We start from the raw sequence: 72,089 nt of genomic DNA on the forward strand, positions 1-72,089 counted from the left end.
ACGCAAAGGGGAAACCCCGATCTTTGGCTCCTCGCTGCTGCGGCGCTGCCGAGCAGATCAGCTGCTGGGCGGCCGAAGAAACCTTCCCTGGGTCTTCCCCGCCGCCCACGCAAACTCCACCATCTGCACATGCGCGGCCATGGAAAAAGGGCACGCATGCGCAGATGGTGTTTTTACTTCCGCAACACTATATCGCGAAAAATCGAGTATCGCGAGGGGTCTTGGAACGTAACCCTCGCGATACTCGAGGGATCACTGTAATTTAAATCATAACCATTCAGTTCATACATACTGTAATCCCACCCACCAAACCCATTCCATTCACTATCCCCCTCCCACCCACCCCCATTAATTTCATTCCCATAAAAATCCATTGCTAAAAACCCTAATAATTAATTAAAAAAAAATAAAAAATAGATTACTTAAAAACACTAATAGCATCAATAATTCATCCCTTAAAATCAATTAATTAAAAAAACCAGTAAATATAAAAACATATAACACATAGGAATAGTATAGAAGTATTCCTTCAGTCCTATTTTTCCTCTGTGCTTAATGATTTTTGTTAAATATGCTTTGAAGCAATGTAAATAAGTACTGAACGTTGATTGGTTGAGACGTTAACAGTTGAGTTTCGGCGGGAGGTTGAAAAGTATATAAGGAGCGTCTGGCTCTGTCTTAAAGCCAGCCGCGTTCCTTGCTGAAATCACTTTCTGAAAAGAGCTGAACCGAATAAAGAGTTTTCTTTGAACCGGCTGCCTCAGTTTTCTTCACTGGCAACGACGGACGGTCGAACCTACGATCTCCACGATGGACAACCTGCCTGTCAGACGGGCTCCTGATTTCTTCGACCCAGAAAAGTCCACCTGGGACAACTACATAGCAAAATTTGTGATTTTCCTGGAAGCCGTGGGAATGAAAGAAGCTGACAGCGACAGAAAAAGAGCCATCTTCCTCAACTACTGCGGCTCCGAGATCTACGACCTAGCCCTGACACTGACAGACCCTCTGCCGGCGAATCAGAGCTTGGAGATCATTTGCATTGTTGGCTCTGCAAGTTGTGTCATCAGCAAAATATTGAATATTGATTGTCCCAAAGGTGATTTTTCAAGAGGCAAAAGGACTTTCTGATTTTCTTTGAAGACATTTTGCTTCTCATCCAAGAAGCTTTTTCAGCTCTGAAGCTTGGAATTTGGTGTTTCTTCCTTCAGTTTTAAAAACAAAATGCATCTTCTTCAAAGCCAGTTTTTTTAATATACGTTCAGCACATAGGGAATTGTAACGACTTGTGAGAATGTGCTTGTGAGACAAGAGGAAGATCAACAGATTGGACAAATCAAAAGGCTTATCAAACTACATGTGCCACTCACCTCTTCCAGAGATAAACAAAAAAATAACATACCTATCTCGATAAAGAAACTACAAAAAAAAAAAAAATCCCTCTGGCGTAGAAACAAAAAAAGCCCAGTAACCAACTTTAAAGTCCGCTACAAAAGCATATACCAAAGAATAAGAGCAGAATGCCTCAACTACCACATCAAACAAGAGGAAAGCCTCCTTCGCACCAAGTCTAACCGTGCTTTCTATAACTTCGTCAACAACAAACTCAATGACTCCAGACCTATTCCACCACTCGTAGGACCCAATAACAAAGAATACCATGATGACCCAACCAACGCCAACCTCTTCAACTCTTTTTTTGGCTCTGTTTTTGTCAACAGCAATGGTTCTTCCCCCATCTTCGCAAATCACACATCTAACCCACTAAAAAACCTAACTCAAATCATTTTCACTGTAGACAATGTAGAAAAAGCAATCCGTGACCTCAAACCCTCCTTATCTACCGGACCAGATGGTCTCTGTGCATACTTCCTAAGGAAACTTTCTTCTGCTCTTGCTGAATCCCTAAGCATCATCTTCCAAAAATCTTTCAGGACCAGCACGCTCCCCAAGCTATGGTCAAAAGCAATAGTCATCCCCATTTTCAAAAAAGGAGACCCTTCACTAGTGGACAACTACAGACCAATATATCTTTGTTGCGTCCCTTGTAAAATCATGGAATCAATCTTAAATCGATCAATCACCCTCTACTTAGAATCTAATAACCTACTCTCAAACAAACAATTTAGATTCAGAAAGAAACTATCCTGCAACCTACAACTACTTCACTGCAAAAACATTTGGACTACCCTCCTCGACCAAGGTAAATCCATCGATGCAATTTATATAGACTTTTGCAAAGCCTTCGACTCAGTGGTCAACGACAAACTACTCCTAAAACTCAAATCCTATGGCATCTCAGGACTCCTCCACAACTGGATTACTGCATTCCTGTCAAATAGGCAACAAATTGTCAAAATTGGTATCGCCATCTCCACCTCCACCCCTGTCATAAGCGGCGTTCCCCAGGGAAGCGTACTAGGTCCTACTCTCTTCATTCTCTACATCAATGATCTCTGTGACCATATTGAAAGCAACTGTGTTCTTTTTGCTGACGATGTGAAACTTTTCAACACCACTGATAACACACTCACCCTCCAGAAAGACCTGGACTTTGTCTCAGACTGGTCTAACACCTGGCAACTTCAAATATCAACCAACAAATGCTCTACCCTCCACACTGGCAAAAAGAATCCTAACCGCACATACGAACTGAATAAACAACCTCTCACTGCTAACCCACATTCTGTAAAAGACCTTGGAATACTAATATCGAATGACCTAAGTGCTAAAGCCCACTGCAACAATATTGCCAAAAAAGCCTCTAGAGTTGTTAACCTGATCTTACACAGCTTCTGCTCAGGCAATCCCACTCTACTCACAAGAGCCTACAAAACTTTTACCAGACCCATCTTAGACTACTGCTCATCTGTCTGGAACCCATACCACATCTCAGACATCAACACCCTTGAAAATGTTCACCAGAAGAGCCCTTCACTCCTCCACTCGAAACAGAATATCCTACGAAAATAGACTTACAATCCTAGGCCTAGAAAGCCTAGAACTACGGCGTCTAAAACATGATTTGAGTATTGCCCACAAGATCATATGCTGCAATGTCCTACCAGTCAATGACTACTTCAGCTTCAACCGCAACAACACAAGAGCATGCAACAAATTCAAACTCAATACAAACCGCGCCAAACTTGACTGTAAAAAATATGATTTCAACAATCGAGTTATCGAAGCGTGGAACTCATTACCGGACTCAATTGTGTCAACCCTAACCCCCAACATTTCTCCCTTAGACTCTCCACGATTGACCTCTCCAGATTCCTAAGAGGCCAGTAAGGGGCGTACATAAGTGCACTGGTGTGCCCTTCGTCCCCTGTCCAATTGTCTTTCCTTTCTCTCACTTTTCATATATATTCTCTTTCTTTCATATATCCTCTCCTCTAAGCCCACTTTCACCCTTTTTATATTATCACATGTCTATTTTCTTCCTATATACTTGTGTATTTGACAAATAAATAAAAAAATAAAACAAATAAGTGGCATATAAAAGATCTACAGTCCATGAGATGTAGAGGGAACATGGGAAATGTTTAGGAAGAGACATTCAACAATTTTCTTGAGGATACCGATGGGCTGTTTGCTAAAATAAAGTCATGTCAAACGAGTAAATAAAATAAAGTAAATAAAGAATTGATTGTAATTGTGGATTCTTTCTGGCAAGTACAAAGAATGCTTATCCACATGAAATATGCATATGTAAATCTTTTAACAATTCTAGGTATTTAATTAATTTCCTAACATGTCCTGGTAGAAAGGGCATGGCCCATTGCAGAACAATGTTCCCGGTGATGTAACTGTGAGTTTTCACCAACTTTTCTTTGCACATGGAGCTCTGAAAGAAGTTCAAAATCCCCAGAGGAGTTGCTTTTCATTGTAATTATCACAACAATCAAGTATTACCCTGCAATGCTCATGGAGATCTTGCTGCTATTTCTTGAGTGATTGCCTTTGATGTAAACATCAGACTGATGCAACATGGAAGGGATCATGCATCAGAAAAGGATAAATGCTTCCACTGGTGCTGAATGATTTAGGAGAGGCAGGGACTGTGCTATTGAATGTATCTTTCTCTCCTTTCCATCTTGTGAGTGTGAATTCTTTGAATTATAATTATTTTTGCTGTTTAGGAACAGAGAAGTTGCCGATTCAATCCAAGCAGGAATGGACCTTGCGCATCTGCTTCTGACATTGCTGCTTTTGGTGATCCCAAGAAACTCTGGAAGTCTCAAAACCAAATGCCCCACAATTTTGAAGCAGCTGGAGAAAAGAAAACCACTGAACTATTACAGGCCAGGAGATCATCTCATTAATGTGATTCTCACGGCATCAATAACTTTGTTTAAGCCATTACAGTTCAATGAAGCTCCTTATATTTCTTCTCCTGGGTAAGCAATTCAGTGGGATGGAATTGCATTCCCTCCATCATATTTCTCCCTTCCTCGTCCTTCTTCTTCCACTTATTTCTTTGATGTAAAACATCTGTCATCTCTTGGATCACTATGATCTACAAGCTTCTTTTTTGTTCATGAAAGACTGAAATGGGTCAGAAGAAACCCTAAAAGAACCTAAGAAAAAGAAACATAGTCTAGAGTTCATCACTTGAATATCATCTATCTATCTATCTATCTATCTATCTATCTATCTATCTATCTATCTATCTATCTATCTATCTATCTATTATTACAGTTGAAAGGGACCTTGCAAGTCATCAAGTCCCTTTATCATTTTAGTTGCTCTTTTCTGTACTTTCTCTAGAGTTTCAATGTCCTTTTATAGTGGGGTTAGCAAAATTGAATGCAGTACTCTATGTGTGGTCTGACTAGGGCATTATAGAGTGGTATTCTTTTTTCAAGGTAAAAATTTGTTTATTTATTTTTTCCACCATACAAACTTTTTTCATACATTTAAAATAATCGAACTGCAATAAAAGAAGTATTTAGTTAGTAAATCAAATATAATTGCCCCCAAAAGTCTAATAGTTCCAAATTAAATTATTTTCAATATCAATCATAAACCCCAACCTTGACCCCTAATTTTGTCATCCAGATGTCTAAATTTCCATTTACTGGTAATTGAATTCCACATTGATTGCAATAATTTCATCTTATTCTTACAAATGCAATTAAGCCATTGTGTTTACTCCCCCTTCTCATGTATTCTGAAAATCCTTACTATCTAAGTAAAACTAAAGAAATTATGAGCTAATAATAAAGAATAAAAGAAAATATAATAGTAAGAAAAAATAAAAAGAACCACACACAATTACTATTTAAAAAGTTGAAACTAATCAAACTAGAAAAGAAAGGGGAGAAAAAAGAAAGAAGGGGAAAAAAACCTCAAGATCTAATCAATCCATTATTTTAGTTAAAGATTTATCATAATATTAAAATCATATAGCCTATGACCTATTATTTCAATACATACATTATGCCTTACAAAACATAGCATTTCTGTATGTATTTCAATATTTCCAAACTTAATAGTAAAAAAAGGAAAAATAAAAACATTGAAAATTTCAAAATTAACTCACATCAGTCTTTTACTATTATAAATGTAAATTTAACTATAAATTATTCATATATTTTATCCTTCTGATACAATTTTATAAATTCATTTGTCATTCATTTATTTTAAAAAGAACAATGCTAATTCTAATTGTTTTATTACACCATTTCATTTAAGTATTAAATCATCCATCCTCAAATTTCCATTCTTCTTGCCAAACCCCAGTTGTTTTATATCTAATCTTTCTTATCTTTTTAAAATCAGATACTTTCTTCCTCTTTCTCTGTCAAAATATACAATTTTTGCAGGTTTTCTAAATTCCATCCCAAATTCTTTCTTATTTTGCCCATTCCGAGGTGTCGGGTCACACATATTCTCAATACAAGTGCTTATTTTCATATAATCATTATCAAACCTATGAACCTCTACCCCCTCTTTAATCAAACCACCTTCTAAATCTCTTTTGAGATCTTTTTGGATCCCTTCCTTCCTTGTTCAATCTCATGAATAAATTCAATTGGCAGTACTTTTCCATCCATTCATAACTCCTCTCTTCTTTCTCCTCTCCATCATTTTCTATATAATCTTGGTTCAGCCTTCCAAATTGAAAGTACAATATTAGGATTTCTGTATTCATTTCTCCAATCAGAAATATCTTGCATAAAGTCATTAAAAAGATTTTTTTTAATTCTTGTATCTCGTCCAAATTTTAAAAGACCAATGTATCTTCAATGAAACCAACTGCCTATCCTTTTACTCCTTCCAAGTTGGGATAAAGTTCAAATCAGAAATATTTTCTTCTGGTTCCCAAGAAAATCCCAGTTGCTCTTGTTGTTTTTTTATTTTTTATTTTTTAATTTATTTTCCAAAAACAAGACAAAATGTACATATATACATACATAAATTCACACAACAGATTTAAACTTAATATTAACTGCTCCAAACTTGACTGTAAAAAATAGGACTTCAGTAACCGAGTTGTCGAAGCGTGGAACTCATTACTGGACTCCATAGTGTCATCCCCAAACCCCCAACATTTTCCCCTTAGATTATCTAGGGTTGACCTATCCAGATTCCTAAGAGGTCAGTAAGTGGCGAGTGCAAGTGCACTAGAGTGCCTTCCGTCCCCTGTCCTATATCTCCTATACCTCCTATACCTTTCGTCTATTCCTATATCTATTCTTCTATTCTTTCATTGATATGTTCTATTCCTATACTTTCTTTTCTATTCTTTCTTAGATATATTTTACTATGAGTATCTCCTCTATAACCTTCATCATGTATTTTACTATGTGTATATAGATATATTTATTATTTATTTATTTATTATTGAGATTTGTATGCCGCCCCTCTCCGCAGACCCACTATATCCCCACTAAAACCCTCATTGTGTATTGGACAAAATAAATAAATAAAATAAAATAAATAAAATAAATAAAAAAGCAACAACAAAACATACAACAAGAAACAAACCAAAAAAGGAGCCCTAATCACTCTGCTTTTAGTAGAAGCCTCTAAAGCAAACCTTTTATTGATCAGATCATACTAAAAGGAAGAGGAAAATGTACTTACATTTTTCTACTATTTACAGGTCTTCATATTTACAGTTTTATAGTAATAAACTTTATAGTCTTGATTTTTTAGTTATTTCTTCTGATTAACCAAATATAGACCCTTTCCCAGATTTTATTGTATTCAGTCTCTTCTTAACCTTTCAACCGCCTCGTCATCATATCCAGCTCTGCATATTCAATAATTTTCCTAATTATTTCTTCTTCTTTTGGAACTTCTGCATCCTTCCATTTTTGAGCAAAAACTATTCTAGTTGCAGTTAGAATGTGTGTTATCAGATATTGTGTGTGCTTTTTTGTATTTTTGAGGTAATATACCAAGTAAGAAAAATTCCGGAGTCTTTCTAACCTCCAGTTTTATAATTTCTTTTAACCATTTTCAACAATATTCCAATATAATTTGGCCTTTGGGCAAGTCCACCATTGATGATAATATGTGCCAATTTCCTTTTTACATTTCCAACAGAGTGGAAATGAGAATGTATTGGAAGGCAAATGTCAGGTTTTTATCAGGTTCTCTGTAAATGATACCTACTTAGTTTTTGCCAATTTATACCCAGAGTTTTTCCCATTTATCTAAGTCTATGTTGTGTCCAAAATTTCTGCACCAACTAATCATACTATCTTTTAAGATCAATTCTTCTGTTTTGAACCTTATCAGATATTTATAGATTTTTCCAATCAGTTTTCCTTGACTCTTTGTTATTATCTTGTCAATCGCACTATTTTTTTTTGAAAAAGGTAAGTCTTTACATCTTTATGGAATCTTCCCTGAATCTGAGCTCTTGATCACTTGCTATGGAAACAGTCAACTAAGCTCCATCATGTGAAGGTCATATTCAGTGAAGAAACATAGAAACATAGAAACATAGAAGACTGACGGCAGAAAAAGACCTCATGGTCTATCTAGTCTGCCCTTATACTATTTTCTGTATTTTATCTTAGGATGGATATATGTTTATCTCAGGCATGTTTAAATTCAGTTACTGTGGATTTACCAACCACGTCTGCTGGAAGTTTGTTCCAAGGATCTACTACTCTTTCAGTGAAATAATATTTTCTCACGTTGCTTTTGATCTTTCCCCCAGCTAACTTCAGATTGTGTCCCCTTGTTCTTGTGTTCACTTTCCTATTAAAAACATTTCCCTCCTGGACCTTATTTAACCTTTAACATATTTAAATATTTTGATCATGTCCCCCCTTTTCCTTCTGTCCTCCAGACTATACAGATTGAGTTCATTAAGTCTTTCCTGATACATTTTATGCTTAAGACCTTCCACTATTCTTGTAGCCTGTCTTTGGACCCGTTCAATTTTGTCAATATCTTTTTGTAGGTGAGGTCTTCAGAACTGAACACAGTATTCCAGATGTGGTCTCACCAGCGCTCTATATAAGGGGATCACAATCTCCCTCTTCCTGCTTGTTATACCTCTAGCTATGCAGCCAAGCATCCTACTTGCTTTTCCTACTGCCCGACCACACTGCTCACCCATTTTGAGACTCTCTGAAATCACTACCCCTAAATCCTTCTCTTCTGAAGTTTTTGCTAACACAGAACTGCCAATGCAATACTCAGATTGAGGATTCCAACCAAAAATAAATCCAACCAACTACTACTTTGACTTCACCAGCAGATGTCTCCAATACAAAATCTCACAGTAACTTTTGATTCTTTTAATTTCTTTCCAGATTTTTCCAATTTAAATTTTGATTGTCTCTAAAAACAAATTATTATTACAAAATGTCAAAAAACAAAGCAGATGCATAATTCATGGTTTTAGTTGATTTTTAAAAAGCCATTTAGTGTTGAATAAAAAGCCTTTTGTTAGTCTAGCTGCTTCCACACACTAACTTAATAACACAACAATAATACAGTCGGTATCAAAGTTTTATTCCGGTATAAAACAGCTCACCTTTCCACACAATCCTCTTTCTACTCCACCTCCTTCCAGATGACTCCCAATGCTTTCTTTATCTCTTTCTAGCACATAACCGCTGCAACTATGGCAGACGAGACCATTTCACCCACTGCCGGTCGAGGTCGGTTGCCAGCCCATCGCGGGGAATGCCATCCCCAAAAACAGCAGATGGAAAAGACCCCTTGTTCAACCCCCCCCTCCAGGGGAGTTCCGGGCCGATCCAAACAGGAATCAGCACGCCCCCAAAAATGTTCCCTCTAATTTTTTTTCGGTGTGGGCGGAAAAGTATATTGTCTGAGCAACAGTCCCTTTGGGACTGGGCAGCATAGAATAAATAAATAAATAAATAAATAAATAGATAGATAGATAGATAGATAGATAGATAGATAGATAGATAGATAAATAGATAAATAGATAAATAGATAAATAGATAAATAGATAAATAGATAAATAAATATTCCAACTAAATCATGTTCACCCTTGTGCATTAGTATTTGCAGATCATCCTGTTTGTTTCTCAGGTTTTGTGCATTTGTGTAAAGGAATTTGAGGTGCTTGTGCCTGATATTGGGAGGGCATTTTGTATGTTCTGGCTGGTGTTTGAGCTTGACTTGTTCCCCATCCTTATTTTGTTCACTGTTTGATCTCCTAGTTTGATCACCCTCCGCTCTTGCTCTTTGTTTAAAGCTCCCCTGACAAGTTGGGCTATTCGGTTTCCTAAGAGATGCTTCCCAGCTCTGGTGAGGTGTAGCCCATCCATTGCTAGAAGCCCATCTTGGAGATATTGTAGCTCACAATCAAAGAAACCAAAGTTCTTTTGGTGACACCAACCCTTTAGCCAATGATTTATTTTGTGTTTTTTTGCCGTGTGTCGTCCTCTTGTGGGTAGGATGGAAAAAAAATGTGTGCAGATAAATCCACAGTAACCGAATTTAAACATGCCTGGGATAAACATATATCCATTGTAAGATAAAATACAGGAAATAGTAAAAGGGCAGACTAGATGGACCATGGGGTCTTTTTCTGCCGTCAGTCTTCTATGTTTCTATGTTTCTATGCACCTATGTTTTTGACTGTGTTGCCCAATTGGTCACAATCTCTCATTATTGCATTCAAGTCCTTCCCTGTGTCATTTGTTCCTGCATGAATCACCAATACGGGGCAGTAATCCATGAGTTTTATTATTTGTTTTTTCCAGCCTGTTATTCATATGTATAAGGATGATTTTATTTTTTTACAATTGGTTTGCTGGCTCATTATTAAACCATATTCTTATTTATTTATTTTATTTATTTATTTTATTTATTTTATTTATTTTATTTATTTTATTTATTTATTTATTTATTTATTTATTTATTTATTTATTTATTTATTTATTTATTTATTTATTTATTTATTTATTTATTTATTTATTTATTTATTTATTTATTTATTTATTTATTTATTTATTTATTTATTTATTTATTTATTTATTTATTTATTTATTTATTTATTTATTTATTTATTTATTTATTTATTTATTTATTTATTTATTTATTTATTGGATATGTATGCCGTCCCTCTCCGAAGACTTGGGGCGGCTAACAACAATAATAAGACAGCATATAATAATAATCCAATACTAAAAATTCTTGCTTTCATGATGGTTCTACTTGACAGACTGAATTATTGAATCCAGTGTATTGAATATCAGCACTTATGAATTATGTATTGAATATCAGTACTACTGTCAGGCCAAAGCCATCATGTGGAGTTAGAGATTTTGGCCTGTCACAGCATAAGGGGAGATGGGAAGGCTAGGGAGAAGTTAGTGGGAAAATTACTAGTCACAACCAAAGATTTCTTTCTCCGAGCCAAGATCACCATTTGTTCTGCTTCAACTGAAGAGAAAAGGAAGTTGATAACCCCCTGCATACGGACTGGCTCTTGTGATGAACTTGTGGGTGTGGGGATGTAAGATGAATCTTAACCTAGGTGGGATTCTGGGAAGTATTCAGAATCAGAATGACTATGACTAAAGCTCGTCCCTCCCATTTTTGTGCAATTTTGTTCATTTTAATCTCGATTAGCCTTCAAAATCAGAACCTTTTGACCATCTTTGGGATTGGCATACTAATTTGAACATTCTGAACATAATGAACTGAAAATTGAAATGAGAAAAAATGATGTTCACAGAAGATTATACACTTGTACTCCTCCGGGTCCTTTTAGACCCGAAGTATAAAAAGGCTTGTTCTAGCTACTGGAATGGGTTTTTTGAATACCTTTTTTACTAGTACACTAATTTGAACATCCCTGATCATAAACAAATGAAAATTGAAATGAAAAAAAGGATTTTGCAGGTGAATCTATCTGTAAATTGAAATAATGGCACACAGCTGGGGGGCAGGCTTTTCTCAGCAAGATAAACAAATAAGCATTATTTTTTTCATTTCAATTTTCTTTTCATGGTGTTCAGAAATGTTCAAATTAGTATACTAGCAAAAACAGTATTCAAAAACACCATTCCAGTAGCTAGAACCAACCTTTTTTTACTCTGGGTCACATATGACCCGGAGGACTACAAGTGTTCAAAACATTTTTTTTTCATTTCATTATGTTCAGAAATGTTCAAATTAGAATTCCAATGCCAAAGATGGTCAAAAAATTCTGATTTGGCAGGTTATTCTATTTATAAATTGAAAAAAGTGCATACAGCCGTGGGGGGAGAGGCCCTTTTCTGAGCAAAAGAAACAAATAAGCATCAACTTTTTCATTTCAATTTTCATATCATTGTGTTCAGAAATGTTCTAATTAGTATTTCAATGCAAAGATGATCAAAAAAGTAAGATTTTGCAGCCTAATCTAGATGAAAATGAACAAAATTTCACAAAAACAGGGGGTGCGGGGTTTGATGAGCAAAATAAACAAATAAGCATTATTTTTTTCACTTCAATTTTCATTTCATTGTGTTCAGAAATGTTCAAATTAGTATATTAGTGAAAACAGTATTCAAAAAGACCATTCCAGTAGCTAGAACCAACCTTTTTATACCCCGGGTCTAAAAGGACCCGGAGGGTAACATTGGTAACTTTTTTGCCCAGCAAAAACTATACACCACCACCACCACCTAAAAAAAACCCACCACCCTTAGAAAGAACCCCTCAAGTGAGAAAAAGTCATGGAATTTCAAGTTTCAGATATGCAGGGAAATTTTTTTACAGGATCTCAAACTTCATTTTGGGTCCTTTTAGACCCAAGGAGAATACCAGGGTTAAATGGTAATGGGTGATTCTCATTTGCTTCTGGTTTTGAATCAATTTTTGCTTGAAACATAGAAGTCTGACAGCAGAAAAAGTCCTCATGGTCCATCTAGTCTGCCCTTATACTATTTTCTGTATTTTATCTTAGGATGGATATGTGTTTATCCCAGGCATGTCTAAATTCAGTTACTGTGGATTTATCTACCATGTCTGCTGGAAGTTCGTTCCAAGGATCTACTACTCTTTCAGTAAAATAATATTTTCTCATGTTGCTTTTGATCTTTCCCCCAACTAACTTCAGATTGTGTCCCCTTGTTCTTGTGTTCACTTTCCTATTTAAAACACTTCCCTCCTGGACCTTATTTAACCCTTTGACATATTTAAATGTTTCGATCATGTCCCCCCTTTTCCTTCTGTCCTCCAGACTAGACAGATTGAGTTCATGAAGTCTTTCCTGATAGGTTTTATGCTTAAGACCTTCCACCATTCTTGTAGCCTGTCTTTGGACCCGTTCAATTTTGTCAACATCTTTTTCTAGGTGAGGTCTCCAGAACTGAACACAGTTTTCCAAATGTGGTCTCACCAACACAAAACAAAACAGTTTGATGAAACAAAGGAATAAATGATGATGATGATGATGATGATGATGATGATGATGATATAAACATTTTTTTACAGTTGGTTATTTATTCATCTTTTAAGAACCCATCAATTCATGCATGCCATTCAAGTGGTCCACAAGAATCACAAGCTCCTGCACAATATCACACTGGGCTACAACATCTATGACAACACTTTGAGCACACTGTACACTTCAGATGCCTTGCTGGATATTCTCTCTACTGGAAAAGCCAACGTTCCCAACTACAGCTGTGGAAAAAAAGAAAACCTTTTGGTTCTTATAGATGCAGCCCACAGTGAGATCTCAATCCAGATGTCCACATTAGTAGGCATCTACAAAGTCCCACAGGTTTGTTTGTGTGTGTTTCTCTTTCTAGTAAAGTGAGGTGGGTGGTGGTAGGAGAACAACAGATGTAGCCACATCTTCTCATTTGATTCAAAAGCTGTTTTTTGCTATGGCCATTTTATGTATCATGATTATGGACTGGAATCCACAGTGGGAATAGAAACATAGAAACATAGAAGACTGACAGCAGAAAAAGACCTCATAGTCCATCTAGTCTGCCCTTATACTATTTCCTGTATTTTATCTTACAATGGATATATGTTTATCCCAGGCATGTTTAAATTCAGTTACTGTGGATTTACCAACCACGTCTGCTGGAAGTTTGTTCGAGGGATCTACTACTCTTTCAGTAAAATAATATTTTCTCATGTTGCTTTTGATCTTTCCCCCAACTAACTTCAGATTGTGTCCCCTTGTTCTTGTGTTCACTTTCCTATTAAAAACACTTCCCTCCTGAACCTTATTTAACCCTTTAACATATTTAAATGTTTCGATCATGTCCCCCCTCCCCTTTTCCTTCTGTCCTCCAGACTATACAGATTGAGTTCATTAAGTCTTTCCTGATATGTTTTATGCTTAAGACCTTCCACCACTCTTGTAGGGACAAGAATGAAAGAAGTGACATCCTTGCATGACACCATTCCTATTGCACACTGAAGTGGATGAATGTGTCATCCAAATTAGAAAGTATTGAAACATGGAATGCTTAAACATCTTAGGATAGTATCTATCTGAGCAAGATACGAGATGGATACAATGGTTAAATATGGAAAAATTAACCAAATCCCTTTTAATGAACAAGTTTGTATTTGTAGAGCTCCAGAGAGAGAGGATATCAATTGTTGAGGAAAGACAATATCAAATGGGTTGCCACAAAGAAGAAGGAGTCAATCTATTCTCCAAAGCACCTGAGGATAGGACAAAGAGCAATGGGTGGAAACTAATCAAGGAGAGAAGCACTTTAGAACTAAGGAGACATTTCCTGATAATTAGAACAATTAATCAGTGGAACAGCTTTCCTCCAGAAGTTGTCAATGCTCCAACACTGGATGTTTTTAAAGAAGATGTTAGATAACCATTTATTTATCTATCTATCCATCCATCCGTCCGTCCCTCCATCCATCCATCCATCCATCCATCCATCCATCCATCCATCCATCCATCTATTCATTCATTCATTTATTTATTTATTTATTTATTTATTTATTTATTTATTTATTTATTTATTTATTTATTTATTTATTTATTTATTGTTAGAGTTGAAAGGGACCACAAAGGCCATCGAGTTCAACCAGTCAAGTGGCAGTTCAATCTTCTCTTAAAAATGTCCAGAGTGTTGGAGTTCACAACGTCCGCTGGTAGGTTGTTCCATTGGTTGATCGCTATGACCATCAGGAAGTTCCTCCTTATCTCCATGTTGAATCTCTCCTTGGTCAGCTTCCAGCCGTTGTTCCTCGTCCGGCCCTCTGGTGCCCTGGAGAATAAAGTGATCCCCTCCTCTCTGTGACATCCCCTCGTATACTTGTAGACTGCTATCATGTCCGCTCTGGCCCTCCGTTTCTCTAGGCTATCCATGCCCAGTTCCCTCAGTCTCTCTTTGTAAGTCTTGGTTTCCAGTCCCTTAATAATCTCGATTGCTCTTTTTTGCACCTTCTCCAGAGTTTCAATGTCTCTTTTGAAGTGTGGTGACTAGAACTGAATACAGTAGTCCAGGTGTGGTCGGACCAGGGCATAGTAGAGTGGTATTAAGACTTCCCTGGTCTTCTTCTGTGAAGAGGTGTAGGGTTTCCTGCCTAGACAGGATTTTGGACTGGATTTTGGACTGGAAGATCTCCAAGGTCCCTTCCAACTCTATTCGGACAGAGATCAACATCTTAGGCTGCACATTAGACAATTTCATATGTAATAATAGTTCAGAATTACACATTATATGGACCTTTATTAGAAGAAAAAAGTTCAGATGACAACTGCATAATAAGACAAAATAAGACATCCTCTGATAATAAGCCCAATCAGGCTTTTGAGTGGATGGCAATAAGGCAAAGCAGTAATTTCAGGGTTTAAAAAGGATAAGACAGGGTCTTATTTTGGGGAAAACATGGTATTAGATTGTAGGGATAATAAATAAATATGATTTTCATTCTTTATTCTTTTTTATTTAACTTGTTTCTTTTATTCTGTTTTATGTAAGAACTTATTAAAACTTTGTGGTTTGCATTCTGTATCATGATGTTTGCCTATTAGCTATTCAATAATAAACTATTCTGATGGGTTGGTGAGAACCAAGTTGTTAAAGCCCTACATGGCATCGGACCAGAATACCTCTGGAACCATCTTCTGCCGCACGAATCCCAGCGGCCGATAAGGTCCCACAGAGTTGGCCTTCTCCGGGTACCATTGACTAAACAATGTCGTCTGGCGGGCCCCAGGGGAAGAGCCTTCTCTGTGGTGGCCCCGGCCCTCTGGAATCAACTCCCCCCAGAGATCAGAACTGCCGCCACCCTCCTTGTCTTTTGCAAACTACTTAAGACCCACCTATATTGCCAGGCATGGGGGAATTGAGACATCTCCCCCAGGCTTTTATAGTTTTATTTATGGTAAGCATGTATTGCATGGTTTTTAAATGGTGGGTTTTTAGATGCCTTTTCAATATTAGATTTGTTTACATTGCCACACTGTTTTATTATTGTTGTGAGCCGCCCCTAGTCTTCAGAGAGGGGCGGCATACAAATCTAATATATTATTATTATTATTATTATTATTATTATTATTATTATTATTATTATTATTATGTCAGTATAACACAACAAACGAGATCACTATGCTGGATTTCATATTTCATCACCAGTCGGGCACTTTCCAAGCACCTAGGACTGCATGATGTAGTGGCAAATTATGTTTGCCGATCCCAGTAAAGCGGCCTTTTGCAATTGACAGATGGAGATTTTGTCAATTCCAATGGTTTTCAAATGTCCACTGAGATCCTTTGGTACTGCACCCAGCGTGCCAAGTACCACTGGGACCACTTTCATGGGATTATGCCAGAGTCGTTGCAGCTCGATTTTTAGATCTTCGTATTTCACTAATTTCTCTAGCTGCTTCTCCTCAATTCTGCTGTCTCCTGGGATTGCGATGTCGATGATCCATACTCTCTTTTTCTCCACGATCACAATGTCTGGTGTGTTATGCTTCAGAATTCAGTCAGTCTGAAGTCGGAAGTCCCACAGTAGTTTTGCTTGCTCATTTTCGACCACTTTTTCGGGCTTATGATCCCATCAGTTCTTTGCCACTGGTAAATGGTAGTTCCGGCACAAGTTACAGTGGATCATCTGTGCCACAGCCTCATGTCTATGCTTGTATTCAGTCTGTGCGATCTTTTTGCAGCAGCTAAGTATGTGATCGATTGTTTCATCTGTTTCTTTACAGAGTCTGCACTTTGGATCGTCTGTTGATTTTTCAATTCTGGCTTTGCAAAGTGCAGACTCTGTAAAGAAACAGATGAAATATTATTATTATTATTATTATTATTATTATTATTATTATTATTATTATTATTATTATTATTATTATTATTATTATTATTTTATTATTACTATTTTTATCATTATTATTATCATTGTTGTTGTTTTGTTGTTGTTGTTGTTATTATTATTATTATTATTATTACTATTATCATCATTATTATTGTTGTTGTTGTTGTTGTTTTGTTGTTGTTGTTGTTGTTGTTGTTGTTATTATTATTATTATTATTATTATTATTATTATTATTATTATTATTATTATATACTGGTATTAAGAACTAATATTTTGTACTTGACCTGATCCTACATATAACAATCACTCCCCATTGCTTTTCCAGATCACTTATGCAACTGTTTCAGAGGCTCTGAGCGACAAAAGTCAATTCCCCTTTTTCTACCGGATGGCACCCAAAGAAGAAGTTCACTATCCAGCAATTGTCCAAATTCTTCTCCATTTCAGATGGATCTTGATCGGCCTCTTTGCTACAGACACAGAAGAGGGAGAGAATTTCATGAGGGCTTTGACTCCTGTGCTTGCCAGGAATGGAATTTGTGTTATTGTATCGCAACGATTGGCACAATATATACCTACAGGCCCCCTCGGGGTTGCCCTATCTAAGTGGAGACAAGCTAATGTCTTCATTTACTTTATAAAAATTGCTGGCTACATGCATGGTTTTATTCCTGTTCATTTAACATTTGAAAGTTTGTCAGGACACATAGAAGGAAAAGTCTGGATTCTCTCAACCTTTTTGGAATTCGATATGGAAAGGAAAAGAGAATTCAAATATGTCTGTAGCATTTCAACCTTTGTTTATCAGAGAAAGAAAAGGCAAGATCGTGATGCGCTTGAATCCAAGCTCCTTGCAGAACCCTTAAGTGGATATCATGACTGTTCTTTTTCAAAGCACGCATTTTCTGTCAAAGGCCGGAGAAGATGCCTCTGGAAAGCATTACCTCATCCAGGGAACAGAATCCAAAATGACCACTCTTTTTACAGTATTATTAAGACTCTAGCCCACACCTTGAAGACTGCATATTCCTCCAGATCCTGGAGGAAAAGGAAGGGAGGCAAAGAGAAACGTCGGGCTTCGAATCTGCAGCCGTGGCAGGTATGGGTCCTGACATGGATCCTCTAATCTTAGTTCCTTTTGGGAAGGAGTTCAAAGGAGAAGCAGGGGAACTATCTGAACCCAACAGGTTTGGCCAATCTAACTGCTCAGAGGGGAATATTCCAAAGAGAGAGTAGAATGACAGATTTATTTTTTGAAGATGAAAAACCCAAAAGTCTTGTTGACTCTTGAAAAAGGGGCCTTCGGGATAATCATGACACGGATGACTGAGAATCTCCATAGACATTCCTGAGATTCTCATGGATGCATTTTCCTTCTTTCCATGAGCATCACATAACCCATTCACATTTGGTTTGCTATCAACTACTATTTTGAGATCATTTTTACACATATCCATATCAGGTATGGTAACTCTAATTCTTTTCCCCATGTGTCCAATGACGCCATCATCAACTCCATAACTCCCCATTTTTATGAGAAACTAAGCAATAACCCAGCATTACCATATTTTAATTTTATATTTATTTTTATATTTATTTTATATTTATTTTTATATTTATTTTTATATTTATATTTATTTTTTTTATTTTTATTTTATTTTTTATTTTTATTTTTTATTTTATTTTATTTTAATTTTAATTTTAATTTATTTTAATTTTAATTTTAATTTTTATTTTTACTTTTATTTTTATTTATTTTATTTTTTTATTTTATTTTTTAATTTATTTTTCTTTATTATTTATATTAATATTTATATTTTTGCCGCCCTAAGTCCTTCAAGATTGGGTGGCGTAGAAGTCAAATAAAATAAAATAAAATAAAATAAATAAATAAATAAATCTTTATATTTTTATACACAGAGACAGACACACACACACACTGAATTGTATTAGAGGTCTCTTACCCTCACAGTCTATTTTTTCCGGACAGTAAGTAATCTGTGTAGCAAGATTGATTGAAAATTGCTTAAGGAATTCCACGGTTATGCTGGAACACACACAACTACCTATGGCAACCATCTTCTATGAGATCTGGACTTCAACTCCCAGAATTCCTGAGCTAGCATGATTGGCTCAGGAATTCTAGGAGTTGAAGTCCACAAGTCATAGAAGAGCCAACTTTGGCTACCCCTGACCTAGGGGTATTTGTTTCCAGATAGTAAGTCATCTGTGTAGCAAGTTTGGTTGAAATTGCTCAAGAGTTCCAGTGTTATGTTGGAACACACACACATACACGCACACATAACTCCCCATTTTTATGAGAAACTAACCAATAACTCAGCATTGCCTGGGTATGTATGCATGCATGCATGCATGCATGTATGTATTCATTTATTCATTCACACACACACACACACATTGAGGGGTACTAGGTACAGTATATATGTGTGTGCGTGCATGTGTGTGCATGTGAGAGAGTCTGTAACATATTTTGCTGATAATGAAAAGGAAGCGAGACTACTATAGATCTATTTCGGGCTTATTTGCCTTCATCAGGTAGCCACACCCTTACTGGGATTTGAACCTGGAGCCTCTGCCTTCTAAGGCAGAGACCTTAGCCATTAAACTACAGGCTCATCCCTTGTATCAGCTTGTACCGGTGAAGGGTTGTGTGTGATATATATGGTGTAAATTAATTTAGTACAATTTGAAGACAATTTTAGCCACTTGACTTACCATACAGTGTAACCCTAATTTAACTGGTTTGCTAATCCTCACACTAGGAAGTACTTTGTAATACTTTGCACAATACTCAGGTTATATCCCCAGCTTTACATCTCCACCCCATGTCCAGTCAACAAAGCAGTGGAAGTGATGTGTCAGTGTCTGGAGGCTGTTGGGGCCTGGATGGATGTCAACAGACTCAAACTCAACCCTGATAAGACGGAGTGGCTGTGGGTTTTGCCTCCCAAGGACAATTCCATCTGTCCATCCATCACTCAGGGGGGGGAATTATTGACCCCCTCGGAGAGGGTCCGCAACTTCGGCGTCCTCCTCGATCCACAGCTCACATTAGAGAACCATGTTTCAGCTGTGGCAAGGGGGGCATTTGTCCAGGTTCGCCTGGTGCACCAGTTGCGGCCCTATTTGGACTGGGAGTCACTGCTCACAGTCACTCATGCTCTCATCACCTCGAGGCTTGACTACTCTAATGCTATCTACATGGAGCTACCTTTGAAAAGTGTTCGGAAACTTCAGATCGTGCAGAATGCAGCTGCGAGAACTATCATGGGCTTTCCCAAAAATGCCCATGTAACACCAACACTCCGCATCTTGCATTGGTTGCCGGTCAGTTTCTGGTCACAATTCAAAGTGTTGGTCATCACCAATAAAACCCTTCATGGTACTGGACCAGGGAATCTATGACACTGCCTTCTGTTGCATGAATCCCAGCGACCGGTTAGGTCCCACAGAGTGGGCTTTCTCCGGGTCCCGTCAACTAAACAATGTCGTTTGGCGGGGCCCAGGGGAAGAGCCTTCTCTGTGGCAGCCCCAGCCCTCTGGAATCAACTCCTCCCAGAGATTAGAATTGCCCCCACCCTCCTTGCCTTTCGTAAGCTCCTTAAAACCCAGCTTTCCTCCTAGGCCTTTACAATTTATGCATGGTATGTTTGTTTGTTTGTTTGTATGGATGTTTAGTTTTATAATAAGGGTTTTTTAGTTGTTTTTAGTATTGGATTTACATGATGTTTTTTATTACTGTTGATAGCCGCCCCGAGTCTATGGAGTGGGGCGGCATACAAATCCAATAAATAAATAAACATTTTCACAATCTATTTAGGAAGCATGATGAATGTCAGAATGACATTGGGAGATGGGACAGGGAAAGAGATGCCATGCAGAAATGATTAAATGAGAAGAAAGGAGTCCACTGCCACATAATCAAAAGGGAAAATGATCTCTGACAGTATCATCCATATTTTTTTTTGGGTTTGTACTTCCAGACTCTCAGATTTGTTAATGTAGTCTTACAATAAAGAAATATTAGATCATAGAGGTATAACAAGCAGGAAGAGGGAGATTGTGATCCCCTTATATAGAGCGCTGGTGAGACCACATTTGGAGTACTGTGTTAATTCTGGAGACCTCACCTACAAAAAGATATTGACAAAATTGAACGGGTCCAAAGACGGGCTACAAGAATGGTGGAAGGTCTTAAGCCTAAAACGTATCAGGAAAGACTTCATGAACTCAATCTGTATAGTCTGGAGGACAGAAGGAAAAGGGGGGACATGATCGAAACATTTAAATATGTTAAAGGGTTAAATAAGGTTCAGGAGGGAAGTGTTTTTAATAGGAAAGTGAACACAAGAACAAGGGTGTTGTATCCTGAAATGGCTACCTTGTAACGCTGTAAATAGTTTGTTCCTCTTTTCCAGCGCTGTCTGAGCCCAAGCAGGAAGTCGCTCCTGATTGGCTCAGACGCGGCCGGCTCTCGCTTTGGCGGGAACCGCAAAAGTATAAAAGAAGCGGCTTCTCCCTGCAGAGCCAGTCGGTACTCGCTGAATCGTCACTTTACCTTGCTGAGCTGTCACTTATTCTCTGAGCTGAATAAAAGTACCGATTGCTCAAACCCTGTCTCTGGGTCTACTTCACTGGCGACGAACGAACGGAAGAACTTCGCGTGCAACATGGACAAAATCCAGATCGGCCAGGCTCCAGAACTTTTCGATGCCGAGAAAATGACTTGGGACGAGTACATGGCCACCTTCGAGATATTCCTCGAGGCGGCGGGAATGCAGGACGCCGGAGCCGATCGCAGACGGGCTATTTTTCTAAACTACTGCGGCGCAGAGATCCGTAGACTTGCCCAAACTCTCACCGAACCAGAACAAGCAAGAGCCACAGCGTGGGACGTCCTTCAACAGAAACTAGCGAGCCATTTTAAACCAACCAGACCAGCCGTGGTTTACCGGCATCAATTTCACATGATGGCTCAGAGAGAAACCGAGTCGATAAGCCAATTCACAACGCGGCTTCGAACGGTACTCGCTCAATGCAAGTTTCAAGATCCGGAAGCTCGCCTCACCGACGCCTTGATTTTCGGCATGAAGAACCACACAGTGAGAAGTAAACTCCTCACCGAAGACGAGCCGACTCTACAAACCGTAATCAAATTAGCGCAAACCGCGGAAGCAGCCGACGCAGCGGCAAGAGAATTAAAAGAGCACGGAAGGCGAGAAACCATTGCCAAAATCGACGCCGAGTCTCCCAGCGCCATGGGAACAGACGTCCGCGGCCAGCTAACTAGCAACGGGGACGACTGCCTCCTCCGGCAAGACCAACCGAGACACCCTAGAGCTACTCATCCAGCCCCCTGCGCGGGCTGCCGGGGAAATCACCAGCGCCATCGATGCCCGTTCCGCGACACCACTTGCCGCCGTTGCAACCGGAGAGGCCACATCGCCATCGCATGCAGGGCAACGGCACCAGAAGAAACTTTTGCCACACAACAATACCAGCGACCCCAAAACCACCCCCCCCAATCGCGAGAAAGGAGACCGTTCCGCAACTCGGGTCAAAGGAATTACCCCACCGCTAACCGAGACTACAATAGAGGTAACTCTCAATATTCCGTGAATAACACGGCAACCAAAAAGGGGGCTAAAATTGTTATCTCGTTGTTACTAAATAACCAGCCTTGCTCAATGGAGCTAGATACGGGTTCGAGATATACCATCATGCCCTGGGAAAAATTTAAGCTATATATGCCTAATGTGTCTGAGGCTGACCTAATTCAAACCTCTTTGGTGATCAGAGACTTCCAAGGGGGGGTAATCTCGGTCCTGGGAACTGCAAATGTACCTATTGTATTTAAGAATGTCAAATGTACCCTTCCCATGCTTATTGTGACGGGGGCCAAACACTCCCTGCTAGGGCTAGCATGGATGGAACCGTTGGGGATTGAAATTTCGGGTGTGTGTAATGTAAACTGTGATATTATGCCTAACTTTGTGAAAGAGTTCCCTGAAGTGTTCAGCCCCACCTTAGGATTGTATAAGGGAACCCCCATATCTTTCTCTATTGACCCCAAGGTCCCACCAGTTAGACTGAAACCTCGCAGGGTTCCCCTCCCGCTTCTCCCCAAGCTAGACTTACAGCTGGACAAACTCATTAGTCAAGGTATCTTGGTCCCTGTGGAACAGGGGCCATGGGAAACTCCCATAGTGACACCCCTGAAGCCAGATGGCTCCTTAAGAGTTTGCGCTGATTACAAATCAACCCTGAATAAGGCACTCCAACACCACCCCTACCCCATTCCGGTTGTGCAACAACTCTTACACTCCCTGGGGGAGGGGAAAAGGTTCGCAAAGATCGACCTGGCGCAGGCTTACCAGCAACTTCCGGTCGATGAACAAACAGCAAACGCTCAAACAATTGTAACGCACAGGGGGGCTTTCAAATGCACGAGGTTACAGTTTGGGGTGAGCATAGCCCCAGGGATATTCCAGAGCATCATGGAACGCCTATTGTCAGGGGTAAATGGGGCCATCCCATATTTTGATGACATCTTAATTGCAGGGGAAAACCAGGAACAAGTGAACAAAAGAATAAGGGAAGTACTTAAGAGGCTACAGGACAAAGGGTTACGAATCAAGCCTGATAAATGTGTCTGGGGAACTAACAGTATTGAATTCCTAGGATATAAAATAGATAAGGAAGGTATCCACCCCACAACTGAGAAGCTGAGAGCAATTAGAGAAGCCCCAGAGCCACGAGATAAGAGTGAGTTGCAAGCATTTTTGGGCCTCCTTAATTTTTATTCCGTTTTTTTAAAGCAGAAGGCAACAGTAGCAGAGCCTCTCCATCGTTTACTCCAGAAGGAAGCCCGCTGGACATGGGGGAAAATTGAACGTGAAGCCTTTGCTCAAATAAAAAATTTACTAACTTCTAAAAGTGTAGTAGTCCAATATAGTGCCTCACTACCCATTAGGCTCACGTGCGACGCTTCGCCGTACGGCATAGGAGGAGTCCTAGCTCACGTTCTACCTAATCAGACAGAGGCCCCAATAGCATTTTTTTCAAGAACCATGACCAGCACAGAGAGAAATTATAGCCAGTTAGACAAGGAGGCTCTGGCATTAGTGGCAGGGGTAAAGAAGTTTCACAATTACATTTTTGGAAGAAATTTTGAGCTAGTCACTGACCACAAACCCCTACTAGGCCTGCTAGCCCCCAACAAGCCCACTCCACCTTTTATGTCTCCAAGACTAATCAGATGGGCCCTTTTCCTCTCTGGGTATCAGTATGAGCTCACCCACAAGGGGGGGAAGGAAATCAATCATGCAGACGGCCTCAGCAGATGCCCCATAGCAGACTTGGTAGAAGACCCTGTTCCAACCACAGACGTGCTAATGATAGAACTCGAGGAAAACCCACTAACCACAGCAAAAGAGGTAGCTGCACACACGCAGCAAGACCAAATCCTGAAACAAGTAGTGAACTGTGTTCTAAAGGGATGGCAAAATGATATTGTTAAACCTGAATTGTGTGATTTTAAGAACAAAAGGCTTGAATTGTCATATGTAAAAGGTTGTTTGCTGTGGGGGGATAGAGTGATCATCCCCAAACGCCTAAGGGAAAAGGTACTCAGAATGTTACACGTGGGCCATCCTGGGATTGTCAGGATGAAGAGCCTAGCAAGGGGGCATTTATGGTGGCCAGGGCTTGATGCTGATATTGAAAGTTGGGTTTCAAAGTGTGACCCGTGCCAAGAGTCTAGGCCCAATCCCCCCAAAACAACTCCGGCTGAGTGGGAACAGCCTGCTGGCCCTTGGTCTAGGATCCACATTGATTTTGCTGGCCCAGTGGGGTCTCAGTATTTCCTAATAGTGGTTGATGCTTTCTCCAAATGGTTGGAAATAATAGCAATGAACAACATAACCACAAGTGCCACTATCAAGGTATTGAGCAGACTGTTTGCATCCCATGGTTGCCCTGATCTATTGGTGTCTGACAATGGACCACAACTAACAGCCAGGCAATTCGAATTATTCCTAGATGGCCTGGGGGTCAGACATGCCCTCATCTCGCCTTACTCGCCCTGGGCTAACGGGTTGGCAGAACGTTACGTAAGGGTGGCTAAAGAGGCATTGCACAGGTCAGGCCCTGGAGATGTGCAACAGAACTTGGACCAATTCTTATTAACCCAGCACATTACCCCTAACTCGCACACACATGTAAGCCCTGCAGAGTTATTGATGGGGAGAAAGTTGAGGTCACCACTAGACAGGTTAAACCCAAGGTTCTGTTTGAATAATAACCAAATGTGCATAAAACCAGAAAGAGAAATGTATTTGGGTCAAAATGTATATGTAAAATGCTTTGATGGAAATGTAAACTGGATGAAGGGAATTATTGTTAAGCAAAATGCACCCAAGACTTATATTGTTAAACTGGAGGATGGTCGTTTGTGGAAACGACACATAGACCACATTCGGAAACGAACTGAAAACCAATCACAACAACCCGCTGACTCGGACTCTCCCCCCTCAACAGACTTTTATACATTGCCCGAACTAAGAAACACGCAGAGAGACTTATCGGGCCAGGGGGAACCATCCAGCGACGCCGAGCCATCCTCGTCCTCCGAGGCCTTCGTTGGGCCCGCCAGGCCTAGTCCGCCGCACCGGGAGAACAGCGGCGAGCCATCCTCCACAGTCAGTGGCGAAGGAGAAAATGGACTGCGCAGGTCAGCGCGAGAGTCTCGAAGGCCTCACCGATTGGACGACTTCGTCACGTGGCTTTCTTGATGGATGGGTCCAACTATGAGGGGAGGGGTGTTGTATCCTGAAATGGCTACCTTGTAACGCTGTAAATAGTTTGTTCCTCTTTTCCAGCGCTGTCTGAGCCCAAGCAGGAAGTCGCTCCTGATTGGCTCAGACGCGGCCGGCTCTCGCTTTGGCGGGAACCGCAAAAGTATAAAAGAAGCGGCTTCTCCCTGCAGAGCCAGTCGGTACTCGCTGAATCGTCACTTTACCTTGCTGAGCTGTCACTTATTCTCTGAGCTGAATAAAAGTACCGATTGCTCAAACCCTGTCTCTGGGTCTACTTCAAAGGGGACACAATCTGAAGTTAGTTGGGGGAAAGATCAAAGGCAACATGAGAAAATATTATTTTACTGAAAGAGTAGTAGATCCTTGGAACAAACTTCCAGCAGAGGTGGTTGGTAAATCCAGAGTAACTGAATTTAAACATGCCTGGGATAAACATATATCCATTGTAAGATGAAATACAGGAAATAGTATAAGGGCAGACTAGATGGACCATGAGGTCTTTTTCTGCCGTCAGTCTTCTATGTCTCTATGCTGTCTTGCTTCCCTCTCGTCTATCTGTAAGAAGATTAGCCTGTCACCTTTCTTCCTGACTTTTTGGCAATCTCCAATCTCAAGAATTTATGGATAATTTCTTTGCTTATTTCAATTTATTTGTGACTTATCTGGGATATTTCTTCATTTTGTTAATAATTTTGTGTCAGTAGGTATTTTCTCAACATACAATGGCAGAAATTTTGCTGAACCAAGAATATTTGCAAATGTGTCAACTCTAAAAGAAGGATGCAAATGTGAAAAGACCACATGGGTTTTTAAAAAATCATAGTTTCTAATTTTGATATTCCTGAATGTATCCATTCTAGTTCCACCCCTTTCTGAAGAAGAATGAATTGGTCAATCTTTCCCTGCTGAAACTGTACTTGGATGAAAATGGAGCTATAACTGCAGATCTGGACATTGTGAGCTGGATGTTTCTCTCTAATGGGAATCCTACCAAAGAGCAACTGGGGAATTTTGAAACACAGAGACTTACTATCAACCAAGATGTTCTATCACGCCTTAAGCTGCTCAACAAGGTAGGGAAAATATGGTCAGGCTCAAAGCCAAACTGGAAGCATCTATTTCTTTTCTCAGGACTTCTGGCCGACACTCTACTGCGCCCTGGTCCGACCACACCTGGAGTACTGTATTCAGTTCTGGTCACCACACTTCAAAAGAGACATTGAAACTCAGGAGAAGGTGCAAAAAAGAGCAACCAAGATGATTAAGGGATTGGAAACCAAGACTTACGAAGAGAGACTGAGGGAACTGGGCATGGATAAGCTAGAGAAAAGGAGGGCCAGAGCGGACATGATAGCACTCTACAAGTATACGAGGGGATGTCACAGAGTGGAGGGGATCACTTTATTCTTCAGGGCACCAGAGGGCCTGACGAGGAACAACGGCTGGAAGCTGACCAAGGAGAGATTCCACATGGAGATAAGGAGGAACTTCCTGACGGTCAGAGCGATCAACCAGTGGAACAACCTACCAGCGGACATTGTGAACTCCAGCACTCTGGACATTTTTAAGAGAAGATTGAATGGCCACTTGACTGGTGTACTATAGGGTTCTTGCTTGGGCAGGGGGTTGATGTCGATGGCCTTCATGGTCCCTTTCAACTCTAACAATAAATAAATATATAAATAAACTTTGGGTAATGGTGGAATACGGGTCTTAATTTTGATGCAGCCATTGCGGTAGTTGATGTACAGGTCAGTTTATCCTTGGTCTTGATGTTTTTTGAGATCTGCTCAGAGTTAGCAGGATTGGATTCATTGAAGTATGGATAGGTCAGGCCTTGAGCGAAGGGTTTTTTGGGGGGTTGGAGTCATTTCGGTTAATAGAGTTTATAGCGTAAATTAATTTTTGTTTGCCGAGTTCATTTTTGCAAATACCTCTACAGAATTGTGGGGCTACTGAACTGTCTCTATATTTAAACTCAGGGCCATCTCTTGAAACTTCAATGATTTATTCATTGGGAATTTTGTTGCAATAATATTGCAAGCCTGATTTATATCTGGTTCATTTATGACTTCAATCTCACATAGAATAGCATTATTATGTTTTTGTTCCTGTTCAAGGGTGTCTGATGAGTAAGGATATATTGTTTGGATGGTTAGTAAATTGTTGAGGTATTGTTTTCTGTGGTTGCTGTGCTTGTGTTTGTGGTTGAGGTAGTGATTGTTGAGCTATTGAGTGAGGTAGTGATTGTTGTATTGGAATATGATTTTGAGCATTTGAATTTCCATTTGTCTGTGCTGTAATTTTTTTTATCCAAAGATGTGAAGATGCTTCTATGCATGCTTCCATGGAATCTATGTATTGTGTGTGTGTGTGTGTGATGTTATGGTTGTTTCCAAGGTTTGGAATCTATCAGACATGGAAATTAGATTATCCAGTATAGGTAGACATGATGGACAGAAATAAAGAAATCTGGGAGTTTTTTGTAGGAAATTGGCTACATTTCTGTTTATTTCCAGGCAGCTGTTGTGGACATAATTTGAGCACATGTGGCATTTTTTGCATTCTTCATTCTCTTTGGTGGTTTAGTTACATTTGCAGCATATATCATCTTTGGTAGAGGTATCTTCCATTTGGGGGTTGTTTGATTGCAGAGGTTTTTTTACTTTTTGTTTGGCATGGTTAATAATCAAATAGTGGTTGACAAAAGATCAAACTTTAGTAACAATACTAAATGTAAAATAATGCACTTGCTGAAAAGGAATCCTCAATCTGAGTATTGCATTGGCAGTTCTGTGTTAGCAAAAACTTCAGAAGAGAAGGATTTAGGGGTAGTGATTTCTGAGAGTCTCAAAATGGGTGAGGAGTGTGGTCGGGCAGGAGGAAAAGCAAGTAGGATGCTTGGCTGCATAGCTAGAGGTATAACAAGCAGGAAGAGGGAGATTGTGATCCCCTTATATAGAGCGCTGGTGAGACCACATTTGGAATACTGTGGTCAGTTCTGGAGATCTCACATACAAAAAGATATTGACAAAACTGAACGGGTCCAAAGACGGGCTACCAAATTGGTGGAAGGTCTTAAGCATAAAACTTATCAGGAAAGACTTAATGAACTCAATCTGTATAGTGTAGAGGACAGAAGGAAAATGGGGGGACATGATCAAAACATTTAAATGTGTTAAAGGACCATGAGGTCTTTTTCTGTCGTCAGTCTTCTATGTTTCTATGTTTCTAACAATAATTCATGAGATCAATTTATTAATATCAATACCAATAATATCAATTAATTAATATCAAAATTCAATGGACTTAATTAATTCAATATCAATAATCAACCAAATAATATCAATAATCAATCAGTCTAATAATCAATCAGTTTAATCAATCTGCCAACCAACTCCCAATGACTAGTAAGATCCCAGAGCATTCCTGTTGGCTAAGCAGTGTCAGCTGGCAGGACCATGAGGGAGGCCCTTCTCTGTGGCTGCCCCAGCTCTCTGGAACATATTACCTCCACAGGCCTGGACTGCCCCCACCCTATTGGCCTTCCAAAAAGCAGTTAAGATCTGGCTGTTCCGATAGGCCTGGGTCCATTGATTTTATGGTTGTAATCAGAGAGATCTGGTGATACATATGGGTTTCTAAAATTGGTTTAATATTGGAAATGTTTTTAATGTTTTACTTTGTTGTTAAGCCGCCCAGAGTCCTTTGGGAGTTGGACATCAAACAAATGTAATCAAATAAATGAAATAAAATAAACTCTATATCCCTCTATATTAAATCTCTAGTTACTGCTATAAAATCAGGGACAACCTTTAATTGATTAGTTACCCAACAATTTCTAATATTTGAAAGATCCAGCCCACCCTATTTTAATGGTTCATACCATAATGTTTTATTTATTCTTTCTCTCTTGCCTCCATTACAATACATCTCGATGTGCTAGTTATTTCTATACACAAAGAAGAGAAGCCATAAAACTACTTGCCTAATGTTCATATCTATATCATGGATGGTGACCCCTAACATATTTTCTATGTTGTTCCTATTTTTCATCTTAGTCTTTGCCTCAGTCCAAATGTGTAGAAAATTGTCCTCCTGGATTTTTCAAGCGGACTCGGGAAGGAGAGCCAGTTTGCTGCTACGACTGTATTCCTTGTCCAGAGGGGACTATCTCCACTCAGGAAGGTGGGTTACACCACAAGAAAGTTTACTACATCCATCTTGAGTATTTTAATCAATGTGTTGTTAATAGATGTTCTAAGCTTGAACTTTTTACCCTTGTTTGTTAATTTCATTATGCTCAGTTTCTTACATAAGAGGAGGAATAATGAAAAGATCTTAAAAGATAAGATAGGAAAAGAGAAAGGGATATGATGGATTGGGCAATGCTATCTCTTCAATTTGTTAGTTTGGGAATGTCTCTCCATATTTACCGCTCTTAGGAACTCACAAATTTAAGCAATGGTTTCAGGTGAATGGGTTTTGCACACCTACTGTAAATCAACAAAAAAATAGATACAAATATTACATATATAACTTCAGAATGCAGCTGCGAGAGCAATCATGGGCTTTCCCAAATATGCCCATGTTACACCAACACACCGCAGTCTGCATTGGTTGCCGATCAGTTTCCGATCACAATTCAAAGTGTTGGTTATGACCTATAAAGCCCTTCATGGCACCGGACCAGATTATCTCAGGGACCGCCTTCTGCTGCACGAATCCCAGCGACCAGTTAGGTCCCACAGAGTGGATCTTCTCCGGGTCCCGTCAACTAAAGAATGTCGCTTGGCAGGACCCAGGGGAAGAGCCTTCTCTGTGGCGGCCCTGGCCCTCTGGAACCAACTCCCCCCAGAGATTAGAATTGCCCCCATCCTCCTTGCCTTTCGTAAGCTGCTTAAAACCCACCTCTGCCGTCAGGCATGGATGAATTGAGATCCTCTTCCCCCTAGGCCTTTGCAATTCTATGCATGGTATGTATGTATGTTTGGTTTTTTATATTAATGGGTTTTTAATTGTTTTTAACATCAGACTACTATTGTACACTGCTTTATTGTTGCTGTTAGCCGCCCCGAGTCTCCAGAGAGGGGCGGCATACAAATCCAATAAATAAATAAATAAATAAATAAATAAATAAATAAATAAACAAACAAACAAACAAACAAACAAACAAACAAACAAACAAATAAATAAATAAATAAATAAATAAATAAATAAATAAATAAATAAATAAATAAATAAATAAATAAATAAATAAATAAATAAATAAACAAACAAACAAACAAACAAACAAACAAATAAATAAATAAATAAACAAACAAACAAACAAACAAACAAACAAATAAATAAATAAATAAATACATACATAAATAAATATTTCGAAAGAAGTCTTTATTGAAAGATGAAAGTTTTAAAAAACCTCTTGTTATTTTTGTTTTCTCAGATAGTGAAAAATGCACCAAATGCCCAGATGATGAACATCCAACCGAGAACAGAATCCAATGTATCCCCAAAAGAATAACCTTCCTGTCTTATGAAGAATATCTGGGGATCATCCTGGTCTCTTTTTCCCTACTCCTGTTCTTAACCACGGGGCTTGTTTTAATCATATTCATTAAATACCTAGAAACTCCCATTGTTAAAGCCAACAACCGGGACCTGTCCTACATCCTCCTGGTCTCCCTTCTTCTTTCCTTTTTGTCCTCATTTCTTTTCATTGGACAGCCAAGGAAAGCCACTTGTCTTCTCCGACAAACAGTATTCAGCATCGTCTTCTCAATAGCTGTGTCTTCTGTGCTGGCCAAAACAATCATGGTTGTGCTGGTCTTCCTTGCAACAAAACCAGGAAACCAAGTGAAGAGATGGTTGGGGAAGAGCTTGGCCACCTCCATAATCCTTTCTTGTTCTGCTGTCCAAACTTTCATCTGCTCCATCTGGCTTGGAGTTTTCCCCCCATTCCCTGACTCTGACCCACACTCTCAGCCTAGAGTGATCATCCTGCAATGTAATGAGGGTTCTGATGTCATGTTCTACATCACCCTCAGCTACATGGGCTTCCTAGCTATCATCTGCTTCACAGTGGCTTTCCTGGCCAAGAATCTCCCTGGGGCCTTCAATGAAGCCAAACTGATCACCTTCAGCATGTTGGTCTTCTGCAGTGTCTGGGTAACTTTTATACCCACTTACCTGAGCACCAAGGGGAAATACATGGTGGTTGTGCAGATCTTTTCTATCTTGGCCTCCAGTGCTGGTCTTCTGGCCTGCATCTTCTTCCCCAAGTGCTATATTATCATCCTGAGACCAGATCTAAACACAAAGGAACATCTCATGATTAAGGAAAAGAAATGATAGTGAAATTGTTTTTTAGGCTCATATCATTTAATTTTCCATTACAATTATTACTGGACATGCATGCAAGCTCAAGCCTGATAAGACGGAGTGGCTGTGGGTTTTGCCTCCCAAGGACAATTCCATCTGTCCGTCCATCACCCTGGGGGGATTATTGACCCCCTCGGAGAGGGTCCGCAACTTGGGCGTCTTCCTCAATCCACAGCTCACATTAGAGAAACATCTTTCAGCTGTGGCAAGGGGGGCGTTTGCCCAGGTTCTCCTGGTGCACCAGTTGCGGCCATATTTGGACCGGGGCTCACTGCTCACAGTCACTCATGCCCTCATCACCTCGAGGTTCGACTACTGTAATGCTCTCTACATGGGGCTACCTTTGAAAAGTGTTCGGAAACTTCAGATCGTGCAGAATGCAGCTGTGAGAGCAGTCATGGGCTTCCCCAGGTATGCCCATGTTACACCAACACTCCGCAGTCTGCATTGGTTGCCAATCAGTTTCCGGTCACAATTCAAAGTGTTGGTTATGACCTATTAATCCCTTCATGAAATCGGACCAGAATATCTCCGAGTGGGCCTTCACCGGGTCCCATCAACTAAACAATGTCGGTTGGCGAGCCCCAGAGGAAGAGCCTTCTCTGTGGCGGCCCCGACTCTCTGGAACCAGCTCCCCCCAGAGATTAGAACTGCCCCTACCCTCCTTGCCTTTCGTAAACTCCTCAACACCCACCTTTGTCGTCAGGCCTGGGGGAACTGAGATATTTCCCTTGGGCCTATATAATTTATGTATGGTATGTTTGTATGTATGTCTGCTTAATAATGGGTTTTTTTAAATACTTTAAATTGTAAATTATTGGATTTGCCATGAACTGTTTTATTGTATTGTGAGCCGCCCAGAGTCTACGGAGAGGGGTAGCATACAAATCTAATAAATAAATAAATAAATGCTTCCTTTGCATCTCTTTGAAGATGATGGTTATTTAAAACCAAATGAAATAAAATATGAAGATTCATTTATTAAAATCAAGATAATCAACAAACAATAGGCTCAAGCTCAATCCATGCAAGACAGGGTGGTTGTGGGTACTGCCTCCCAAGGACACATCCATCTGTCCATCCATTACCCTGGGTGGTGGAATTATTGACCCCCTCAGAGAGGGTCTGCAACTTGGTCATCCTCCTCTATCCATCATTTTTCGGCTGTGGCAAGGGGGGCATTTGCCCAGGTTCACCTGGTGCAACAGTTGCAGCCCTATTTGGACAGGAAGTCTTTGCTCATGGTCAATCATGCCCTTATCACCTCGAGGTTTGACTACTGCAATGCTCTCTACATGGCACTACCTTTGAAGAGTGTTTGGAAACTTCAAATTGTCCAAAATGCAGCCGCGCGAGCGGTTATGGGCCTTCCAAGGCAGGCCCATATTTTGTCATCACTCCGTGGACTGCATTGACTTCTGATCAGTTTCCGGGCACAACTCAAAGTGTTGGTCATGACCTATAAAGCCCTACATGGCATCGGACTAGACTATCTCCGAGACCACCTTCTGCTGCACGTATCCCAACAACCGGTGTGGGCCCACAGAGTTGGTCTCCTTGGGGTCCTGTCGACCAAACAATATCAGATGGCGAGACCTAGGGGAAGAGCCTTCTTTGTGGGGGCCCTGGCCCTCTGGAATTAGCTCCCCTTGGAGATTTACACTGCCCCCACCCTCTTTGCCTTCTGAAAGAGTTTAAAAACACACCTTTGCCATCAGGCCTGAGGACATTAGACCTTCCCCTGCTCTGTGAGCTGAACTGGCTTCCTATTAGTCTCCAGGCACAATTCAAGGTGTTGGTTATTACCTATAAAGTCCTATATGGCTCAGGACCAGACTACCTATGGGACCATCTCTTGCCGCATGCCTCCCAGAGACCAATAAGAGCTCACAGAGTTGGCCTCCTCTGGGTCCCGTCGACTAAGGCTAAGCAATGCGGGTTGGTGGGACCATGGGGGCCTTCTCTGTGGCTGCCGTGGCTCTATGGAACCAACTTCCACCCGATGTTCGTACTGCTCCCACGCTACTGGCCTTTTGTAAGGCCATGAAGACCTGGCCTTGGCAGCAGGCCTGGGGGCTATAAATGTACATCCTTGATGGTCAACTCTATGAATAGTGTGTATGTTTTTTATTTATATATTTAGTCCAATACACAATACATATTGAGGAGAATAGTCATGAAGTATTATATATAAAGAAAAGATATGAAAATAGAGGAGAAGATATATGAAAGGGAGAAAAGATATATGATATATGGGATAAGGAGAGGCAATTGGACAGGGGACAAAAGGCACACTGGTGCACTTATGTACGCCCCTTACTGACCTCTTAGGAACCTGGAGAGGTCATTCGTGGATAGTATAAGGGAGAAATGTTGGGGGTTAGGGGTTGACACTACTGAGTCAGGTAATGAGTTCCACGCTTCGACAACTCGATTGCTAAAGTCATATTTTTTACAGTCAAGCTGGGATCGATTAATATTAAGTTTGAATTTGTTGCGTGCTCTTGTGTTGTTGCGGTTGAAGCTGAAGTAGTCATTGACTGGCAGGATGTTGCAGCATATGATTTTGTGGGCAATATGTAGATCATGTTTTAGGCATCATAGTTCTAAGCTTTCTAGACCTAGGATTGATAGTCTGCATTCATAGGGCATTCTGTTTCGAGTGGAGGAGTGAAGAGCTTTTCTGGTGAAGTATCATTGGACGTTTCCTAGGGTGTTGATGTCCGAGATGTGGTATGGGTTCCAGACAGATGAACTGTATTCAAGGATGGGTCTGGCAAAAGTTTTGTAGGCTCTGGTGAGTAGTGTGAGATTGCCGGAGCAGAAGCTGCGTAGGATCAGGTTAACAACTCTGGAAGCCTTTTTGGCGATATTGTTGCAGTGGGCTTTAGCACTTAGGTAATTTGATATTAGTATTCCAAGGTCTTTTACTGAGTGGGGGTTGGCTGTGAGATTTTGTTTATTCAGTTTATACATGAGGCTTGGATTCTTTTTTGCCGATGTGTAGAGCATTTGTTGGTTGATATTTGAAGTTGCCAGGTGTTAGACCAATCTGAAACAAAGTCGAGGTCGTTTTGGAGAGTAGATGTGTTGTCCGTGGTGTTGAATAGTTTTACATCATCAGCGAATGGAACACAGTTGCTTGTGATATGGTCACAGAGGTCGTTGAGGAAGAGAATGAAAAGAGTAGGACCTAGTACACTGCCCTGGGGAACGCCACTTTTGACAGGGACGGGGGTGGAAATGGCGCTTCCAATTTTGTCAACTTGTTGCCTATTTGACAGGAAAGCAGTAATCCAGCTGTGAGGAATCCTGAGATGCCATATGATTTGAATTTTAGGAGTAATTTGTCATGAAACACTGAGTCGAAGACTTTGCAAAAGTCAATATAAATTGCATCAATAGATTTTCCTTGATCTAGGTGGGTAGTGCATATGTTTTTGCAGTGAAGAAGTTGTAGGTTGTGGGATAATTTCTTTCTGAATCCAAATTGTTTGTTAGAGAGTAGGTTATTAGATTCTAAGTAAAGGGTGATTTATTGATTTATAATTGATTCCATGATTTTACAAGGGACGCAGCATAGTAATATTGGTCTGTAGTTGTCAACGAGTGAAGGGTCTCCTTTTTTGAAGATGGGGATGACTACTGCTTTTGACCACAGCTTGGGGACTGTGCTGATCCTGAAGGATTTTTGGAAGATAATGCTTAGAGGTTCAGCTAAAGCAGAAGAAAGCTTTTTTAGGAAGTATGCACAAAGACCGTCTGGTCCGACAGATAGGGAAGGTTTGAGGTCACAGATTGCTTTTTCAATGCAGTCTATAGTGAAGTTGATTTGGGTTAGGTTGTTGAGTGAGTTTGAAGTGCGATTTGCAAAGATGGGGGATGAGCCATTACTGTTAACAAAAACAGAGCCAAAGAAAGAGTTGAAGAGGTTAGCTTTGGATGGATCATCATGGTATTCTTTGTTGTTGGGTCCTACGAGAGGTGGAATAGGTCTAGAGTCATTGAGTTTGTTGTTGACGAACTTGTAGAAGGCTCGGTTAGATTTGGTGCGAAGGAGGTTTTCCTCTTGTTTTCTGTGATAGTTGAGACATTCTGGTTTTATTTGTTGGCATATACTTTTGTAGCGGATTTTGAAGTTGGTTACTGGGCCTTTTTTGCTTCTATGCCAGAGAGATCTTTTTGGGGTTTGTAGTTTCTTTATCGAGACAGGTACATTATTTTTTCGTTTACCTCTGCAAGAAGTGAGTGGTACATGTAGTTCTATAAGTCTTTTAAGTTGGAGTAAGAACGTGTTGTAGAGATCATCAATGGTGATGCAGTTAAAGAACAAGAATTGAGAGATTGGCATCCATGAGTTCATAGTTGGCTTTCCTAAAATTGTACTTAGGTGTCATGTTATTCAGGTGAGTGTTAGGATGGTGTAGATTGAGGTTGAAGTTAATCATACTATGATCGCTGTTGGAGAAGGGTTCTTTTATATGCAGTCCATAGATAGCACTTTTGCTATTACAGAATATGAGGTCAAGACAGTTGTTGAGTGTGGTATTGTTTGATACTAATTGTTCAAGTCCTAGGCTGGTGACAGCATTATAAAGGGCAGTATGTATAGGTTCTGTGGAGCATTCATTTAGGGTCCAGTTGATGTGTGGAAGGTTGAGGTCACCAAGGAAGATAATGGGATAGGGGCAGGAGGTTGCCCACGTTAGTAGGGAGGTTAATTTTGTTGCATGAGTAATGTCGTAGGTTGGAGCTCTGTAGCAAAGTAGGAAGTGGAGTGTAGTATTGAGGGAAAGATCACATATTAAGGTTTCAGGAAGGATAAGATCATGTGCAACTTGGATGTTTTTTAGATTGAGTGAACTTTTATAGAATATAGCTACACCACCTCCTCTGCGGGATTCACGGTCCGACCGGAAAACAAGGTAGTTACTTTGTGTGATGATGGAGTCAGGATAGGATGTATTCAGCCATGTGTATGACTATGACTGCCTTTTTTAAAATAACTTTTTAATGGGGTTTTAGTTTTAGATGTTTTAGTTTTAGATAACGTTCGACTTCTTTTGTTAACCCTTCGTATCTACTTATACTGTATTTATTATTATTATTGTAAGCTGCCCTGAGTCCTCCGGGATTGTGCAGCATAGAAGTCAAATGAATGAATGAATGAATGATTGAATGAATGAATGAATGAATGAATGAATAAATAAATAAATAAATAAATAAATAGAGACATAGCTGCCCTGAGTCCTTTGGGAATGGGTGGCATACTAAGCAAGTAAGTAAATACTTACTTACTTACTTACTTACTTAAAGTAAATAAATAAATAAATAAATAAACAAACAAACAAACAAATAAATAAATAAATAAAGTTTATGTTGAGTGTAGGTATTGCATGAAAAGAGGTCAAATAAAGAAACACACAATCCCATCCCTTTAGAAATTACAGGGGAGTTTTTACATAGTCATATTCTATAATCTGTGTTCCGTTTTCAATTTCTGCTATCTGTCTATTTGTTTGTTTGTTTGTTTGTTTGTTTGTCTATCTATCTATCTATCTATCTATCTATCTATCTATCTATCTATCTATCTATCTATCTATCTATCTACTTGACTTTTATGCCACCCCTCTCAGAGGACTTGGGATTGCTTACAACATATAAAAGAACAATATATAATGTCCTAAATCGAATTAATTGAAATTTGTAATCCAAAAAATCCAGAAAACCATAAAAAACCAGTCATTCCTATCAACTTACTCTCAAGCACATTCATCGGCCAGGAGGCTAGAGTCTACTGGCCTCAAGCCTGGTGGCATAGATGAGTCTTAAGACTCTTGCGGAAGGCAAGGAGGGTGGGGGCAGTACGAATCTCCAGGGGGAGCTTATTCCAGAGGACTGGGCCCCCCACAGAGAAGGCTCTTCCCCTGAGCCCCACCAAATGACATTGCCTGTATGATAGTCACTGCAGGATCATGAGAATGAAGGCCCTGGGGTGGAACTACATGCGGTGGCCAAAGATCGATAATACCATGTTAGAATAGCAAGGTGGCAGGAATGCCAGAATTCCTGGCCAGCAACTCCAGCTGCACCTTATAGAGAATGGGAAATCCCCTCAGAGTAGGCTCTTCCCCTAGGTCCCACCAAGCGAAGGCTTTGGCACTTAGATCATTTGATATGATATGATATGATATGATATGATATGATACCTCTTATCAGTTTTTTATATTTCCTCTGAGTCCTCAGAGAGGGGTGGCATATAAATCCAATAAATAAATAAATAAATAAATAAATAAATAAATAAATAAATAAATGAATGAATGAATGAATGAATGAATGAATGAATGAATGAATGAATGAATGAATGAATAAATAAATAAATAAATAAATATTTGTTGATTTATCTTTTTTTTAAAAAAAACTTCCAATTTGAATATATTGGAAAAGAAATCCAAGCAGAATAACATGTAAAAGATTAACGTACTATGAAACAATGTATAACAAGAGCAGATATCTCAATGGATCTGAAATGTTGTAAACCGTGCACATGGCATGAAATTTGAAATGACCTCTGGGCATCATTACGAGAAAAACTATAGAGCTAAAAAAGAGTTCAGGTTAACATTTATGTTTAATTTTTAAGTCTTAAAATTATTCATTTCAGCACAGTCCATAATCTTCCTTATTATTTCTCTTTCTGTTGGTATCCTATTCGATTTCCAATTTTGTGCGTAAACAATTCTAGCCACCGTTACTATATGCACAATTAAGTAAATTTCTTCTCTATTGAAATTATTTGGTAAAATTCCCAACAAGAATGTCTCTGGTTTTGATTCAATAAAGACTTAAAGAAAAAGAAGATTCAGAATATTATAGAATCTGGAATGAATGGAATCTAGAATCTATGAATGGATGAAATTTAAAAATATCTAAGTATAGTCTTCAGAGAGGGGCAGCATACAAATCTAATAAATACAAATACAAATATGATTTTTTTAAAAAAGGTAACAGATTGAAAAAGAAAGCAGGTAAACACCCAGATTGGGGGGGGGGGAAATGGTGGCAGCACTAGTTGCTAATGTAACACAAATCTAAGATAGTTCATGTTTTTATATTATTTTACATGGGAAAACTATTTTTATTAGGGAATTAGCTAAACGTTGAAGTGAGGCGGATTTTTTTCTTTTTCTTTTCTCTTTCCCTTTCTCCGTAAATAATGATGAATATGAGATTTATAGAATGTTAGATATTAAGGATATATTAAGGGGTCTTGTCTCTTTTTTTTGTTTCTGTTTTCAATGTTTATTACTACATATAATGTTGGAGAGATGGAGTTATGGGAGGGAAGGGAGAGGGTACAAAGTAAAGAAACTCCTTAAAACACATTGATGATATGGAAAATTGGCATATGTATCTGGTTTGATATTGGTATTGTGTTTTGTTATTTGCATATGTTTTATCTTAAGGTGGAGAAAAATAAAATATATATATACCCAACATTTATGTTTAATTGTATTTATTTTTATTATTTATTTGGCAGGCATGTATAAAATAACATGTATAACAGGATTAGGAATATAGGAAATGGATATGAATAAATGGGGTCATTAGGACAGGGAAGGTAGGCATATTGGTACACTTATGCACATTTCTTACAGATGTCTTAGGAATGTGGCAAGGTCAATAGTAGACAATCTAGGGTTAAAGTTATGGGGGTTTGGAGATGAAACCAAACCAGGTAGTGTATTAGATTAGATTAGATTAGATTAGATTAGATTTATTGGATTTATATGCCGCCCCTCTCCGCAAACTCGGGGCGGCTCACAACAAGTAAAAACAATACATAATAACAAATCCAATACCCACCAATCCAATTACAATGTTAAGCTAAAAAATTAATAAAAAACAACCCCAGAATATTAAAAAAAACAAGCACACAATCAATCTAACACCAAAACAACATGGGCAAGGGGGAGATGTTTCAGTTCCCCCATGCCTGACGGCAGAGGTGGGTTTTAAGAAGTTTGCGAAAGGCAAGGAGGGTGGGGGCAATCCTAATCTCAGGGGGGAGTTGGTTCCAGAGGGTCAGAGCCGCCACAGAGAAGGCTCTTCCCCTGGGTCCCGCCAGACGACATTGTTTAGTCAACGGGACCCGGAGAAGGCCAACCCAAGTCCGCGGAGAGGGGCGGCATACAAATCTAAATAATAAATAAATAAATAAATAAATAAATAAACTCTGTGGGACCGAAACGGTCGCTGGGATTCGTGCGGCAGAAAGTGGTCCTGGAGATATTCTGGTCCGATGCCATGAAGGGCTTTATAGGTCATAACCAACACTTTGAATTGTGACCGGAAACTGATCGTCAACCAATGCAGACTGCGGAGTGTTGGAGTGATATGGGCATACTTAGAGAAGCCCATAATTGCTGTCGCAGCTGCATTCTGCACGATCTGAAGTTTCCGAACACTTTTCAAAGGTAGCCCCATGTAGAGAGCGTTACAGTAGTCGAGCCTCGAGGTGATGAGGGCATGAGTGACTGTGAGCAATGACTCCCGGTCCAAATAGGGTCGCAACTGACGCACCAGGCGAACCTGGGCAAACGCCCCCCTTGCCACAGCTGAAAGATGTTTCTCTAATGTGAGCTGTGGATCGAGGAGGACGCCCAAGTTGCGGACCCTCTCTGGGGGGGGTCAATAATTCCCCCCCAGGGTAATGGATGGACAGATAGAATTGTCCTTGGGAGGCAAGACCCACAGCCACTCCATCTTGTCTGGATTGAGTTTGAGTTTGTTGACACCTATCCTGTCCCCAACAGCCTCCAGGCACCGGCACATCACTTCCACTGCTTCGTTGACTGGACATGGGGTGGAGATGTATAACTGGGTATCATCGGCGTATTGATGATACCTCACCCCATGCCCATGGATGATCTCGCCCAGTGGTTTCATGTAGATATTAAATAGCAGGGGGTAGAGGACCGACCCCTGAGGCACCCCACAAGGGAGAGACATCGAGGTCGACCTCTGACCCCCCACTAACACCGACTGCGACTGATCAGAGAGGTAGAAGGAGAACCACTGGAGAACAGTGCCTCCCACTCCCAACCCCTCCAGCCGGTGCAGAAGGATACCATGGTCGATGGTATCGAAAGCCGCTGAGAGGTCAAGGAGCACCAGGACAGAGCACAAGCCCCTGTCCCGGGCCCGCCAGAGATCATCCATCAACGCGACCAAAGCAGTTTTTGTGCTGTAGCCGGGCCTGAATCCAGAATGTTGAGGACCTAGATAATCGGCTTCTTCCAAGGACCGCTGGAGTTGAAGTGCCACCACCTTCTCAACAACCTTCCCCATAAAGGGAAGGTTGGAGACTGGATGGTAGTTATTAAGCACGGCTGGGTCCAGGGAAGGCTTCTTGAGGAGGGGGCGCACAAGTGCCTCCTTATAAAGGGCCGGAAAGGACCCCATCCCCAAGGAGGCGTTGACAATCTCCTGGACCCAGCTCCGTGTCACCTCCCGACTGGCCAAAACCAGCCAAGAGGGACACGGATCCAGTAAACAGGTGGCGGAACTCACAGCTCCAATGGCCTTGTCCACTTCATCAGGTGACACCAAGTCAAACTCCGCCCAGACAGGTGGACAAAGACATTTAGCCCCAGTCACCTCGACTGACTCATTGTCAGTCGACTCTGTTTTACAATTGGAGTCGAGGTCCACCCGGATCCGAGCGATTTTATCAGCGAAAAACATGTTAAAATCCTCAGCACTACTCTGCAAGGGCTCCCCAACTCCCCCCTGATTAAGAAGGGAGCGGGTTACCCTAAACAGAGCGGCTGGGTGGGATTCCGCTGATTTTATTTTATTACTTAGATTTGTATGCCGCCCCTCTCCGAAGACTCGGGGCGGTTCACAACACGTGGAAACATATCATAAATAATCTAAACAGATTTAAAATATTTAACGATTTAAAAAAGACCCCATATACTAACAGACATACACTCAGGCATACCATATATAAATTAAACATGCCCAGGGGAAGATGTTTCAGTTCCCCCATGCCTGATGGTAAAGGTGGGTTTTAAGGAGTTTTCGGAAGGCAGGAAGAGTAGGGGCAGTCCTAATCTCCGGGGGGAGTTGGTTCCAGAGGGCCGGTGCCGCCACAGAGAAGGCTCTTCCCCTGGGGCCCGCCAACCGACATTGTTTAGTTGACAGGACCCAGAGAAGGCCCACTCTGTGGGACCTAATCGTTCGCTGGGATTCGTGCGGCAGCAGGCGGTCTCGGAGATATTCTGGTCCAGTGCCATGAAGGGCTTTAAAGGTCATAACCAACACTTTGAATTGTGACCGGAAACTGATCGGCAGCCAATGCAGACTGCGGAGTGATGGTGAAACATGGGCATACCTACGTAAGCCCATGACTGCTCTCGCAGCTGCATTCTGCACGATCTGAAGTTTCCGAACACTTTTCAAAGGTAGCCCCATGTAGAGAGCATTACAGTAGTCGAACCTCGAGGTGATGAGGGCATGATTGACTGTGAGTAATGAGTCCCGGTCCAGATAGGGCCGCAACTGGTGCACCAGGCAAATCTGGGCAAACGCCCCCCTCGCCACAGCTGAGAGATGTTTTTCTAATGTGAGCTGTGGATCGAGGAGGACGCCCAAGTTGCGGACCCTCTCTGAGGGGGTCAATAATTCCCCCCCCAGGGTGATGGATGGACAGATGGGATTGTCCTTGGGAGGCAAAACCCACAGCCACTCCGTCTTATCCGGGTTGAGCTTGAGTCTGTTGACACCCATCCAGGCCCCAACAGCCTCCAGGCACCGGCACATCACTTGCAATCAGAGCGGCATGATACGCGCATCTTGCCGCCTTGAGCGCCACTTTGTAAGTCTTAATATGAGCTCTTACAAGTGTTCGATCGGATTCAGACTTACTCTTCCTCCATCGCTTCTCCAGACGTCTCTTCTGGCACTTCAACTCCCAGAGCTCCTCATTGTACCATGGAGCTCTACGGGGTCTAGTGCCGTGGAGAGGTCGCAATGGCGCAATCCGGTCAACAGCCCCTACTGCAGCCTTGTTCCAGGCCTCAGCAAGAGCCTCTGCCGAACTGTGAACGAGTGTATCTGCAATAACCCCAAGCGCCATCTGAAAACCTTCTGGATCCATCAGGCGTCTGGAGCGGAACAACTTAATCGGTTCCGCCTCCCTGCGGGGAAGGATTAGAGCCAGGAAGTTAAGCCGCAGTAGGAAATGATCTGACCATGACAAAGACGACACTTCTAAGCCCCTTAATCTCAGATCATTACTCAATTGCTCAGAGAGGAATATCATATCGGGTGCGTGCCCACCCTCGTGAGTCTGACCTTGAACTACTTGAGTCAGGTCCATGGCTGTCATGGTGGCCATGAACTCCTGTGCCAGTCCAGAGGAACCGCCGAGTGACGGCAGATTGAAGTCCCCCCAGGACAATAAGTCTGGGGAACTCCACCGCCAACCCGGCCACCTCCTCGAGCAGCACAGGCAGGGCAGTTGACACGCAGCTGGGAGGCAAGTATGTGAGTAACAAGCCCACCTGAACCCCTAAGTCCAACTTCACCAGAAGGGACTCGCAACCCTCAACCTCTGGAGCAATGAGCCTATGCAGGCAAAGACTCTCCCTGCTATAATAGCCACTCCTCCTCCCCTTCCCTGGGGTCGAGGTTGGTGCCATACCCGAAACCCAGCTGGACAGATTTCTGAGAGAGGAACTCCTCCCTCCGGGCCCAGCCAGGTTTCGGTCACACAAGCCAGGTCGGCCTCCTCATCCAGGATCAAATCCCGGATGAGGAGAGCTTTATTTACCACCGATCTGGCATTGAGCAGCAGCAACTTGAGCCCAGGGCCAGAATTACACTCGTCACCAGTATCTTGGGTTGAGCTCAAGGAGCCGGAAGAAGGGATCGCTACTAAGCAGCGATCTCTCCTTCCCCTGGAACAGCTAGCTCCAAGGCTCCCACCATATCTGCCTCTCCCCAGCAAGACCGGAATATTTTGACCCTCCGCCACCCCAGAGATAGGTGCCCCCTCCCCTCCTGCATCTCAAGCGTCAGGTATGCCAAGGGTATAATTTAAATCATAACCATTCAGTTCATACATACTGTAATCCCACCCACCAAACCCATTCCATTCACTATCCCCCTCCCACCCACCCCCATTAATTCCATTCCCATAAAAATCCATTTCTAAAAACCCTAATAATTAATTTAAAAAAAATAAAAAATAGATTACTTAAAAACACTAATAGCATCAATAATTCATCCCTTAAAATCAATTAATTAAAAAAACCAGTAAATATAAAAACATATAACACATAGGAATAGTATAGAAGTATTCCTTCAGTCCTATTTTTCCTCTGTGCTTAATGATTTTTGTTAAATATGCTTTGATGCAATGTAAATAAGTACTGAACGTTGATTGGTTGAGACGTTAACAGTTGAGTTTCGGCGGGAGGTTGAAAAGTATATAAGGAGCGTCTGGCTCTGTCTTAAAGCCAGCCGCATTCCTTGCTGAAATCACTTTCTGAAAAGAGCTGAACCGAATAAAGAGTTTTCTTTGAACCGGCTGCCTCAGTTTTCTTCACTGGCAACGATGGACGGTCGAACCTACGATCTCCACGATGGACAACCTGCCTGTCAGACGGGCTCCTGATTTCTTCGACCCAGAAAAGTCCACCTGGGACAACTACATAGCAAAATTTGTGATTTTCCTGGAAGCCGTGGGAATGAAAGAAGCTGACAGCGACAGAAAAAGAGTCATCTTCCTCAACTACTGCGGCTCCGAGACCTACGACCTAGCCCTGACACTGACAGACCCTCTGCCGGCGAATCAGAGCTTGGAGATCATTTGCATTGTTGGCTCTGCAAGTTGTGTCATCAGCAAAATATTGAATATTGATTGTCCCAAAGGTGATTTTTCAAGAGGCAAAAGGACTTTCTGATTTTTCTTTGAAGACATTTTGCTTCTCATCCAATAAGCTTCTTCAGCTCTGAAGCTTGGTATTTGGTGTTTCTTCCTTCAGTTTTAAAAACAAAATGCATCTTCTTCAAAGCCAGTTTTTTTAATATACGTTCAGCACATAGGGAATTGTAACGACTTGTGAGAATGTGCTTGTGAGACTAGAGGAAGATCAACAGATTGGACAAATCAAAAGGCTTATCAAACTACATGTGCCACTCACCTCTTCCAGAGGCAAACAAAAAAATAACATACCTATCTCGATAAAGAAACTACAAACCAAAAAAAAATTCCCTCTGGCGTAGAAACAAAAAAAGCCCAGTAACCAACTTTAAAGTCCGCTACAAAAGCATATGCCAAAGAATAAGAGCAGAATGCCTCAACTACCACATCAAACAAGAGGAAAGCCTCCTTCGCACCAAGTCTAACCGTGCTTTCTATAACTTCGTCAACAACAAACTCAATGACTCCAGACCTATTCCACCACTCGTAGGACCCAATAACAAAGAATACCATGATGACCCAACCAACGCCAACCTCTTCAACTCTTTTTTCGGCTCTGTTTTTGTCAACAGCAATGGTTCTTCCCCCATCTTCGCAAATCACAAATCTCAAACAAACAATTTAGATTCAGAAAGAAACTATCCTGCAACCTACAACTACTTCACTGCAAAAACATTTGGACTACCCTCCTCGACCAAGGTAAATCCATCGATGCAATTTATATAGACTTTTGCAAAGCCTTCGACTCAGTGGTCCACGACAAACTACTCCTAAAACTCAAATCCTGTGGCATCTCAGAACTCCTCCACAACTGGATTACTGCATTCCTGTCAAATAGGCAACAAATTGTCAAAATTGGTAGCGCCATCTCCACCCCCGCCCCTGTCATAAGCGGCGTTCCCCAGGGAAGCGTACTAGGTCCTACTCTCTTCATTCTCTACATCAATGATCTCTGTGACCATATTGAAAGCAACTGTGTTCTTTTTGCTGACGATGTGAAACTTTTCAACACCACTGATAACACACTCACCCTCCAGAAAGACCTGGACTTTGTCTCAGACTGGTCTAACACCTGGCAACTTCAAATATCAACCAACAAATGCTCTACCCTCCACATTGGCAAAAAGAATCCTAACCGCACATACGAACTGAATAAACAACCTCTCACTGCTAACCCACATTCTGTAAAAGACCTTGGAATACTAATATCGAATGACCTAAGTGCTAAAGCCCACTGCAACAATATTGTCAAAAAAGCCTCTAGAGTTGTTAACCTGATCTTACACAGCTTCTGCTCAGGCAATCCCACTCTACTCACAAGAGCCTACAAAACTTTTACCAGACCCATCTTAGACTACTGCTCATCTGTCTGGAACCCATACCACATCTCAGACATCAACACCCTTGAAAATGTTCACCAGAAGAGCCCTTCACTCCTCCACTCGAAACAGAATATCCTACGAAAATAGACTTACAATCCTAGGCCCAGAAAGCCTAGAACTACGGCGTCTAAAACATGATTTGAGTATTGCCCACAAGATCATATGCTGTAATGTCCTACAAGTCAATGACTACTTCAGCTTCAACCGCAACAACACAAGAGCACGCAACAAATTCAAACTCGATACGAACCGCACCAAACTTGACTGTAAAAAATATGATTTCAACAATCGAGTTATCGAAGCGTGGAACTCATTACCGGACTCAATTGTGTCAACCCCTAACCCCCAACATTTCTCCCTTAGACTCTCCACGATTGACCTCTCCAGATTCTTAAGAGGCCAGTAAGGGGCGTACATAAGTGCACTGGTGTGCCCTTCGTCCCCTGTCCAATTGTCTTTCCTTTCTCTCACTTTTCATATATATTCTCTTTCTTTCATATATCCTCTCCTCTAAGCCCACTTTCACCCTTTTTATATTATCACATGTCTATTTTCTTCCTATATACTTGTGTATTTGACAAATAAATAAAAAAAATAAAAAAAATAAGTGGCATGTAAAAGATCTACAGTCCATGAGAGGTAGAGGGAACATGGGAAATGTTTAGGAAGAGACATTCAACAATTTTCTTGAGGATACCGATGGGCTGTTTGCTAAAATAAAGTCATGTCCCAACGAGTAAATAAAATAAAGTAAATAAAGAATTGATTGTAATTGTGGATTCTTTCTGGCAAGTACAAAGAATGCTTATCCACATGAAATATGCATATGTAAATCTTTTAACAATTCTAGGTATTTAATTAATTTCCTAACATGTCCTGGTAGAAAGGGCATGGCCCATTGCAGAACAATGTTCCCGGTGATATAACTGTGAGTTTTCACCAACTTTTCCCCCCAGCCATTTCTTTGCACATGGAGCTCTGAAAGAAGTTCAAAATCCCCAGAGAAGTTGCTTTTCATTGTAATTATCACAACAATCAAGTATTACCCTGCAATGCTCATGGAGATCTTGCTGCTATTTCTTGAGTGATTGCCTTTGATGTAAACATCAGACTGATGCAACATGGAAGGGATCATGCATCAGAAAAGGATAAATGCTTCCACTGGTGCTGAATGATTTAGGAGAGGCAGGGACTGTGCTATTGAATGTATCTTTCTCTCCTTTCCATCTTGTGAGTGTGAATTCTTTGAATTATAATTATTTTTGCTGTTTAGGAACAGAGAATTTGCCAATTCAATCCAAGCAGGAATGGACCTTGCGCATCTGCTTCTGACATTGCTGCTTTTGGTGATCCCAAGAAACTCTGGAAGTCTCAAAACCAAATGCCCCACAATTTTGAAGCAGCTGGAGAAAAGAAAACCACTGAACTATTACAGGCCAGGAGATCATCTCATTAATGTGATTCTCACGGCATCAATAACTTTGTTTAAGCCATTACAGTTCAATGAAGCTCCTTATATTTCTTCTCCTGGGTAAGCAATTCAGTGGGATGGAATTGCATTCCCTCCATCATATTTCTAACAGTCTTTTTCTTCCCTTCCTCATCCTTCTTCTTCCACTTATTTCTTTGATGCAAAACATCTGTCACCTCTTGGATCACTATGATCTACAAGCTTCTTTTTTGTTCATGAAAGACTGGAATGGGTCAGAAGAAACCCTAAAAGAACCTAAGAAAAAGAAACATAGTCTAGAGTTCATCACTTGAATATCATCTATCTATCTATCTATCTATCTATCTATCTATCTATCTATCTATCTATCTATCTATCTATCTATTATTACAGTTGAAAGGCACCTTGCAAGTCATCAAGTCCCTTTATCATTTTAGTTGCTCTTTTCTGTACTTTCTCTAGAGTTTCAATGTCCTTTTTATAGTGGGGTGAGCAAAATTGAATGCAGTACTCTATGTATGGTCTGACTAGGGCATTATAGAGTGGTATTCTTTTTTCAGGGTAAAAATTTGTTTATTTATTTTTTCCACCATACAAACTTTTTTCATACATTTAAAATAATTGAACTGCAATAAAAGAAGTATTTAGTTAGTAAATCAAATATAATTGCCCCCAAAAGTCTAATAGTTCCAAATTACATTATTTTCAATATCAATCATAAACCCCAACCTTGACCCCTAATTTTGTCATCCAGATGTCTAAATTTCCATTTACTGGTAATTGAATTCCACATTGATTGTAATAATTTCATCTTATTCTTACAAATGCAATTAAGCCATTGTGTTTACTCCCCCTTCTCATGTATTCTGAAAATCCTTACTATCTAAGTAAAACTAAAGAAATTATGAGCTAATAATAAAGAAGAAAAGAAAATATAATATTAAGAAAAAATAAAAAGAACCACACACAATTACTATTTAAAAAGTTGAAACTAATCAAACTAGAAAAGAAAGGGGAGAAAAAAGAAAGAAGGGAAAAAAACCCTCAAGATCTAATCAATCCATTATTTTAGTTAAAGATTTATCATAATATTATAATCATATAGCCTATGAACTATTATTTCAATACATACATTATGCCTTACCAACTTAGCATTTCTGTATGTATTTCAATATTTCCAAACTTAATAGTAAAAAAAGGAAAAATAAAAACATTGAAAATTTCAAAATTAACTCACATCAGTCTTTTACTATTATAAATGTAAATTTAACTATAAATTATTCATATATTTTATCCTTCTGATACAATTTTATAAATTCATTTGTCATTCATTTATTTTAAAAAGAACAATGCTAATTCTAATTGTATCATTACACCATTTCATTTAAGTATTAAATCATCCATCCTCAAATTTCCATTCTTCTTGCCAAACCCCAGTAGTTTTATATCTAATTTTTCTTATCTTTTTAAAATCAGATACTTTCTTCCTCTTTCTCTGTCAAAATATACAATTTTTGCAGGTTTTCCAAATTCCATCCCAAATTCTTTCTTATTTTGCCCATTCCGAGGTGTCGGGTCACACATATTCTCAATACAAGTGCTTATTTTCATATAATCATCATCAAACCTGTGAAACTCTACCTCCTCTTTATTCAAACCACCTTCTAAATCTCTTTTGAGATCTCTTTGGATCCCTTCCTTCCTTGTTCAATCTCATGAATAAATTCAATTGGCAGTACTTTTCCATTCATTCATAACTCCTCTCTTCTTTCTCCTCTCCATTATTTTCTATATAATCTTGGTTCAGCCTTCCAAATTGAAAGTACAATATTAGGATTTCTGTATTCATTTCTCCAATCAGAAATATCTTGCGTAAAGTGATTAAAAAGATTTTTTAATTCTTGTATCTCGTCCAAATTTTAAAAGACCAATGTATCTTCAATGAAACCAACTGCCTATCCTTTTACTCCTTCCAAGTTGGGATAAAGTTCAAATCAGAAATATTTTCTTCTGGTTCCCAAGAAAATCCCAGCTGCTCTTGTTGTTGTTTTTATTTTTTATTTTTTAATTTATTTTCCAAAAACAAGACAAAACATACATATAAAAAAGCAACAAAAAACATACAACAAGAAATGGAATAAATGAAAAAGATGATGATGATGATGATGATGATGATGATGATGATGTAATGCCCTCATCACCTCGAGGCTCGACTACTGTAACGCTCTCTACATGGGGCTACCTTTGAAAAGTGTTCGGAAACTTCAGATCGTGCAGAATGCAGCTGCGAGAGCAATCATGGGCTTCTCTAAATATGCCCATGTCACACCAACACTCCGCAGTCTGCATTGGTTGCCGATCAGTTTCCGGTCACAATTCAAAGTGTTGGTTATGACCTATAAAGCCCTTCATGGCACTGGGCCAGGTTATCTCCGGGACCGCCTTCTGCCGCACGAATCCCAGCGACCAATTAGGTCCCACAGAGTGGGCCTTCTCCGGGTCCTGTCAACTAAACAATGTCATTTGGCGGGACCCAGGGGAAGAGCCTTCTCTGTGGCAGCCCCGGGCCTCTGGAACCAACTCCCCCCAGAGATTAGAATAGCCCCCACCCTTCTTGACTTTCGTAAGCTTCTTAAAACCCACCTCTGTCGTCAGGCATGGGGGAACTGAGATATTCTTTCCCCCTAGGCTTCTACAATTTATGTATGGTACGTTTGTATGTATGATTGGCTTTAAAATAAGGGGTTTTAGCTACTTTAGTATTGGATTGTCGCATGTTGTTTTTACCACTGTTGTTAGCCGCCCCGAGTCTACGGAGAGGGGCGGCATACAAATCCAATAAAATGAAATGAAATAAACAATTTTTTTTACAGTTGGTTATTTATTGATCTTTTAAGAACCAATCAATTCATGTTTGCCATTCAAGTGGTCCACAAGAATCACAAGCTCCTGCACAATATCACACTGGGCTACAACATCTATGACAACACTTTGAGCACACTGTACACTTCAGATGCCTTGCTGGATATGCTCTCGACTGGAAAAGCCAATGTTCCCAACTACAGCTGTGGAAGGAAAGAAAACCTTTTGGTTCTTATAGATGCAGCCCACAGTGAGATCTCAATCCAGATGTCCACATTAGTAGGCATCTACAAAGTCCCACAGGTTTGTGTGTGTGTGTTTCTCTTTCTAGTAAAGTGAGATGGGTGGTGGTAGGAGAGCAACAGATGTAGCCACATCTTCTCATTTGATTCAAAAGCTGTTTTTCGCTATGGCCATTTTATGTATCATGATTATGGACTGGAATCCACAGTGGAAATAGAAACATAGAAACATAGGAACATAGAAGACTGATGGCAGAAAAAGACCTCATGGTCCATCTAGTCTGTTGTTGTTGTTGTTGTTGTTATTATTATTATTATTATTCTCATTATCGTTATCGTTATCATTATTGTTATTATTATTATTATATACTGGTATTAAGAACTAATATTTTGTACTTGACCTGATCCTACATATAACAATCATTCCCCATTGCTTTTCCAGATCACTTATGCAACTGTTTCAGAGGTTCTGAGCGACAAAAGTCAGTTCCCCTTTTTCTACCGGATGGCCCCCAAAGAAGAAGTTCACAACCCAGCAATTGTCCAAATTCTTCTCCATTTCAGATGGATCTTGATCGGCCTCTTTGCTACAGACACAGAAGAGGGAGAGAATTTCATGAGGGCTTTGACTCCTGTGCTTGTCAAGAATGGAATTTGTGTTATTGTATCACAACGATTGGCACAATATATACCTACAGGCCCCCTCAGGGTTGCCCTATCTAAGTGGAGACAAGTTAATGTCTTCATTTACTTTTTAAAAATTGCTGGCTACATGCATGGTTTTATTCCTGTTCATTTAACACTTGCAAGTTTGTCAGGACACGTAGAAGGAAAAGTGTGGATTCTCTCGACCTTTTTGGAATTCGATATGAAAAGGGAAAGAGAATTCAAATATGTCTGTAGCATTTCAACCTTTGTTTACCAGAGAAAGAAAAGGCAAGATCGTGATGCCTTTGAATCCAAGCTCCTTGCAGAACCCGTAGGTGCAAATCATGACTGTTCTTTTTCAAAGCACGCATTTTCTGTCAAAGGCCGGAGAAGATGCCTCTGGAAAGCATCACCTCATCCAGGGAACAGAATCCATAATGACCACTCTTTTTACAGTATTATTAAGACTCTAGCCCACACCTTGAAGACTGCATATTCCTCCATATCCTGGAGGAAAAGGAAGGGAGGCAAAGAGAAACGTCGGGCTTCAAATCTGCAGCCGTGGCAGGTATGGGTCCTGACATGGATCGTCTAATCTTAGTTGCTTTTGGGAAGGAGTTCAAAGGAGAAGCAGGGGAACTATCTGAACCCAACAGGTTTGGCCAATCTAACTGCTCAGAGGGGAATATTCCAAAGAGAGGGTAGAATGACAGATTTATTTTTTGAAGATGAAAAGCCCAAAAGTCCTGTTGCCTCTTGAAAAAGGGGCCTTCTGGATAACCATGACCCAGATGACTGAGAATCTCCATAGACATTCCTGAGATTCTCATGGATGCGTTTTCCTTCTTTCCATGAGCATCACATAACCAATTCACATTTGGTTTGCTATCAACTACTATTTTGAGATCATTTTCACACATATCCATATCAAGTTTGGTAACTGTAATTCTTTTCCCCATGTGTCCAATGACATCATCATCAACTCCATAACTCCCCATTTTTATGAGAAACTAAGCAATAACCCAGCATTACCATATTTTAATTTTATATTTATTTTTATATTTATTTTTATTTTTATTTTTATTTATTTTTATTTTTATTTTTATTTTTATTTTTATTTTTATTTTTATTTTTATTTTTATTTTTATTTTTATTTTTATTTTTATTTTTATTTTTATTTTTATTTTTATTTTTATTTTTATTTTTATTTTTATTTTTATTTTTATTTTTATTTTTATTTTTATTTTTATTTTTATTTTTATTTTCATCTTTATTTTTATTTTTATTTAAATTTTTATTTTTAAATTTTTATTTTTATTTATTTTTAATATTACAGTGTTCCCTCGATTTTCACAGGGGATGCGTTCCGAGACCGCCCGCGAAAGTTGAATTTCCGCGAAGTAGAGATGTGGAAGTAAATACACTATTTTTGGCTATGAACAGTATCCAAAGCCTTCCCTTAACACTTTAAACCCCTAAATTACAATTTCCCATTCCCTTAGCAACCATTTAGATTACTACTCACCATGTTTATTTATTAAAGTTTATTTTTAAAAATGTTTTTTAAAGGCAGACAAAAGTTTGGCAATGACATATGACGTCATCGGGCATAGGGGGAAAAACGCAAAGTATTTTTTAATTAATATTTTTGAAAAACCGCAGTATAGACGTTCCACGAAGTTTGAACCCGTGAAAATCGAGGGAACACTGTATTAATATGATTAATATGATTAATATGATTAATATGATTAATATGATTAATATGATTAATATGATTAATATGATTAATATTATTAATATTATTAATATTATTAATATTATTAATATTATTAATATTATTAATATTATTAATATTATTAACATTAATATTAATACAAATATTAATACAAATATTAATACAAATATTAATGTTAATGTTAATGTTAATGTTAATGTTAATGTTAATGTTAATATTTGTTAATATTTGTTAATATTTGTTTATTAATATTAATATTAATATTAATATTAAGGCAAACTTAAGAGATGAGCTACCAAAATACTTTCAACATGTAAATTGTCCCACCAGAGGCAATAATATCTTAGACCATTGTTACACAGCTGTAAAAAATGCATACAGGGCTTTACGAAGAGCAGCTGTGGGCCATTCTGATCATTGCATGATTCACCTTGTACCTGCTTACAAACAAAGATTTAAAGCCACAAAACCAATAATTAAATCAGTGAGGACTTGGACTGAGGAAGCAAAGTTAAAGCTACAGGCTTGCTTTGACTGCACAGACTGGAATATTTTTAAAGACACCTCTGCAGATCTAGATGAACTAACAGATATTGTAACATCATATGTCAGCTTCTGTGAAGACCTATGTGTACCAACCAGGAACTTGAAAATATACAGTAACAATAAACCTTGGTTCACAGCCAAACTCAAGCAGTTACGTCATTCCAAAGAGGAAGCCTACAGAAAAGGTGATAGAATGCTGTACAATCAGACCAGAAATATATTAACAAGGGAGATCAGAGCAGCAAAAAGGAACTACCCTGAAAAGCTAAAGAATCAATTCTCAACAAATGAACCAGCAAACATGTGGAAAACTCTCAAAAACATCACCTGTTACAGCAAACCACCTTCCCAAGCTGAAGGAGATCAGCAATTGGCAGATGACCTGAATGTGTTCTACTGCAGGTTTGAAAAGAAACCTCAACCACTTATGTGCACAACCTCCATCCCAGACACACCAACAACAGCTAAATCTTCTACAATTGAACCCATCCCATTGTGTTTACAACCCCTAGTGATCACAGAAAAGGAAGTGAAAGATCTATTTCTCAGACAGAAGCCTGGAAAAGCACCAGGCCCAGACAAGATAACTCCTTCTTGCTTAAAAGTCTGTGCTGACCAATTGGCCCCCATCTTCACCCAAATCTTCAACAAATCACTAGAGTTGTGCTATGTTCCTTCCTGCTTCAAACGCTCGACTATCATCCCAGTGCCAAAGAAGCCCTCCATCAAGGAACTGAATGACTACAGACCAGTTGCTCTAACATCTGTAGTTATGAAAACCTTTGAAAGGCTAGTGATGTTCCATTTGAAAGCCATCACGGATCCACTGTTAGACTCCCTGCAATTTGCATACCGAGCAAATAGATCAACAGATGATGCTGTTAATATGGCTCTACACTACATCCTTCAACATCTTGAATCTCCAATGACCTACGCCAGGGTCCTCTTTGTGGACTTCAGTTCAGCATTCAATACCACCGTACCGGACATTCTCTTAACCAAACTAAATCAGCTAGCGGTACCTGAACACACTTGTAAGTGGATCACAAGCTTCCTAACAGACAGGAAGCAGCAGGTGAAGCTAGGAAAAATCACATCAGATATATGTACAATTAGCACAGGTGCCCCCCAAGGCTGTGTACTCTCACCACTTCTCTTCTCTCTATACACTAATGACTGCATCTCATACGATCCATCTGTTAAACTACTGAAGTTTGCAGATGATACAACAGTGATCGGACTCATTCGAGACAATGATGAATCTGCATACAGACGGGAAGTTGAACAACTATCCTTGTGGTGTGACCAGAACAATCTAGAACTGAACACACTCAAAACCGTAGAAATGGTGGTAGACTTTAAGAGAAACCCTTCCACCCTTCCACCTCTCACAATACTAGACAACACAGTATCAACAGTAGAGACCTTCAAATTTCTAGGTTCTATCATATCTCAAGACCTAAAATGGTCACCTAACATCAAAAACATCATCAAAAAAGCACAACAAAGAATGTTCTTTCTGTGCCAGCTCAGGAAGCTCAAACTGCCCAAGGAGCTGCTGATTCAGTTCTATAGAGGAATCATTGAGTCTGTCATCTGCACCTCTATAACTGTCTGGTTTGGTGCTGCAACCCAACAGGACCGACACAGACTTCAGAGGATAATCAGAATTGCAGAAAAAACAATTGCTGCCAATCTGCCTTCCATTGAGGACCTGTATACTGCACGAGTCAAAAAGAGGGCGGGTAAAATATTTACTGACCCCTCACATCCTGGACACAAATTGTTTCAACTCCTACCCTCAAAACATCGCTACAGAGCACTGCACACCAAGACAACTAGACACAAGAACAGTTTTTTCCCGAACGCCATTACTCTACTAAAGAAATAATTCCCTCAACACTGTCAGACTTTCTACTAAATCTGCACTTCTTTTCTACTAGTTTTTCTCATCATTTCTATCACCCATTTCCTCCCATGTTGACTGTATGACTATAACTTGTTGCGTATATCCTAAGATTTTTATTAATATTGCTTCTTCATTGCTTATTTGACCCCTATGACAATCATTAAGTGTTGTACCACATGATTCTTGACAAATGTATATTTTATTTTATGTACGTTGAGAGCATATGCACCAAGACAAATTCCTTGTGTGTCCAATCACACTTGGCCAATAAAATTCTATTCTATTCAATATCTATATCTATATCTATATCTATATCTATATCTATATCTATATCTATATCTATATCTATATCTATATCTATATCTATATCTATATCTATATCTATATCTATATCTATATCTATATCTATATCTATATCTATATCTATATCTATATCTATATCTATATCTATATCTATATCTATATCTATATCTATATTTTTGCCGCCCTGAGTCCTTCTAGATTGGGTGGCATAGAAGTCAAATAAAATAAAATAAATAAATAAATCTTTATATTTTTACACACAAAGAAAGACACACACACACACACTGAATTGTACTAGGGGTGTCTTACCCTCACAGTCTATTTTTTCCAGAGAGTAAGTAATCTGTGTAGCAAGATTGATTGAAAATTGCTTAAGGTATTCCATGGTTATGCTGGAACACACACACACAACCACCTATGGCAACCACCTTCTATGACATCTGGACTTCAACTCCCAGAATTTCTGAGCTAGCATGATTGGCTCAGGAATTCTGGGAGTTGAAGTCCACAAGTCATAGAAGAGCCAACTTTTCCTACCCCTGACCTAGGGGTATTTGTTTCCAGATAGTAAGTCATCTTTGTAGCAAGTTTGGTTGAAATTGCTCAAGAGTTCCAGTGTTATGTTGGAACACACACACATACACGCACACATAACTCCCCATTTTTATGAGAAACTAACCAATAACTCAGCATTGCCTGGGTAGGTATGCATGCATGCATGCATGTATACATACATATGTATGTATTCATTTATTCATTTATTCATTTACACACACAAACACACACACAGAGAGGGGTACTAGGTACAGTATATATGTGCTTGCGTGCATGCTTGTGTGTGTGTGTGAGAGAGAGAGAGAGTCTGTAACATATTTTGCTGATAATGAAAAGGAAGGGAGACTACTATAGATCTATTTTGGGCTTATTTGCCTTCATCAGGTAGCCACACCCTTACTGGGATTTGAACCTGGAGCCTCTGCCTTCTAAGGCAGAGACCTTAGCCATTAGACTACAGGCTCATCCCCTGTATCAGCTTGTACCGATGAAGGGTTGTGTGTGATATATATGGTGTAAATTAATTTAGTACAATTTGAAGACAATTGTAGCCACTTGACTTACCATACAGTGTAACCCTAGTTTAACTGGTTTGCTAATCCGCACATTAGGAAGTATAGTGGTACCTCATGATATGAACCCCTCGTCTTACGAACAACCCGAGATATGAACCCGGGGTTCATAAATGTTTTGCCTCTTCTTACGAACTTCTTCCTTCTTACGAACCCGCCGTCGCCACCGCCAAGAAGCCCCGCCGCCCGGCTGTCGCTTTTTGAAACAGCCGAGGGGCTTCTCAGGGTCCTCCTGAACCCGAACGCCAAACCTGAACTTCCAGGTTCGGCGTCCGGGAGGCTGCCGAGAAGCCCCCCAGCTGTTTTAAAAGGTGACAGCCGGGCGGCGGGGCTTCCCAGCAGCCTCCCGAACGCCGAACCCGGAAGTTCGGAAAAAGTTCGGGTTTGGGAGGCCGCTGGGAAGCCCCACCGCCTGGCTGTCACCTTTTAAAACAGCTGGGGGGCTTCTCGGATGCCTCCCGAACGCCAAACCCGGAAGTTTGGGTTTGGCGTTCGGGTTCTGGAGGAAGCTGAGAAGCCCCCCCCCCCCGGCTGTTTCAAAAGGTGACAGCCGGGCAGCGGTGTTTTTTTGCATTTTTTTTTCATTGCACGGATTAATTGATTTTACATTGTTGCCTATGGGAAACAATGTTTCGTCTTATGAACTTTTCATCTTACGAACCTCCCCCTGGAACCAATTAGGTTCATAAGACGAGGTATTACTGTACTTTGTAATACTTTGCATAATACTCAGGTTATATCCCCAGCATTTTCACAATCTATTTAGGAAGCATGATGAATGTCAGAATGACATTGGGGGATGGGACAGGGAAAGAGATGCCATGCAGAAATGATTAAATGAGAAGAAAGGAGTCCACTGCCATATAACCAAAAGGGAAAATGATCTCTGAAAGTACCATCCATAATTTTTTCAGGTTTGTACTTCCAGACTCCCAGATTTGTTAATGTAGTCTTACAATAAAAAAATATTAGATCATGTGGTGTTGCTTCCCTCTGGTCTATCTGTAAGAAGATTAGCCTGGCAGCTTTCTTATTGACTTTTTGGCAATCTCCAATCTCAAGAATTTATGGATAATTTCTTTGCTTATTTCAATTTATTTGTGACTTCTCTGGGATATTTCTTCATTTTGTTAATAATTTTGTGTCAGTAGGTATTTTCTCAACATACAATTGCAGAAATTTTGCTGAACCAAGAATATTTGCAAATATGTCAACTCTAAAAGAAGGATGCAAATGTGAAAAGACCACATGGGGTTTTTAAAAAATCATAGTTTCTAACTTTGATATTCCTGAATGTATCCATTCTAGTTCCACCCCTTTCTGAAGAAGAATGAATTGGTCAATCTTTCCCTGCTGAAACTGTACTTGGATGAAAATGGAGCTATAACTGCAGATCTGGACATTGTGAGCTGGATGTTTCTCTCTAATGGGAATCCTACCAAAGAGCAACTGGGGAATTTTGAAAGACAGAGACTTACTATCAACCAAGATGTTCTATCCCGCCTTAAGCTGCTCAACAAGGTAGGGAAAATATAGTCAGGCTCAAAGCCAAACTGGAAGCATGTATTTCTTTTCTCAGGACTTCTGGCTGACACTCTACTACGCCCTGGTCCGACCACACCTGGAGTACTGTATTCAGTTCTGGTCACCACACTTCAAAAGAGACATTGAAACTCTGGAGAAGGTGCAAAAAAGAGCAACCAAGATGATTAAGGGATTGGAAACCAAGACTTACGAAGAGAGACTGAGGGAACTGGGCATGGATAGCCTGGAGAAAAGGAGGGCCAGACCGGACATGATAGCAGTCTACAAGTATACGAGGGGTTGCCACAGGAGGGGATCACTTTATTCTCCAGGGCACCGGAGGGTCATACGAGGGGTTGGAAGGGACCATGTGGGTCATCAAGTCCAACCCCCTGTCTAAGCAGGAACCCTATAGCATCCTATCCAAATGGCAGTCCAATTTCCTCTTAAAAATGTCCAGAGTATTGGAGTTCACAACGTCTGCTGGTAGGTTGTTCCACTGGTTGATCGTTCTGACCATCAGGAAGTTCTTCCTTATTTCCAGGTTGAATCTCTCCTTGGTCAGCTTCCAGCCGTTGTTCCTCGTCCGGCCCTCCAGCGGACGTTGTGAACTCCAACACTCTGGACATTTTTAAGATTGAACTGCCACTTGACTGGTGTACTATAGGGTTCCTGCTTGGGCAGGGGGTTGAACTCGATGGCCTTCATGGTCCCTTTCAACTCTAACAATCAATCAATCAATAAATAAACTTTGGGTAATTGTGGATTACGGGTCTTAATTTTGATGCAGCCATTGCGGTAGTTGATGTACAGGTCAGTTTATCCTTGGTCTTGATGTTTTTTGAGATCTGCTCAGAGTTAGCAGGATTGGATTCATTGAAGTATGGATAGGTCAGGCCTTGAGCGAAGGGTTTTTCTTTTGGGTTGGAGTCATTTCGGTTAATAGAGTTTATAGTGTAAATGAATTTTTGTTTGCTGAGTTCATTTTTGCAAATAACTCTACAGAATTGTGGGGCTACTGAACCGTCTCTATATTTAAACTCAGGGCCATCACTTGAAACTTCAATGATTTTTTCATTGGGAATTTTGTTGCAATAATATTGCAAGCCTGATTTATATCAGGTTCATTTATGACTTCAATCCCACATAGAATAGCATTATTATGTTTTTGTTCCTGTTCAAGGGTGTCTGATGAGTAAGGATATATTAATAATAATAATAATAATAATAATAATAATAATAATAATAATAATAATAATACCCGGGGCGGGTAACAACAATAATAAACACAACATGTACAATCCAATAATAAAAACAACTACAAGCCCCTATTATAAAACCAAACATACACACAAACATACCATGCATAACTTGTAATGGCCTAGGGGGAAGAGTTATCTCAACTCCCCCACGCCTGGCGGTATAAATGAGTCTTGAGTAGTTTACAAAAGACAGGGAGGGTGGGGGCAATTCTAATCTCCGGGGGGAGTTGGTTCCAGAGGGCCGGGGCCGCCACAGAGAAGGCTCTTCCCCTGGGGCCTGCCAAGCGACATTGTTTAGTCGACGGGATCCGGAGAAGGCCAACTCTGTGGGACCTTATCGGTCGCTGGGATTCGTGCGGTAGCAGGCGGTTCTGGAGGTTTGTTTGGATGGTTAGTAAATTGTTGAGGTATTGCTTTCTGTGGTTGCTGTGGTTGTGCATGTGGTTGAGGTAGTGGTTGTTGAGCTATTGAGTGAGGTAGTGATTGTTGTGTTGCAATATGATTTTGAGCATTTGAATTTCCATTTGTCTGTGCTGTAATTTTTTTTATCCAAAGATGTGAAGCATGCTTCTGTGCATGCTTCCATGTAATCTATGTATTTTTATTTATTTGTTTGTTTGTTTGTTTGTTTGTTTGTTTGTCTGTCTGTCTATCTATCTATCTATCTATCTATCTATCTATCTATCTATCTATCTATCTATCTATCTATCTATTTATATCTATCAGGCATGGAAATTAGATTATCCAGTATAGCTAGACATGATGGACAGAAATAAGGAAATCTGGGAGCTTTTTGTAGGAAATTGGCTACATTTCTGTTTATTTCCAGGCAGCTGTTGTGGACATAACTTGAGCACATGTGGAATTTTTTTCCATTCTTCATTCTCTTTGGTGGTTTAATTACATTTGCAGCATATATCATCTTTGGTAGAGGTATCTTCCATTTGGGGGTTGTTCGATTGCGGAGGTTTTTTTACTTTTTATTTGGCATGGTTAATAATCAAATAGTGGTTGACAAAAGATCAAAATTTAGTAATAATAATTCATGAGATCAATTTATTAATATCAATACCAATAAAACCAATTAATTAATATCAAAATTCAATGGACTTAATTAATTCAATATCAATAATCAACCAAATAATATCAATAATCAATCAGTCTAATAATCAATCAGTTTAATCAATCTGCCAACCAACTCCCAATGACTAGTAAGATCCCAGAGCATTCCTATTGGCTAAACAGTGTCAGCTGGCAGGCCCATGAGGGAGGGCCTTATCTGTGGCTGCCCCAGCTCTCTGGAACCTATTACCTCCACAGGCCTGGACTGCCCCACCTTATTAGCCTTCCAAAAAGCAGTTAAGGTCTGGCTGTTCCGATAGGCCTGGGTCCATTGAGTTTATGGTTGTAATCAGAGAGATCTGGTCATAGAGTGATACATATGTGTTTTTAAAATTGTTTTAATATTGTAGATGTTTTTAATGTTTTACTTTGTTGTTAAGCTGCCCAGAGTCCTTTGGGAGTTGGACATCATACAAATGTAATCAAATAAATGAAATGAAATAAACTCTATATCCCTCTATATTAAATCTCTAGTTACTGCTATAATATCAGGGACAACCTTTAATGGGTTAGTTACCCAACAATTTCTAATATTTGAAAGATCCAGCCCACCCTTTTTTAATTTTTCATACCATAATGCTTTATTTATTCCTGCTCTCTTGCCTCCCTTACAATACATCTCCCTGTGCTAGTTATTTCTATACTCAAAGAAGTGAAGCCATCAAACTACTTGCCTAATGTTCATATCTATATCATGGATGGTGACCCCTAACATATTTTGTATGTTGTTCCTATTTTTCATCTTAGTCTTTGCCTCAGTCCAAATGTGTAGAAAATTGTCCTCCTGGATTTTTCAAGCAGACTCGGGAAGGAGAGCCAGTTTGCTGCTACGACTGTATTCCTTGTCCAGAGGGGACTATCTCCACTCAGGAAGGTGGGTTACACCACAAGGAAGTTTACTAAATCCATCTTGAGTATTTTAATCAATGTGTTGTTAATAGATGTTTTAAGCTTGAAATTTTTGCCCTTGTTTGTTAATTTCATTATGCTCAGTTTCTTACATAAGAGGAGGAGTAATGAAAAGATCTTAAAGGATAAGATAGGAAGAGAGAAAAGGATATGATGGATTGGGCAATGCTATCTCTTAAATTTGTTAGTTTGGGAATGTCTTTCCATATTTACCGCTCTTAGGAACTCAGAAATTTAAACAATGGTTTCAGATGAATGGGTTTTGCACACCTACTGTAAATCAACAAAAAATAGATACAAATATTACATATATAACTTCAGACCGTGCAGAATGCAGCTGCGAGAGCAATCATGGGCTTTCCCAAATATGCCCATGTTACACCAACACTCCGGAGTCTGCATTGGTTGCCGATCAGTTTCCGATCACAATTCAAAGTGTTGGTTATGACCTATAAAGCCCTCCATGGCACCGGACAAGATTATCTCAGGGACCGCCTTCTGCTGCACGAATCCCAGCAGCCAGTTAGGTCCCACAGAGTGGGCCTTCTCCAAGTCCCGTCAACTAAAGAATGTCGCTTGGCGGGACCCAGGGGAAGAGCCTTCTCTGTGGCGGCCCCGGCCCTCTGGAACCAACTCCCCCCGGAGATTAGAATTGCCCCCATCCTCCTTGCCTTTCGTAAGCTGCTTAAAACCCACCTCTGCAGTCAGGCATGGGGGAATTGAGACCCTCTTCCCCCTAGGCCTTTACAATTCTATGCATGGTATGTATGTATGTATGTATGTATGTATGTATGTATGTTTGGTTTTTTATATTAATGGGTTTTTAATTGTTTCTAACATCAGACTACTATTGTACACTGCTTTATTGTTGCTGTTAGCCGCCCCGAGTCTCCAGAGAGGGGTGGCATACAAATCCAATAAATAAATAAATAAATAAATAAATAAATAAATAAATAAATAAATAAATAAATAAATAAATAAATAAATAAATAAATAAATAAATAAATAAATAAATAAATAAATAAATAAATAAATAAATAAATAAATAAATAAATAAATAAATAAATAAATAAATAAATAAATAAATAAATAAATAAATAAATAAATAAATAAATAAATAAATAAATAAATAAATAAATAAATAAATAAATAAATAAATAAATATTTCAAAAGAAGTCTTTATTGAAAGATGAAAAGAAAGGTTTAAAAAACCTCTTGTTATTTTTGTTTTCTCAGATAGTGAAAAATGCACCAAATGCCCAGATGATGAACATCCAACCGAGAACAGAATCCAATGTATCCCCAAAAGAATAACCTTCCTGTCTTATGAAGAATATCTGGGGATCATCCTGGTCTCTTTTTCCCTACTCCTGTTCTTAACCACGGGGCTTGTTTTAATCATATTCATTAAATACCTAGAAACTCCCATTGTTAAAGCCAACAACCGGGACCTGTCCTACATCCTCCTAGTCTCCCTTCTTCTTTCCTTTTTATCCTCATTTCTTTTCATTGGACAGCCAAGGAAAGCCACTTGTCTTCTCCGACAAACAGTATTCAGCATCGTCTTCTCAATAGCTGTGTCTTCTTTGCTGGCCAAAACAATCATGGTTGTGCTGGCCTTCCTTGCAGCAAAACCAGGAAACCGAGTGAAGAGATGGTTGGGGAAGAGCTTGGCCAACTCCATAATCCTTTCTTGTTCTGCTGTCCAAACTTTCATCTGCTCCATCTGGCTTGGAGTTTCTCCCCCATTCCCTGACTCTGACCCACACTCTCAGCCCAGAGTGATCATCCTGCAATGTAATGAGGGTTCTGATGTCATGTTCTACATCACCCTCAGCTACATGGGCTTCCTAGCTATCATCTGCTTCACAGTGGCTTTCCTGGCCAAGAATCTCCCTGGGGCCTTCAATGAAGCCAAGCTGATCACCTTCAGCATGTTGGTCTTCTGCAGTGTCTGGGTGACTTTTATACCCACTTACCTGAGCACCAAGGGGAAATACATGGTGGTTGTGCAGATCTTTTCTATCTTGGCCTCCAGTGCTGGTCTTCTGGGCTGCATCTTCTTCCCCAAGTGCTACATTATCATCCTGAGACCAGATCTAAACACAAAGGAACATCTCATGATTAAGGGAAAGAACTGATAGTGAAATTGTTTTTTAGGCTCATATCATTTAATTTTCCATTACAATTATTACTGGACATGCATGCAAACTCAACCCTGATAAGACGGAGTGGCTGTGGGTTTTGCCTCCCAGGGACAATTCCATCTGTTCGTCCATCACCCTGGGGGGGAATTATTATTATTATTATTATTATTATTATTATTATTATTATTATTATTAATTGGATTTGTATGCCGCCCCTCTCCGCAGACTCGGGGCGGCTAACAACAGTGGTAAAACAACATGAACAATCCAATTAATAAAAACAACTAAAAAACCCTTATTATAAAAAACCAAACATACACACAAACATACCATGCATAACTTGTAGTAGCCTATTGACCCCTTCGGAGAGGGTCCGCAACTTGGGTGTCCTCCTCTATCCACAGCTCACAATAGAGAAACACATTTCAGCTGTGGCGAGGGGGGCATTTGCCCAGGTTCGCCTGGTGCAACAGTTGCGGCCCTATTTGGACCGGGACTCAGTGCTCACAGTCACTCATGCCCTCATCACCTCAAGGTTCAACTACTGTAACGCTCTCTACATGGGGCTACCTTTGAAGAGTGTTCGGAAACTTCAGATCGTGCAGAATGCAGCTGCGAGAGCAGTCATGGGCTTCCCTGGGTATGCCCATATTACACCAACAGTCCGCAGTCTGCATTGCTTGCCAATCAATTTCCAGTCACAATTCAAAGTGTTGGTTATGACCTATAAAGCCCTTCATGGCATCGGACCAGAATGTCTCTGAGACCGCCTTCTTCTGCATGAATCCCAGCGACCGATTAGGTCCCACAGAGTGGGCCTTCTCCGGGTCCCGTCAACTAAACAGTGTCGGTTGGTGGGCCCCAGAGGAAGAGCCTTCTCTGTGGCGGCCCCGGGTCCTCTGGAACCAGCTCCCCCCAGATATTAGAACTGCCCCTACCCTCCTTGCCTTTCGTAAACTCTTCAATACCCACCTTTGTCATCCGGCATGGGGGAACTGAGATATTTCCCCCAGGCCTATATAATTTATGTATGGTATGTTTGTATGTATGTCTGCTTAATAATGGCATTTTAAAAATACTTTAAATTGTAAATTATTAGATTTGCCATGAACTGTTTTATTGTGTTGTGAGCCGCCCCGAGTCTACAGAGAGGGGCAGCATACAAATCTAATAAATAAATAAATAAATAAATAAATAAATGCTCCCTTTGCATCTCTTTGAAGATGATGGTCATTTAAAACCAAATGAAATAAAATATGAAGATTCATTTATTAAAATCAAGATAATCAACAAACAATAGGCTCAAGCTCAATCCATACAAGACAGGGTGGCTGTGGGTACTGCCTCCCAAGGACACATCCATCTGTCCACCCATTACCCTGGGTGGTGGAATTATTGACTCCCTCAGAGAGAGTCTGCAACTTGGTCGTCCTCCTCAATACATCATCTTGTAGCTGTGGCAAGGGGGGCATTTGCCCAGGTTCGCCTGGTGCAACAGTTGTAGCCCTATTTGGACAGGGAGTCTTCGCTCACAGTCAATCATGCCCTTATCACCTCGAGGTTTGACTACTGCAATGCTCTCTACATGGCACTACCTTTGAAGAGTGTTTGAAAACTTCAAATTGTCCAAAATGCAGCCGCGCTAGCGGTTATGGGCCTTCCAAGGCAGGCCCATATTTTGTCATCACTCCGTGAACTGCATTGACTTCTGATCAGTTTCCGGACACAACTCAAAGTGTTGGTCATGACCTATAAAGCCCTACATGGCATAGGACTAGACTATCTCCGAGACCGCCTTCTGCTGCACGTATCCCAACAACCGGTGTGGGCCCACAGAGTTGGTCTCCTTGGGGTCCTGTCGACCAAACAATGTCAGATGGCGAGACCTAGGAGAAGAGCCTTCTTTGTGGGGGCCCTGGCCCTCTGGAATTAGCTCCCCTTGGAGATTTGCACTGCCCCCACCCTCTTTGCCTTGTGAAAGAGTTTAAAAACACACCTTTGCCATCAGGCCTGGGGACATTAGACTTTCCCCTGCTCTGTGAGCTGCACTGGCTTCCTATTTGTCTCCGGGCACAATTCAAGGTGTTGGTTATTACCTACAAAGTCCTATAAGGCTCAGGGCCAGATTATCTACGGGACCATCTCTTGCCGCATACCTCCCAGAGACCAATAAGATCTCACAGAATTGGGCTCCTCTGGGTCCCGTCAACTAAGCAATGCAGGTTGGTGGGACCATGGGGGCCTTCTCTGTGGCTGCCGTGGCTCTATCGAAACAACTTCCACCAGATGTTCATACTGCTCCCACCCTACTGGCCTTTTGTAAGGCCACGAAGACCTGGCTTCGGCAGCAGGCCTGGGGGCTATAAATTTACATCCTTGATGGCCAATTCTATAAATAGTGTGCATGTGTATGACTATGACTGCCTTTTTTAAAATAACTTTTTAATGGGGTTAGCTAGAGGTATAACAAGCAGGAAGAGGGAGCTTATGATCCCGCTATATAGAATGCTGGTGAGACCACATTTGGAATACTGTGTTCAGTTCTGGAGACCTCACCTACAAAAAGATATTGACAAAATTGAACGGGTCTAAAGACGGGCTACAAGAATGGTGGAAGGTCTTAAGCATCAAACGTATCAGGAAAGACTTCATGAACTCAATCTGTATAGTCTGGAGGACAGAAGGGAAAGGGGGGACATGATTGAAACATTTAAATATGTTAAAGGGTTAAATAAGGTTCAGGAGGGAAGGTTTTTTTAATAGGAAAGTGAACACAAGAACAAGGGGACACAATCTGAAGTTAGTTGGGGGAAAGATCAAAAGCAACATGAGAAAATATTATTTTGCTGAAAGAGTAGTAGATCCTTGGAACAAACTTCCAGCAGACGTGGTAGATAAATCCACAGTAACTGAATTTAAACATGCCTGGGATAAACATATATCCATCCTAAGATAAAATATAGAAAATAGTATTAGGGCAGAGTAGATGGACCATAAGGTCTTTTTCTGCCGTCAGTCTTCTATGTTTCTATGTTTTAGTTTTAGATGTTTTAGTTTTAGATAATGTTCAACTTCTTTTGTTAACCCTTTGTATCTATTTATATTGTATTTCTAAATTATTATTGTAAGCCGCCCTGAGTCCTTCGGGATTGTGCAGCATAGAAATAAATAAATGAATGAATGAATGAATAAATAGAGACATAGCTGCCCTGAGTCCTTGGGAATGGGTGACATACTAAGCAAGCAAGCAAGCAAGTAAGTAAGTACGGTAAGTAAGTGAGTAAGTAAGTAAGTAAGTAAGTAAGTAAGTAAGTAAGTAAGTAAGTAAGTAAGTAAGTAAATTAAGTTTATGTTGAGTGTAGTTTTGGACAATAGGTATTGCATGAAAAGAGGTCAAATAAAGAAACACACAAGAGCCTCCTGCAGATTGTGCTAGAATATATAACAGGCAAATTTCCACACAAGAAATCCCATCCCTTTAGAAATTACAGGTTTTTTTTTACATAGTCATATTCTATCATCTGTGTTCCGTTTTCAATTTCTGCTATGAATTGTTTTTGACAAAACTATAATTGTGTTAGAGTTATTGGTTTTAAATACTTTTCAAAACTGTGTTCTGTGTGCAAAACCTTGTCTTCTTTTGGCAACTTTAAAAAAGTTGATATTGGTTTAAATTCTGGAGTTGATCCATAGCCTTCCAGCATCTGGATCGAGGAGGATGCCCAAGTTGCAGACCCTCTCTGAGGGGGGCAATAATTCCCCCCCCCCCCCCAGAGTAATGGACGGACAGATGGAATTGTCCTTGGGAGGCAAAACCCACAGCCACTCCAGACACAAGCAGTTTTAAAGTCAGCTTGCTTATTATTTGTTTGTTTGTTTGTTTGTTTGTTTGTTTGTTTGTTTGTTTGTTTGCTTGCTTGCTTGCTTGCTTGCGTGCGTGCTTGCTTGCTTGCTTGCTTGCTTGCTTGCTTGCTTGCTTGCTTGCTTGCTTGCTTGCTTGCTTGCTTGCTTGCTTGCTTGCTTGCTTACTTACTTACTTACTTACTTACTTACTTACTTACTTACTTATTTGTTTATTGGATTTGTATGCCGCCCCTCTCCGTGGACTTGAATTTACAATGCATATATGAAGATCTACTAAAAAACAGAACCATAAACAGGCTTCACTTTTAACAGACAGGTTTCAAGGGTACTGGATACTTAATTGACATTAGAAGATGGGCAGCACTAAAATTAAGTGCCACCAACCTAGAATGTCACCAAACCCCAATAGCTCTGTCTGATAATATCTCCAGTGCTCTCTGGAGACAAGATCCAACATTGAAGAACAGCAGGAGTCATTATCTGGTTGTTGAACTATCTTTTTCCAGCATTACTTTCTGGACATGTGGCAACTTTAAAAAAGTTGATATTGGTTTAAATTCTGGAGTTGATCCATAGCCTTCCAGCATCTGTCTTAGATTGGCTGTGCTACTGACTCCCAAAGCCAGAGCTGGCTGGTTAAGAATTTCCATATTCAATCCTGTTTTGGTTCCCCAGAAGGCTGGTGTGGAAGAAGAAACTGATTGGTATTGTAGGAGGCGGAGATGCCAGCAAGGAGATCAAATTGGCAAATGGCTGTTCACCCTCAAGTGAGGCTCCTCAGAACTGAAGTGCCTCAAAGGAGGTGCAAGTTCGATCCTGAGGGCACCTTTGACCTTATTACATGTTGTCCAAAGTGGGACATTGAATACTAGAGGATCAAGGAGTTTTCAACTTAAAGTATTTTTCCTTCTCAACTAACAGAGGTCATTCATTTGCTACATGCTTTTATAATTGCTAGGGCAGATAGCCAGCTGCAATACAGTAAATATATTTGCATGCCAATCCTATCAGGAAGACAGATTAACACTATGGGCCTACACTAACAACATGATGTTCAACGTCGACAAGAGGAAAGTCCTTCACCTTGGTAAAAAAAAACCTAGACACACATACAGCCTGGGAGAAACCCCACTTAGCAGCAGTAACTGCGAAAGAGATCTTGGAGTCTTGGTGGATAATCAACTAAACATGAGCCAGCAATGTGCAACAGCAGCAAAAAAAGCCAACACTATCCTAAGCTGCATTAACAGAGGGATACACTCCAAGACTAGGGAAGTATTAATACCACTCTACTACGCCCTGGTCAGACCACATCTGGAGTACTGCATCCAGGAATAAAGGAATAAAGGAATAAAGGAATAAAGGAATAAAGGAATAAAGGAATAAAGGAATAAAGGAATAAAGGAATAAAGGAATAAAGGAATAAAGGAATAAATAAAGGAATGAAGGAATGAATGAATGAATGAATGAATGAATGAATGAATGAATGAACGAACGAACAAACAAACAAACAAACAAACAAACCATATTTTTTGGAATATAAGATACTCCAGACTATAAGACATGTCTACATTTTGGGGGGGAGGAAAACAAGAAAAAAAAGTCTGTCCCTGGCTACCAGCATCCATGTCACATTTTTGGCCTCCACACATTGCATTGCATTGTTGGCCTTTACACGTCATGTTTTTGGCCTCTGCATGCTCCATTTTAGACCCTTTCCAGGCTGCAGGGATAGCCCTGGCACATTGCCACAATTACTGCCTCCAGGTGTCACCTTTTTGGCCTCTGCGCATCCTGTTTTCAGCCTCTGCACACTCTGTTTTTGGCCTCTGCATGTCGCATTTAACCCACAAGTGAGGCTGCCACTGTTGATCCTCAACTCCCTGGAACAGGTATGAATGCAATGCATGGAAGCAAAAAAAACATATATTTATTTATTTATTTATTCATTCATTCATTCACTCACTCATTCATTTATTTACTTACTTATTTATTTACTTATTTACTTACTTACTTACTTACTTACTTACCTACCTACCTACCTACTTACTTACTTACTTACTTATTTGACTTTTACACTACCCCTCTTAGAGGACTTGGGATGGCTTGCAACATATAACAGAACAATATATAACGTCCTAAATCCAATTAATTTAAATTTGTAATCCAAAAAATCCAGAAAACCATAAAAACCCTGTCATTCCTACTGGGTCAACTTACTCTCAAGCACATTCATTGGCCAGGGGGCTAGAGCCTAGTGGCCCCAAGCCTGGTGGCATAGATGAGTCTAAAGACTCTTGCAGAAGGCGAGGAGGGTGGGGGCAGTACGAATCTCTGGAGGGAGCTGATTCCAGAGGACCGGCCCCCCCACAGAGAAGGCTCTTCCCCTGAGCCCCACCAAATGACATTGCCTGTATGATAGTCACTTCAGGATCATGAGAATGAAGGCCCTGGGGTGGAATTACATGTGGTGGCCAAAGATCGATAATACTATGTTAGAATAGCAAGGTGGCAGGAATGCCAGAAGTCCTGCCCAGCAACTCCAGCTGCACCTTATAGAGATTGGGAAATCCCTAAGGCCCCCTGGTTCTGAAATCAATTGCTTGGCTGCATAGCTAGAGGTATAACAAGCAGGAAGAGGGAGATTGGGATCCCCTTATATAGAGCCCTGGTGAGACCACATTTGGAATACTGTGTTCAGTTCTGGAGACTTCACCTACAAAAAGATATTGACAAAATTGAACGGGTCCAAAGACGGGCTACAAGAATGGTGGAAGGTCTGAAGCATAAAACGTATCAGGAAAGACTTAATGAACTCAATCTGTATAGTCTGGAGGACAGAAGGAAAAGGGGGGACATGATCGAAACATTTAAATATGTTAAAGGGTTAAATAAGGTTCAGGAGGGAAGTGTTTTTAATAGGAAAGTAAATACAAGAATAAGGGAACACAATCTGAAGTTAGTTGGGGGAAAGATCAAAAGCAACATGAGAAAATATTATTTTACTGAAAGAGTAGTAGATCCTTGGAACAAACTTCCAGCAGACGTGGTTGGTAAATCCACAGTAACTGAATTTAAACATGCCTGGGATAAACATATATCCATTGTAAGATAAAATACAGGAAATAGTATAAGGGCAGACTAGATGGATCATGAGGTCTTTTTCTGCAGTCAGTCTTCTATGTTTCTATGTTTCAATTGGATTTTGCTGGGTCTTTCCATGGCCGGACGTTTATGGTAGTGGTTGATGCTTACTCAAAATGGGCAGAACTGGAACTCATATCCTCTACCACCTCCAAAGCTGTGATCAGGGTCTTCAAAAAGCTTTTTGCAACGTATGGGCTGCCCATCACCAGAATCTCGGATAACAGACTGCAGCTCACCTCAGCACCATTCCAGGTATTCCTTACAGGCATGGCATTCGCTCCCTGGCACCTGGCCAGTAATGTGTTGGCTGAAACAGCCATAAGATCTGCCAAGGAGGTTCTGGACAAGTTTGGACTGTTGAACTGGCAGGACAAGATCTCCGGATACCACCTCACCCATCTCTCCACCCCTTGCCCATCTACGAATCGTGGAAACGTTACACTGGATCTCAAGCATCTTGCAGTGTGTGCCACTCCATTCTTCCTCCATACTCTGGGTTCTAGGTTTCCAAATGAGATGCAAAAGTTTTCACAGTCTCTATTGATTTAGGGAGCCATGTCATCTTTTGGTATTTATCCACTGTGCTTCATTATTAATGCAGCCATCTACCGGGAGATTTAGTTATTTATTTTTATTTATTTATTTATTTATTAAATTGGCATGCCGCCCCTCTCCGTAGACTCGGGGCGGCTCACAACAGTAATAGAAAAACAATGTACAACACAAATCTAATAATTAAAACTAAAAACCCATAATTTAAGAAAACATACACACTACTTACCAGAGCTTACAAAACTTTTGCCAGACCCATCCTCGAATACAGCTCATCTGTTTGGAACCCATATCGCATCTCAGACATTAACACCCTTGAAAATGTCCAAAGATACTTCACCAGAAGAGCCCCTTCACTCCTCCACTCGAAACAGAATACCCTACGAGACTAGA

General features: G+C 40.1%; 2 protein-coding genes across 2 annotated transcripts; both read left to right on the forward strand.

Moving 5' to 3' along the window:
* Positions 1 to 810: 810 nt before the first annotated feature.
* LOC139158808 (vomeronasal type-2 receptor 26-like) lies at positions 811 to 31,941 on the forward strand. Its single transcript, XM_070736144.1, has 8 exons — positions 811 to 1,099; positions 3,955 to 4,033; positions 4,143 to 4,400; positions 12,955 to 13,222; positions 17,079 to 17,852; positions 26,451 to 26,663; positions 29,652 to 29,778; positions 31,037 to 31,941. Exons 1-8 carry the CDS (start codon positions 811 to 813, stop codon positions 31,939 to 31,941), a joined length of 2,913 nt encoding a protein of 970 aa, XP_070592245.1.
* Positions 31,942 to 44,624: 12,683 nt separating this feature from the next.
* LOC139158809 (vomeronasal type-2 receptor 26-like) lies at positions 44,625 to 64,127 on the forward strand. The gene is made up of 8 exons (XM_070736145.1): positions 44,625 to 44,913; positions 47,433 to 47,511; positions 47,621 to 47,878; positions 50,695 to 50,962; positions 51,344 to 52,117; positions 58,478 to 58,690; positions 61,825 to 61,951; positions 63,223 to 64,127. Exons 1-8 carry the CDS (start codon positions 44,625 to 44,627, stop codon positions 64,125 to 64,127), a joined length of 2,913 nt encoding a protein of 970 aa, XP_070592246.1.
* Positions 64,128 to 72,089: the final 7,962 nt, after the last annotated feature.

The sequence above is a fragment of the Erythrolamprus reginae genome, chromosome 2 (assembly GCF_031021105.1).
Source record: "Erythrolamprus reginae isolate rEryReg1 chromosome 2, rEryReg1.hap1, whole genome shotgun sequence".
Lineage (NCBI taxonomy): Eukaryota > Metazoa > Chordata > Lepidosauria > Squamata > Dipsadidae > Erythrolamprus > Erythrolamprus reginae.

Bases quoted from the DNA above. Each gene is read 5' to 3' on its own strand.
- LOC139158808 (XM_070736144.1), top strand. From the start codon at position 811: ATGGACAACCTGCCTGTCAGACGGGCTCCTGATTTCTTCGACCCAGAA. The intron at 1,100-3,954 runs GTGATTTTTCAA...CTATTTCTTGAG, and splicing joins GAATATTGATTGTCCCAAAG to TGATTGCCTTTGATGTAAAC. The intron at 29,779-31,036 runs GTGGGTTACACC...TTGTTTTCTCAG, and splicing joins GACTATCTCCACTCAGGAAG to ATAGTGAAAAATGCACCAAA.
- LOC139158809 (XM_070736145.1), top strand. From the start codon at position 44,625: ATGGACAACCTGCCTGTCAGACGGGCTCCTGATTTCTTCGACCCAGAA. The intron at 47,879-50,694 runs GTAAGCAATTCA...TGATCTTTTAAG, and splicing joins CCTTATATTTCTTCTCCTGG to AACCAATCAATTCATGTTTG. The intron at 58,691-61,824 runs GTAGGGAAAATA...TTTTCATCTTAG, and splicing joins GCCTTAAGCTGCTCAACAAG to TCTTTGCCTCAGTCCAAATG.